Source organism: Nuphar pumila, chromosome 13, assembly GCF_984573655.1.
Source record: "Nuphar pumila chromosome 13, dmNupPumi1.hap1.1, whole genome shotgun sequence".
In the NCBI taxonomy this organism is placed as follows: Eukaryota; Viridiplantae; Streptophyta; class Magnoliopsida; order Nymphaeales; family Nymphaeaceae; genus Nuphar; species Nuphar pumila.
In genome coordinates, this window is record NC_143261.1 from 49,236,008 (window position 1) to 49,308,096 (window position 72,089).

General features: G+C 36.5%; 3 protein-coding genes across 3 annotated transcripts in view; 2 read left to right on the plus strand and 1 right to left on the minus strand.

The window, feature by feature from the left end:
• Window positions 1-348: 348 nt before the first annotated feature.
• On the plus strand, window positions 349-30,775 carry LOC149818316 (uncharacterized). The gene is made up of 7 exons (XM_089985604.1): window positions 349-533; window positions 1,425-1,480; window positions 1,781-1,847; window positions 1,917-1,972; window positions 3,755-3,962; window positions 16,167-16,255; window positions 30,563-30,775. The coding sequence occupies exons 1-7, from the start codon at window positions 378-380 to the stop codon at window positions 30,687-30,689; spliced, it is 759 nt and encodes a 252-aa protein (XP_089841730.1). The 5' UTR covers window positions 349-377; the 3' UTR covers window positions 30,690-30,775.
• Window positions 30,776-61,355: 30,580 nt separating this feature from the next.
• Window positions 61,356-65,748, plus strand: LOC149818317 (snRNA-activating protein complex subunit-like). Its single transcript, XM_089985588.1, has 4 exons — window positions 61,356-61,537; window positions 64,008-64,133; window positions 64,679-64,939; window positions 65,446-65,748. The coding sequence occupies exons 1-4, from the start codon at window positions 61,379-61,381 to the stop codon at window positions 65,728-65,730; spliced, it is 831 nt and encodes a 276-aa protein (XP_089841714.1). The 5' UTR covers window positions 61,356-61,378; the 3' UTR covers window positions 65,731-65,748.
• A 690-nt stretch (window positions 65,749-66,438) lies between these two features.
• LOC149818318 (KH domain-containing protein At5g56140-like) overlaps window positions 66,439-72,089 on the minus strand; it is an 8,412-nt gene continuing 2,761 nt past the window's right edge. Inside the window, exons 3-7 of the mRNA XM_089985304.1 lie at window positions 69,324-69,469; window positions 68,025-68,144; window positions 67,800-67,916; window positions 67,162-67,305; window positions 66,439-67,076 (exon numbers count right to left, since the gene is read on the minus strand). Coding sequence (XP_089841430.1) covers window positions 66,927-67,076; window positions 67,162-67,305; window positions 67,800-67,916; window positions 68,025-68,144; window positions 69,324-69,469 — 677 coding nt within the window. The 3' untranslated portion in view covers window positions 66,439-66,926. The remainder of the gene's footprint in view (window positions 67,077-67,161; window positions 67,306-67,799; window positions 67,917-68,024; window positions 68,145-69,323; window positions 69,470-72,089) is intronic.

Sequence of the window (72,089 nt, forward strand, 5' to 3'; positions counted from 1 at the left end):
CGAATCAGAACCGTTTACATACCTATGAATTTCTTATGGTACTACCGGATCAGGTGAAAATAGGTTGAACACATGTATTGACCCGTAAACCACCTGAACACAGATCCCACTAGTCCAAATCGGTGTCTGGATGGAACATTGGAACTAAAGAGTCCAAACATATAAAATATGACGGTTCAAAAGCACATTCGGGTTCTAGTTTAAGATCCATGGCCCAAATGATGTATCGGGTTCGAATCGGAAGTATGAGCAAATCCGATCCGTTTGCCTCTCACAGCCCTAAAGCGTTGGGTGCCACCGAAACCTATAAATACCCGTCCGGTCGCTCCCATCGTCCCTACCCTCCGTTTTGAAATTCTGCAGCTTCCCGCCTGAAGATGGCGTCGGAATTGGTCGAGTTCCAGCCCCCTCCGCTCCAGGACGAGGGGTTCTACACTTCGTGTCCTCGCGGCGGGCCCATATTCGCCGCCGGACTCGTCGGCCCCCTCACCAGTGTCCCCGAGTTCCAGGCGTTTGTGATCCATGAATTGGAGGTAATGCTCGGTCATAATCTCCTTCCTGCATTTGGTTTCGTCTTTTATCGATTGGAGGTATTTTATATCCTTCCTGCTTTAGGTGTTTCCCGGAGCCCGAGATGTCGAGATTTCAGCATCCAGGTTCTCCGGAGGATTTGATATCGTTCTGCATCTTGAAAACCCTAAAATCTGCAAAACCTGAGGGGTTAATTTCCATTGGATTTAATATCATCGTGTATGTCGGAAACCCTAAGAATTCTAAGCCCTGACCGGCCGAATTCCATTTCAATTTTACCTTTTTTAGCAAGAAATTGGAATTTTCCGGTTCTTTTTATTCCCCTGGTATGGGCTCTCAGTTTCCTACTTTTGTTTGGAAGTTTCCCTTTTTCCTTTAGTTGTATGAGGTCTGGGTGGGAATTCATGTATTACGTGTGATTGATTGCAAGCATATTCATCTCATCATCATCATATTTGAATTTCAGAGAAGTTTACTGCTCGAATTCTGATACATATATGTGCGATGCCTTAAAGTTTTAGAAATCTATGGTAGATTTTAGTTGTTTCTGTATGGTTTTTCTTTTTTTTTTGCATTTGGATATGGTAGGATTCTTCTCCCCCCCCCCCCCCCCCCTCCCAAAAAAATAAAAATTAAAATTAAAATAAAATTAAAAATAAAATAAAATAAAATAAAATAAATAAAATAAAATAAAATAAAATAAAATATTTCCCCTTTTTCCTTTTATTATCTTTATGAGTTGCTTCAAATGTATTTTCTGTTTTTATGACTATTAACATATATCCGTAGAGGGTGTTTCTGTGTAAGGCCATGAATTGAAATCTATGTTTAGGCGCTTCCTTTTTTCCTTGATTTGATTTTGATTTTTATTTGTTTTTTTTCCTGGTTGTCAGGGTTTGGAAAAGGACTTGTGTGAAGAATCATCTCAACCATGTGATATTGATCTGTCGTAAGTCAACCTTTTGGTTTCCTTACTGTGTAGATTGAAGCTAGTGTGTACCTTCTGCACCTTATCTTCACATCAAATTTAGTTCAAGATTCTTTTAGTTTGTATCTTTTTTTTTAATGGTGTGTAAATTTGAGCCCAGTTGTCGTTCAAATTTGTACTATTTGTTGCTGCTCTGTAGAAGGCAGAAGTGCTTTTTTGTTAAATTAAAACTGTGAAGGTCACTCGGTCTGAGTTGGAATTGATTAATTTCACAGTCTTTTTAAACATTTATTTGGTTTGTGCATTGGTACTCTTTTGTAGGGTTGAAGATCTGAAAGTTTTCACTGAGGAGGAGTTGGTAGGTAAAGCTTTCAAAGAAGCATTCAAGGTAAACTTGTAATCATTATATCTCCATGAAATGAACTGGCATATGATCCTAAGTTGGGATTTTTGTTAGGATCAAGAGGAAACTGGAAATACTTCACCATGTTCAAAAGGACAATTGGTTGAAATGTAAGTAATGCAGTAATGTTCTCGCTTCCTCTCTTGTACATACTGTAGTGGGTTTAGTTTCTTGTGATTGTCTTCAAGCATAGCCTTTTATTATTTGTTTCATTTAACTTTTTTTTTTCCTTGTTAAGCAAGCTGGGTATTTTTCCTTCTGTAGCTATCTAATTTGACCATTAATTTTGCAAGTTGTTTCATAAACAATATTCACAGACCTGACAAACTGTTTCAAGAACTTTGCGTACATCCATGATTGAGTTCGTTTAACTGCTGTTTACCCCAGGATTCAGCTGATTTTAAACGGATAACAGTATCTTCACATGGTATTTTTTCCATGAAAACGGAAGGAAATCTTATTTGAAAAAATAACATCACAGAAAGCCTACAAAGGGAGCTGAAACCTCCTATATTAATGAAGAATGACACAGGAACTAAGGTAATCCTCACTAAATGCCATCCTATTACCTTGATCACTCGCCCAAATAACTTATAGGTAAAAATGTGATAATTAACCACAATGGCCACCATATGAATGCGGCCCATAGAAGCACAAACATATGCCATCTCGTTGGCCTACTTACTGTTGGCACAATGGGCTAGTAGAATGTGAAATATTCCCATATCTAAGGAGACACTCACAATGTGTTCCCTCCCTCTATAAGGGGCTTTTCTCTGTCTCTGTCAATTATGGAACCTTAACAGATTTTTTTTATAGATGTTGTGTGGGCCCCATCGATGACCAATGAACTCAAAAGACAACATTCACATTCCCATAAAATTGGGTTCAAATGTGTACCCTTTAGTTGGGATCCAAACAATATTATCATAGAGCCTAGTTGGAAACAAGTTCAACTGCCTGAAGAATGTTATATTTTTGATACACATCTTACATCGTTAAATATGGAGTTAACGAAGTGATGTGCTCAATGAAAAATTCTAACATTTCGTTTCTCTCTTCAATTAAATGCTCTCAACATCTATCATGTGCAACAACTTCCAAAAGTGACCAGGACTATCCTTTTTTTATTCTCTCTCACAGATCTACTTTCTCAGTAATTCCCATCATAGTTCTGAAGTCTATTTGCCCCCCCAAGGTGGCCAAAATAATGTCCAAGATTTCTTTAATGAAGAAAACTGAAGAAAAGGTTTGATGATTCCCTCCTCATTGGAGAAACCGTTCAAATAAATGCCATTGTTCACATGAGGGGTCAACCATTTATAAACAGGACAAGCCAGGTACATGCCTTTTCCTTAATTTTGTTGGCAACTACTTAGGATGCTAGACAATCAAAAGCAGAAAAATCTTGATTCAGGTCTATACCATGCTTTGACCTAATTCATATGGAGCTGCTCTAAATTTGTTTGGGATTTACTATCATGAATTTCATGGCCCTACTCCCCGGTACTTTAACAAGCGTGTTGTCAATGTTGAAAGAAATCTTTTATGATAGTCCAAGCAATTGAGGTTGATTCTCACGATGTCTAACACGAGGATTTAGTGGGCAAAACCTCTCTACCTTTTAGATCATCACAAAATCTCATCATGTACATCTCAGGAAGTCTGAAAATTACTATCTTTTAAGACTTTTTAGGTTTCTGAAGAATGTAGTTTCTTATATTTTTGTTTTATGTGTTAACATGTGTACTTTATGTAAGGAGGGGTAATTTGTATTTTGTACAGTTATGTAAGTAAAGGAGGTTCATCATTTGACACATTAAATCAAAAAAAATGTGTGTGATTGATTTTGTATTCTTTTATAATAAGACAGTGCATTGGGCTTTTTGTAGGAATCTGGGTGGTCATAAAGATTCAACTGATGATTTTCCTTCTCACGAGAGTTCAAGCGAAGAAAGTTCAGAAACCTTTAAATCCTCCAACGGCATGGAACTTACAGCACAAAGTGAAGGCCATGCTGACATAGTTGATCATCGAGATTCAAGGAAAAAGAAGAGAGGAAGAGTGTTTGATCGAAATAGCCGTGCTGCAGAATTAGATGTACGTTCTCTTTCATGGTGTGCTTTTATGCTTTAATTTTTTCTGTTGTTCAGTACAGAGTTTAATGAAGCATGAATTTCAAGTTACTAGTTGTTGCTAAAAGTTCACGAATACACATCTTAAATTACTAGATGACCTGTACATTTTATTTTTGAAATAAGTTTTTTAGATATGTTCCCTAAGTTGTATATATTATAGTGGGGTGTCGATCATCTCTTCCAAGACAAAGAACCACTTGCCTTTTTTGGAGTAATGTTGCCATGTAGTAATAAATATGGCACCTCTCAATATCCAGAACACTCTCAAGAAGAAGCAGGAAGAGAAAAGAAGAATAGGGGCTGCTGCTGAACTGGTTCCCAATGAGGAACCATGAGATAGGATGTTATTATTTATAGAGTATGAGGTACAGTCCTTTCTTTACAACAATACATGTTTCCTTATGCAATAAGGAAACTGAAATACAAAGTTATATTTCCTTATACAAGAGGAAAACTAAATAACAAAGGAAACAACAATTATAAGGAAACCACACAAACTAGAAGATACGGTCTCTTATTCAGGATAGATCTGGATCAGATCTAAATCTAGGCACTGGATCAAGATCAGTTCTGGATCCGGGTCCAATATCCACACCCAATTGACGTTATCTCTTGATAGCCCCCTGAAGTTGGACATGGTAATCACCATGGACAACTTGGACTTCAAAAATCAAAATCTTTGCTTTGTCAAGCCCTTTGTAAAGAGATCTGCTACTTGATTTTTGAACCAACGAATCTTGCTTCAAGTTCTCTGTCTTCAATTTTACTTTTGATGAAGTGATGATCAATCTCTATATGTTTAGTTTTTCCATGATGCACAAGATTCAATGAAATTCTTATGGCACTGTCACATAATAAAACTGATCTAGTGATTATCTCATCCAACTCATGTAGCAAATTTTGTATCCATGTTGATTCTGAAGCAGTTGCTGCCATGGTTTGGTATTTGACTTCAATGCTATATCGGGATACAACCCTTTGTTTTCGACTTGACCATGAAACTAGATTACCTCAAACAAATACACAGTACCCTAAAATTGACCTTCTTTCATCTAGATCGCCTGCCAAGTCTACATTTGAATATGCCATAACTATGATTTTTTTTTCTTATAGCTTCTTTTCTTATAAAACAACCCATCACCTAGGGTACCCTTTAGATATCTTAAAATCCGTTTCACTGCTTCCATATGAGTGAGCCCTGGCTAATGCATAAATTGAGACACTTGGTTTAATGAATGTACAACATCTGGCTTAGTGAATTTAAGGTATTGCAACATTCTCACAATACTTTTGTACTCAGTTGGATCATCATACAACTCTCCCAAATTAATACTCAACTGCTGATGCATAAGAACATGGGTTAACAAAGGTTTACAGTCAGGCGTACCAGTCTTATACAAGAGATCCACAATATACTTATATTGAGTTAGGATTAACCTATCTTTCTTTTTATCAACTTCAATTCCAAGTACTTCAAGTGACCAAGATTCTTTATCTTAAAACGGTTGTTCATGACTTATTTTACTTCCTTAATGTGTTTATCTTATCTTCTTGTAACAATGATGTCATCCACATATATAAGCAAAAGAGTCATATATCCTTTACCTTTGTGGATAAACAATGAATGATCAAGAGAGGATTTATAGAAGCCATGTTTTTGAATTTCTAGAGAGAAACACTCAAACCACGAATGAGAAGCCTGATTTAACCCATATATTGCTCTCTTAAGTCTACACACATATTCAGTTGGATCATTTTCACCATATCCTTGTGGCTGTTCCATGTAAACTTCTTTTAAGTCTACATGGAAGAATGCATTCTTGACATCAAGTTGATTCAAGACTCAACCATGATCTACTGTTAAAGATAAAATGATTCTTATTGTTCCTATTTGAACCACATGGTTGAAAGTCTCCTCATAATTTATACCATACTCTTGAGTGAATCCTTTGGCAACTAAACGAGTCTTATATCTTTCAATGGTACCATCAGGTTTATACTTGATCTTATAAACCCATTTTGATCCGGTCACATTTGTATCTGGAGGCTTTTTAACTATTTTCCATGTTTGGCATTCATGTAATGCTCTCACCTCCTCATTCATGTGTTCAATCCATTTCTTATTTCTAATAGCTTGAAAATAAGAAATTGGTTCTTTTTGCTTCTCTATTTGTATGAGGAAAACTTGATGGTATTTACTGAAGTTTTCATAACTTACCCATCTCTTAATAAAATGTTTAATCCTATTTGACCTTCTGGACTCTGGTTGTGGCACAATTTCATTGTGTTGATTGACTTCATTTTCATCATTGCTTACGTTTTGAATTTGATGTTCGATATTTACATTGGTTGTTTCTTTGCCTCTTCGAGTGTAAAGTCGACCTTGTTTGTATCTCCCATTTGCAACTATATTTTCTTCAACAGTAATGAAAACTTCTCTATGCTATTCAAGATTATCTTAGACTCCTTGTGTTGAAAAATCAACAATGGGTGCTGAAAACAACTTTTCACTTAACCATGGCTAATAGTATTCCAGATTGCTCCCTTTTTCTTTTTGAACCTATTCTGCACATAAATCATACTCAAAAGAACCTGCTTCAAATGCTACATTTTTGGATTTTCTTAGGCATTTATTTTTGATATCATAGCACCGGGAGCCTTTATAATTGTCAGCATAACCAATAAATTTGCAAACATGAGCTCTAGGTTCAAATTTATTTCTCGGGGACTTATTTATGCGAACATAGCAAATGCATCCATACACCCGTAAAGAATCATAGTTAAGGTACTTCCCAAACAAAACATAATAACGAGATTTGTAATTTAAAATCTTCATGGGCAACATATTTATAATGTAAACAACTGAATGAAATGCCTCAGTCCAAAGATATAAAGGAGTTCTACACTTCTACTAGCATGCAACATAGCTAAGACACTTTCAAGTATATGCCGATGTTTTCTCTCTGCAAACCCATTTTGTTGAGGTGTGTAAGGACAATATATTCTTCTGTTGATTTCATTATTTTCAAGATAAGTAATGAATTCCTTTGAAGTACTCGCCTCCACAATCACACTAAAAATTTAGAATAGTCATAGAAAACTTATTTTTGACCATCATGTGAAACTTTGTGAATATATTAAAAACTTTGTGTTTATGCTTCATAAAATATATCTACGTATAACGAGAAAAATTATCAATGAAGGAAACATAGTAACAACTACCAGACAAAGAAACTTTAGGTGTTGGTCCTCATACATCAGAATGCCTAATTTCAAAAGGTTTTGAAGCTCTTTCTTTCAAGGAATTAAATGAAATTACATGACTTTGAAATTTGACAACTTGAACATATGACATTTGCAGACAAATAATCTAGGTTAGACTCAAGAGTTGGTTTACCAGAAGCCAATATTTTAATGAAACCTCAACTACAATGACCAAGACGATGATGCCAAAGATTGACTTTATTTGAAATAGAATTGAATAAAATAGATGGACTCGATAAACTTGGACTAGGCTTTGAAACATAACCAACAAACTTGAACAGAGGATCCTCATTGAAGTACATATTTTTCAACCTTTTGCCCTCAACGAACATCTGCTTCGTGTGAAGATCCTTGACACAAACAAAGGATGAAGTAAATACAACATAAGAATTGGTATTATCAATAAGCTTAGAGACAAAAATAAGATTTTTCTTAATATTAGGAACAAAGAAGACATTAGAAAGGTTCAAAGAACTAGATTTGGACAAGGGAATTGACACATTTCAAGTGTTTGTGATACAATGACGAGTCCCGTCTCCGATAACAATACTATCTTTACTATGATAAGGAATCAAAGTTGAGAACTTACCCTCATCATCTGTGATGTGGTTAGCAGCCCCATAATTGAGATACCACACTGCTTGTTCATTTTGCTTCAAATTAAGTCCTGCAAGGGTTGTAAGTAATAATTGCTTATCTACAGGAAACTGATCTTCACCACTTGTCTGACCTCCAGATTAGCCTTTGCTTTGGTTTTTATATTGTGCCTATGTTGTTCCCTGATTATACCTAGGATCCTCTTTGAACCATCAATTTGCTTTAATATGCCCCTGTTTTTACATATGAAGCATGTAGGGATATAACATCATCCGTGTGCATCAATGCTAAGGGGAATATTAGGTGTGAGAAGTATACCTCTGCCTCCACGACCTTGTCCCCTGCCTCCTCTTCCACAATCACGTTATACATTAGTAACCAGAACTTTTTAAGGTTCATGAGAGATATCTACATCACCACTGAGTCATCTCACGATGTAACAATTTGACCTTTAGATTCTCAAATGCAGGGATCATATCTGAATACTGCAAAGTGATGGAAAGAACATGATAATCAGGGCTAAGACCACTGAGAGCCTATTGTACCATATCTTTATCAAAAACCTTATAACCAACCATGACAAGCTGATCAATGATACTTTTCATCTTATTGAGGTATTCCATAATCGCCATAGAACCTTTTTTCAAATTTTCAAATTCTTTTTTCAGAAACATAATTATGGACTCAGATATCTGAGAATACGTCTGGACTAACATAGTCCAAAGCTGTAGAGTCATGCAATCATTAGGTACCCCAATGAGTACCTCCTGCAATAAAGTGTAGATAATATACGCAACTAAAGCCTGATCTCTCTTCACCTACGAAATAAACTCTGGATTCCTGATATGAACAAATGAAATAACTCCATTCTCATCTCCTTGCTGATATATTCTAGTGGAGGGACGATGGATCCATCAAGGTGTCCAAAGAGTTCTTGACTCGTAATGAAAGAAATTATTTGCCTCTTCCAAGTTAAAAGGTTGGAATTGTTTAGTTTTTCAGAAACTAATTGGGGTAGGAAGGTAGAGGAGTGGGATAATTGAGAAATTGAATCCATGAAAGACATGAAACGAAAGAGATACTTAATCAATCACGTCAATGCAAACAAAGCTGAACCAACCTTTTTTTTTTTGCATTGGTAAACCAGGCATATAGGAGTTACGTGCTGTTCAGAAATCCACAGTTTCTGATATAAAATATCCTTTTTTTTTTTTAAATATCAAAGACCAAAGAGTGACGTGATGATTAAAGAGGAAATAAGCAAATCAGATTTTCTGTAATCTGGTTTCAGATCTGAAAATCTGGATAAAAAATGGTTTTAAAATAGATTTCATATCTGTAAAATAAAAACAGCAGGATAGGAATTTAAAGAAAATAGGGAAATCTCAAGGGCGTGACGTCAAACAAGAAAAGAAGGAAAAAAACGAATATTGATGTCAATGAAGAATTAGAAATATATGTTTAATCATATGACATAAAGAAGATTTGGAATAAAAATAACAGGACAATGGAAGAACACAAGGAGGAAGAATAAGAAAGAGATGGAAAGCAAGGTATGAAACCCAAGATCTCTTAGACCGTATCTCAATAGATCAAATCGATCTCCTGCCCTGATACCATAATAAATATGGCACCTTTCAATATCCAGAACACTCTCAAGAAGAAGCAGGAAGTGAAAAGAAGAATAGGGGCTGCTGCTGAACTGGTTCCCAATGAGGAACCATGAGATAGCATGCTCTTATTTATAGAGTATGAGTTACAGTCCTTTCTTTACAAATATACTTGTTTCCATATGCAATAAGCAAACTGAAATACAAAGGTATATTTTCTTATACAAGAGGGAAACTAAATAATAAAGGAAACAACAATTATAAGGAAACCACACAAACTAGGAAACATGGTCTCCTATTCAGGCTGGATCAGGATACTGGATCTGAATATAGGTACTGGATCTGGATCCAATATCCAGACCCAACTGACATTATCTCTTGATATGTAGATGGTTCTCCTATTAGGTATTGCACAATGTGTCACGAACATCTCCAATAGAGCGCTGTGTTGAGCTCTCCTGGGATCACCTGATGACAAGTCAATGAGTAGTTTCTTAGGTAACATCTTGTCCCAACCTTAGGTAACTTTTACCTTTTTTTGACTTTCTTAAAAAAATAAAAGAAAAAAGGATGCTTTCTCTCTCTCTCACGCATATGATTACGGTTGCAACAAAAGGATAAGAAGGCAAACTGTTGGTTAAAACATGGAATGAAGAAAAAAAAGGCTAAAGATAATGAGATTGATGGCAATGACGATGGTGCATGAGAGTTAACTTTCTTCATATATACATTTTTAATTCCGTTCTGTTTTCAGCAGGGATGTCAATGGATCAGATTTTATCTGATATCTGACCAAATCCGATTTCATTTAATCAGATTTGATAAGCTGAAACCATATCTGATTATAATCCGATGCGGATATGGTTTTGGTTTTTTGCTACCGAAGCCGACGGATATGCAGATTTGATGAACATCTGAATCCGATTACATGTTAAAAAAAAACAGATTGGTATTCGCTTTTCACCAACCAAGTCCGAATCCGAATCCGTTTAGGCAACATCCGATAAGTTGGATTTGGCATTGGTCACATCCAATATGAATCTGAACCATTTACATCCCTATTTTTCAGTGTTTCAAAATATTGGATTTCGTTTGGCATTACATAAAGGATCATTTATGCAGTCAAACGTGCTATGTGCCAGGCCCCTAAAGGGCCTAGTCAGTGCCTAAGCAGAACTAGGTATCGACTAAGGATTCTTTTTTAATTAATAAATTATATAAAGTGCTAAAATTAATAAAAATTTAATGATATTATTAGCATTGTTGTAGTCATTCATTTAGTTTTGTTCCATTGAATGGGATGGACCACTTTGGCCTTTGGGTTATCGCATGGGGATTATATATAGAGTCTATCCCTTTGACAAAATTATACTTATTATTGCTAATGAGAACACAAGATGCATCTTCACTTTCATAAAACTTCTCTTTCTTCAAGCATTAAGAAAGGTTTTCTACAAATCACATACACAACTATCATAATGGAAATCATTAGAAGCAACAATTAATTGAGAAGCAAATAGAGAATGGACTAAAAATGGAGGTCTGGAATAGATTACAGACCAGCTCAAACATCCATTGCAAAAGAAAAAGGATAATAACTGTAAAAAAACAACTTTGAATATATTAGGTTCAATAATGAACCAATACACATGCACATGAAGTGCAGATATACCCACTAAAGGGGAAAACACAAGCACATAATGTGCTAACACATAAACCCACAAAAGGGGCAAAAATGCTTATAAGGCATAAGTTAATATTATTGAAGAGAAGGAGGGTGTAACACCCATTACAATGGAGCAAAAGCTTCTACAAGGAGTGACAAATACAAGGGGGAAAACCCCCTATTTATAAGCCTTCGAGGAGCCACATAGGGGGCTCCCAAAGGAGTCGTTGGGAGCCCCCAACGACTCTTTGGGGAGTCCTCCAATGTGGCGCAAACCACAAAAAATAAATTTAGAAAAAATAAAAATAAAAATAAAAATAAAAGAGAAAATACAATTATATTCCAAAATGGAATATGCATAAAATGACTAAACTACCCCTACGACTAATATAGGAAAATATATATTATATATATATATTTAGGAAGATACATATACATATATACCATATATGTATATGTATTATCTTTTATATATATAAAATATATCTAATTACAATAATTGATGAGTACATTTTAACACCCTCAAACTTTGCGTGGGGAAACGAAAAGATTGAAAAAAGTCGCAAGACTCCAAGAGGCTTCGGTAAGGATGCCATTGAAATTTGCAAATGCCTTCCTCCAATTGTCTTCTAATGGTGAACACATTTCCCGATCTATCCAGAGTATTTCTTTTTATCTCATCTCCAAGATCCTGTGGAATAACAACCAAGAACAAGTAAAAAATATCTTTGCACTTTACTCAAATGGAACATTCCTAACAAGATTAATCAAAACCATATCGGATGACTCACCCACAAAACAATGATGAAAAAATATAACTTATGCATAGAAATTTGAAGCACATGATAGGATAATTACTTTAGCATGAAAATTTCAAAATCATATATCATATCAAAGAGGAAACGAATTACAAGAATGCATAATGCTTTCACAAGCTCTTAAAAATGGACAAAACACATATCCGCAATGAGAATAAAGCAATGGTCCGCCATGGGACCCTACAAGAGGCTTATAATGAAGTGCCGAACAAGAGAAACGAAGTCTTCAAGAGCAAACAAGAGAGCACGCATATACCCAAATAGCCACTAATGGGCAAGAGAACAACAAAAAAACCCCAAAAGTGGCAAAACACCCAAAAGAAGAGGAAAAATATATATTCCACTCAAGAAGGCTTCAAAGAAGCATATAAAGAGGTATGAATTAATGGGTGTTATTCATTTTACAATGCATAATCTACACATTTCTCTATTTTAGTAGGGAACCTTACACATTTAGGAACATCTTACTCAAATGATTGCAATTATAAAAATTCATTTTGCATATTAAATACAAAAGGTGGCCAAAACCATAAGCACTTAGTATGTAGATTAAATGCCAAAAAATTTTGCTTTTAAAATATGCATATTAATGATATGATTCTCTTGTATCTTTAAAGGGCAAAATATGAATAAAATTTCACAAATTTCAACAATAGTTCATCTATTACAAGCAATTACCTCATTAGCCCTCTAAAACCCACAAATCAAGTGTAAAAGCTACTAGAACAATAACATAACCATAATGTCATTAAAGGCCAAAAGACACACACAAAGGTGTGTAAAAATACCTCTTGTCTACATATAATAATACTTGAAATGAGTGTATCAACGACAAGAACAAGAAAATACATGCCAACATGGACCAAAAACATCTCTTGTCTACGTAAAAAGACACTAAAAAACAAGTATGTTCAGCTACTAGAGCAATAGTATCAAGCCAACCATGGGCTAAAACACAATACATCTCTTGTCTACATAAAATGACACTTGAAATGAGTGAAAGAAGCCAACCGTGGACATACATTTCAACGACTAGAACAAGGACACAAATGCCAACATGGATTAAAATCACACACCATGGTGTGAATCAACGTGCCTTGTCTACATATGATGACACTTAGATAAGAGGTATAAGAGAAGAAGACTTTTGAGGCAATAAAACTTGTAATGACAAACATATAAATAAAACCTTGGACAATATTTTGAAAATAAATATGTGCACATACGCACAACAAGAACACTTGAAACACTTGTGCACAAAAAGCACAAGACACGAACTCACAAATGTGCAAATGACTCATAAGATTCATAAACAACAAAGGTTGAGCAATAGTCCCAAAACCCTTGAATTAAATATACCTTAAAACATTTAAGGTTCCAAACGCCATATATCCATCACATTTATATATAAATAAGAGCATCCATAAGATCAATGGCCAAAAGAAAACGAGTGACACACTCATAATTAGAGATCATATAACAAATCATTCTAGAGTCCCAAGGTGCCCATAACTCACCTCAACAACCATTTATAATATGGCAAGTGGACAATCTAAAATGACATAACACAAGGTGCCCATAACTCACCTCAACAATCATCTCTAATATAACAATAAGGCCATAAAAAAAGGATTGATGCATCATATAACTTGTGATGGATAGAAAATAAATGCCATAAAAAGGCAATGAACTCTTAGGGAAATCATTTTCCAAATATGTGATTTTACAAAGAGGGCCGATTCAAAGGTCCAACATAATTAATCACAACAATATGCCTTATAACAATGATTTTGCATAAACACGAAATTATGTTCAATCATGATCATTATAAAAAAGACTTAATAAACACAACATGAAATATATAAGTAATGTTATGTGTGAGAACGAATTTGGAATAATCCAAGAATCAAATCAAGCCTTTATAAATTGCAATTATATGCATACCAAGATGTAGAATAACAATAATCTTAAATGAGCAAATTTAGGACAACATGTAACAAGATATTGCGGAAGTACTTATAACGATAAAAAAAACAATCTCACAAGTCCATTAAGGGACAAAAAACAAGCCCTAAAGAAGGCAATATAAACATCTCTTTATTGAAAAGAGAGTACCATGTGAAAAAGTCTACGAAGAGACAATACGCATACAAGCACAAATACTTTATAAAAAATGTGCACAAAGGCACTCTCACAATACTTGAACAAAATACGCAAAAAACGTAAAAGTAGCAAACATGCACTAAGGCATGTAATATATAGAAAAGGGCAAAATGCTTGAGTCTCTCAAGCTTTCATAAAGATGGTAATATTTAAGAAGTCTCATAAAAACCAATATTGTTATTTAAAAAGAAGCTTATAGCAATCATGAAATCTTCTCAAAGAATATATACTCATAAGAAGATTCATAAGGATCAAAAGGCCTCTCAAAGAGAGATCAACAAAAAAAAAACAAATCCCCAAATGAAGGTACATACGAAAGGAAGAGGAAAAACTTTATTAAAGTGGAGAAAATCCCAAAAAGAATAATAGGATTGCGTTATGACATAAATCTATAAACAAAAAATCATAATATTATATGACTTAATAGATTATAACCAACTCCTAATGTAATAAGTATGCAACATTAATGAAGACCATAAATTTTATAATAAAACATATTCTTGAAATTGAATTGAAGAATGTAAAGAGAATAACCATATTTTATGAGATCATTTTTAAAACTTAATTCAACCGGTATTATAAAATGCCTTCTTAATCAAATATTACTCGTATGAAAAAGAACTTATTAGGTAGGAAAATAAAAAATCATTTTTCAAAGACACATGATATTATGAAAAGCCTCATATAGGACATTTTAGAGGGTAAACACATACCTTTAATATGAAATAAATATGATGAGAGTATGTGAGCAATGCTACATATCTCAGAAACATTTTACTTCTACCATAACTTTCTTAAAAGACTTATTTTTCAAGAAAAGGCATACGAAAGAGAATAATATACGAAAGAAAAATAAAAAGTTCAATGGAATTAAGACTCCAAACTCGTAATGACAAGGAGAACACATATGCAAAAACATATCTAATTCTTTATAATGCACAATACTTAAAAAAATATAATGCATACCAAATGATTTTAAGAAGCAAAAGAGAGAAACGAGAACTTCACCATTTTCTTTAAAATTTCTTGAATAACACGCTTCCCAATGCAACAAAGAGCAACTCGATCCCAACCTGACTCTGATACCATGTAAAGAAACGACTTTGAATATATTAGGTTCAATAATGTGCTAACAAATAAACCCACAAAAGGGGCAAAAATGCCTATAAGGCATAAGTTAATATTATTGAAGGGAAGAAGGGTGTAACACCCATTACAATGGAGCAAAAGCTCCTACAAGGAGTGACAAATACAAGGGGCAAAAGCCCCTATTTATAAGCCTTTGAGGAGCCACATAGGGGGCTCCCAAAGGAGTCGTTGGGAGCCCCCAACAGTCACATTTGTGACCGTTGGGGGCTCTCCAATGACTCTTTGGGGAGTCCTCCAATATGGCGCAAACCACAAAAAATAAATTTAGAAAAAATAAAAATAAAAATAAAAATAAAAATAAAAATAAAAATAAAAATAAAAATAAAAATAAAAATAAAAGAGAAAATACAATCATATTCCAAAATGGAATATGTGTAAAATGACTAAACTACCCCTACAGCTAATATAAGAAAATATATATTTTATATATATATATATATATATATATATTTAGGAGATACATATACATATATACCATATATGTATATGTATCATCTTTTATATATATAAAATATATCTAATTACAATAATTGATGAGTACATTTTAACAATAACATCAGAGTTCAATTAATGTGAAGCATCAAAACCATTGTAATGATAGCAATAAAATTATTCTAATAAAAAGACTACTGGGGTAAAGAGTACAAAATGCAAATTAGTTCTGTGAGAGAGAGAGAGAGAGAGAGAGAGAGAGAGAGAGAGAGAGAGAGAGAGAGAGAGATCTATACCTGGTGCTAGTTGGCAGGTTGATCGAATCTGGTTGGCCGACTAGATGCCCTGCCCTAGCACGACTAGGTTACTTTGACTAGGCAGTTCTTGATACATGTTAAATATGTTTGATGTTTTCAAAATATTCCGAGTATGCTTCTTCACCTTTAGTTCATCTTTTCAACAAACAGAGTGCTTATATCTCAAAAGTTGAACAACTTGCACAAGTTAAGCGAAGGCAAGAGGAAGACAAAGCAGAGGCCAAACTTCATTCTCTGAGGTATATGTTCTGGACATAGTACACAATTCTATAATTGCATTCATCTGCTTATCAGGAACAAATATAGCAATATCTTTTGGTACTGTAAAGGAATTACTGGAATTCAGATTCCTTTCAGTCCAATTTTTCTATGGGGTTGTAAATGGTTCAACTGGACAGGTTTGTCCTTAAGGCAGTATTTGATACGCTGAACAAATGGGACCAGACACTCGTTTTGGACAAGTGTTTTCAGGATAATTGAGTTGCAACCCTAAGGGTGCAACTCTATTGTTCCAAAAAAGGTGGCTAAAGTGTAGCGGAAGGGCTGCAACAGTCCCTTCCAATGTTGTATCCTATATCACATGGACTCTTCTAACAGGGCACTGCACCCGCGTCGCACCCGCACCCAGGCGGGTGCGACACTTGGACACAGATTCCTTTGTGTTAGGTGAAGTCAACCATACTGAGGTCCATTTCTATCTAAAAGTAGATTCAGTTAACCCTAATCAAGTTCATTTTTATCTATATTATATATATAAATAGATAAATGCACACATACACTTAGTGTTAACTTAAAACAGTTAAAAATTATATATATATATATACACCCTCCCCGCACCCAAATTTTTTTAAAGTGCCGCATTGCTGCACCCGCACCTATGTGACATAGGTTGTATCCCTCAAATCAAACACCTCCTAGGGATCACAGTTTCAACTCATCCTTAGGTTTAGAGACATGCATCCTAATTGACCCATCTATATCTTTTCATTTATTTTATATTTAACCAAGCCTTAGACAGATCTTTACCCGGTAAGCGTTCGATAGTCAATTCCAGAACCAGAATCATGTTGGAAGCTGTTTAACTATTAAGTCACATTCTAAAGGAAACCATACATATTTTATAGAGAAGAATGTGTGAGAACACGATACTTTCTTAACTTTCTTTATTTGTCCCCCTTTATATATATATATTGTATTTTAGGAATATATGTATTTTTTCCCTTTATTATTATTTTTGTATTTGTTCAGCCCTAAAGGGGCATTTAAGTCTTTTGGTCAGCTAGTCGTTAAACTAGTCTAACGGCTAGTTGACTAGCCAATAGACTAGTCTAATAGCTAGACTAGCCGTTGGACTAGTCTAACCGCTAGTCCTCCCTCTACTTTGTATATATGTTGGGGTTGAACCCCCTCCCATGTATATGCTTTTTCTTGAGCATTCATCATTAATAAAAAATATTATTTTTATTTTCTTGTATTTGCCCTTAGTGGCTTGTGAGTGTGTGCATTTTGTGTTTTTGTATTTGTCCTTGGTGTGTTGTGGGATTTGCTCTTAGTCATAGTTGGCAAACCCGGCGAGTAGACTTGGGAATTGCCCGAGTAGACTCGGATCGGACCCCAACTGGGTCATGATTCAAGACCATCGATCTGTTAAAATTATACATCTATACATATGGTGTATATATATATATATATATATATGTATTTACATATGTACATATGAACGTATGAAAATGTATTATATATATAATATTTATTTGATGTATATATATTTTTCTTTTCTTTATTTTCCTTTTTCTTTTATCTAGTTCATTTAGAACTAGATCTAGTTCATTTAGAACTAGTTCTAGTTCTTTTAGAACTAGAGTTGGACTAGTCAACACTTTGTTGACTAGTCAAAGGAGTCATTGGAGTAGTCCAACGACTCTTTTGAGTCCTCTATTTCTAGCCGTTGACCACACTATTTGTAGAGGGAATCCTTCGCAGCAAACCCTCTAGTGGCACATACTATTTGTGTCAGGATTTCTGATGTGTTGGATTTTCAGAATATTTCAAGGCAGTTTCATTGTTGAAAGTTGGTCCTGTTTGGGTTTCTGAATTGTTGCTGCTTGTAGTGACATACAAAATTCATAATGTTTAGGATTGATCCTTGTTTTCCTAAACATGGGGAATAAACCTTTCTATTAAGTGTCGTGAAATGGGCTGGACTAGTTTGGGTCTGATCCAGACCCAAACCGGGATTGCGTGATTGACGTGCTTACTAGGGCACGTTTGTAATATTATGTTTGTTGTAGGACAGTCATGTCCATAACCAAATTACTTTGTAACCTAATACATAAATATAAAGAATCATGTCACGTATGCATTAAGAAAATCATGAACCTGTGCAGCCCCAAAACGACTCAGCGTCTTCTTCTTCTACCTTTTTCCTCCTGTTGCATATCAGGTTTGGTGAAAACTCAAGTTCTAACATGGTATCAGAGCAAGGTTGGATCTAGGGTTTGATATTGCTTCTAAAAGGTATGACCATAGAGAATATCTGATTTCGGTCAAGAAAATATTCTTCTCTCTGTTTTTTTATCTTTCCTCTCTTCCGCAATCTGTGTTATCGTATTTTCTCCCAAAAGTATGATTTCTTCTTCTCGTCCCCATCTTTTCTTGAAAGTACTTTCGTGTTTTCATCTGAAACACATCTTCTCTTCTTAAAAGTCTGTTATCTATTGCATTCTCATCTTGAAACCCTTTCTTGAAACTCGTGAATTTTGTGTTTAAATTCTCATCGTGACCCATCTTCTTGAATCACTACTATATTCCAAGCAAAACTCGTGATTTTTTTTAATCCTAGAATCTGTTTTCTTATTCTCTCATCTGAAAACTGATCGTTGATTAATCTGAAAACACGATTTATCGTGATCTTGGTATAATGATTTTTTTTAGCCTATTAATGCTAATCGAACACAGCATGTTCAGGTGGCTTGATTCATGAATATTGAATTGATAATTTGAATATTCACGTGATCTAATATTTGTTAAAAAAAAGGACAACAGATCCAAATTCTGTTATAACTAGTTCACTTCTGGACTGAATTTAAATAATCACATTATCTTGAAGTTTGATTAGTCATTCGATTGCTCCTTTCTTAGAGTATTTTTCACTTTATATTCACGTATCTCATAATCATGGATTCTTCTTCAACCCAGTCCGGTTTGTCATCAAACTTCCTTAGCCAACTTGTCTCTGAGAAGTTAAATAATTCCAATTTCCTAACTTGGAAGAGGCAAATAGTTCCTTTTATCAGGAGCCAACATCTCTTTGGTCATCTGGATGGATCAATTCCAGCCCCACCAGAGTTCATCGCAAAGGAGGAAACAGACGCATAAGGGATTGCATCTACTAAGCTTGTTCGCAACTCGGATTATGTCTCTTGGATGAAAAAAGACCGGGCATTAATTGCCTACATCACATCTACCTCGTCTCAGGAAGTACTAGTTGCTATTCCCGATGACTGCACAACGATGGAATTGTGGGACAGGTTGACACAGACATACTCTCAGATATCTGAAGCCAGAGTTTTGTTCCTCAAGCGTGAATTTCAGCTTCTCAAGAAAGACAACCTATCTATCATGGATTATTTGAATAAGGTGAAGACTATTACATATCTGTTAAAATGTACCTATTATATATATATACATATATATATATATATATATATTCTGTTTATTACATCAATACCCGATAGGGGTATTTTTGTAATTTCACAGTTGTTTTAGAAAACAACTATTTTTTCTTTTTTGATCAAATGTAATTTTTATTTTTTATTTTTTTATTTCTTTTTTTATTATTTTTGAGGACCAAAAGGGGCTCCAACATAGAAGTCGTTGGAGCCCCCAACGGTCACAAATGTGACCGTTGGGGGCTCCCAACGACTCTATGGGAGCCCCCTTTTGGCTCTCCTTTTAAGGCCCTTTGGCCCTCCTTTTTCCTCCTCCTTCTCTTGTATAAATAGGGGTGATCCCCTTGTGTATTTTCATCTTGGAGAGCTCCTCTCTCTTTTCAATAAGAGGCTTTGTATATTGTTGCCTTCTTAAAGGCTTGTGCTTGTATTGTCCCTTCGTGGACTTGTGATATTTTCTCTTTTATTCATTGTTGTATGTGCTTGTATGCACTCTTTATATTTCCGCAATATCTCATTACATGGTATCAGAGCCACTCGATTCTTGAAGGAAAGGTGTGGTTCGTGTATCTCTTATTTTGGTGGACATCTTTTCACTTCTTGGCAACATCATGGAGACAAAGATTGATCTTTCTTTCAAACTCAATGGAAAGAACTATATGATGTGGGCATCGGCAATGGAGAATAATCTCAAAGGGAAGAAGCTTTGGGGTTATGTCATGGGGACCGTTCCGGAACCTAAGCTTATGCTCACAAAAATGGAAGAAGATCAAGAAAAAGCTCTTGAGGGAGATGCTCGTCTCAAGGCCATTGAAAATCATCAAAAGGAAGTAGAAGATTGGGAAAGCAATCACGCAAAAATCCTTGCGTGGTTTATGAACAATGTGAAGCTTAAGGTATGTGCTAATATAGCTAAATTTCGTCGAGCCAATGAGGCTTGGTCCTTTATGAGGGGTATGTATACCCAAAAGGATCTTGCAAGAGCATACTTCTTGCAAGAAAAAGTTAGAACCACCAAGCAAGGTGATTCTAGCATTCAAGACTACTATAGTGCCCTTAACCCACTATGGGATGAATTGGCTCTTTTAGAGCCAAAGTGGGTTTCTATGGAAGATGTTGATTTAAGACAAAAACAAATGGAACAAGAGCGATTGTTTCAATTTCTTTTTGGGCTACGCCCCGAATTTGAGCAAGTGAGATCCTCACTTCTCCATAGATCTATTTTTCCTCCTATTGAGGATGCTATTGCCGAAATCACTCAAGAGGAGACAAGGCTTGGCATGAGTAAGCATGTTGATGAAGTCCTTGCCGTATCCAAACCGGGTAACAATGTTAGAACCTATAAGCCTCCTCATTTTGGGAAACAAGGGAACTACAATGGAGGAAGAAAAATGATTGTTTGTCATTATTGCAATGAGCCGGGTCACATTAGACCCGTTTGTCCAAAGCTTATGGGAGCCTTCAAGCCTAAAGTAGCCTCTCTTGAAGAAACCACCTCCAAAGAAGATGAAGGCAAAAACAATGACATTAAAGAAACTCTTGGACAAATATCTATGGCTCTCCAACAAATGCTTAAAGTTTCTTCCTCCACATCGGGTGCGGCCATTGCTTCGACATTATCACCCAGTACGTATTCTTGGATCCTTGATTCCGGAGCTTCTTTTCATATGACCCCTCATGAGAATGCACTTAGTGATGTTTGCATCAATTCAAAGGACTCTTGTGTCTCAACGGCCGATGGAACTTTTTTGAAAATTTCAAGTATTGGCTCTTTTAAAGATTCTCAAAATTTTTGTGTTCCAAAAGTAAGAGTTGTTCCCAAATTAAATTTAAACCTTTTTTCGGTTTCTCAAATTGCCGACCATGGATGTGAAATATCTTTCTCATCTAATGGTTGCTTTGTGCAGGATCTCCTGTCCGGGAAACGGATTGGGCAAGGCCATAGAAAGGGAGACCTCTATTATATGGACCATCTTGATCTCCCTACAAACTTTTTTTGTTCTTATGTCCAAGAAAAAAATATGGAAACTTGGCATAAAAGACTTGGTCATCCAAGTTATTCCAAAATGTATCTCTTTCCTTTTGGAAACAAATTTTGTAAGGAAAAAGAAATTAATTGCAAAGATTGCATTTTTGGAAAAATGAAGTCTATTCCTTTTCCAACTAGATCTTTTTTCTCATCAAGGCCTTTTGAATTGGTGCATTCGGATGTTTGGGGTCCTTCTCCGGTTATGTCTAAAGGGGGTTATTCATATTATGTTACGTTTGTTGATGACTTTACTCGGTATGTTTCGATTTATTTCCTTAGTCATAAGTCGGAAGTATTTACTTTCTTTAAAGATTTTCATAAAAAGGTTCAAAATCAATTTCAAAGTAACATATCTATTTTAAGATCCGATTCCGGTGGTGAATACTTATCTCACGAATTCCAAAACTATTTAAACCAAAATGACATTTGTCATCAAAAGTCATGTCCTAGGACTCCTCAACAAAATGGCCTAGCGGAAAGGAAACATAGGCACATTATAGAAACCGCTAGAACATTGCTTGTGTCTAGAAATATTCTAAAAATTTTTTGGGCGGAAGCCGTTCTTACCTCAACCTATCTAATCAATAGAATGCCCTCTTCTAAGTTAAAAAATGCTTCTCCCTATGAGAAACTCTTTAAGTTTTCACCCGATTTTAATCGACTTCGTATTTTTGGTTGCAAATGTTTTGTCCTACTACATAAAAGGGATAAGTTATCTCCCAAAGCAATTGAATGTGTATTTTTTGGATATGGTGAAAATAAAAAAGGGTATAGATGTTATGATTTTAAGAATGATAAACTATATGTTTCAAAAGATGTAACATTTCTCGAAGAAGAAAACGGTTTTGATAAAATAGAAGAGACAAATGAAATTGATTATGTATTCTTATATGATCTTATTGATGACATACAAGAAGATTCTCTTGAAAACATAGATGACACTCACGAGGTATCCCCTCTTGACATAACACTCTCAAATGATAATAATTCAAATACAAATGTTCATGATAGCAATGCCAATATAAATGTTTACTCAAGAAGAAATCAAGAAAAACCTATTAGTGCCCTCGAAAAATACTCTCAAATTTCCGAATCCATTGAGGAACCACAAGTTAGGCATTCTTCTAGAATATCAATACCCCCAAATAGGTTTGTCTCCTATGACTCTTTAACTCCCAACTATCGGGCATGTTTGATAACTCTACACTCTTATTTTGAACCAACCCACTATAATCAAGCTAAATCTATACCTCATTGGGTTGAAGCAATGCAAGTTGAACTAAATGCTTTAAAAAAGGCCAATACTTGGGAAGTAGTTGATCTACCCTCACACAAAAAACCTATTGGTTGTCGTTGGGTCTTCAAAGTTAAAACTAAAAGCGATGGCTCTTTGGAACGATATAAAGCAAGATTGGTTGCTAAGGGATACTCCCAAGAATATGGTATTGATTACGAAGAAACATTCGCCCCCGTAGCTCGTATGACAAGTGTCAGAACCTTAATAGCTGTCGCATCAACCAAAAAATGGCCTATTTATCAACTTGACGTAAAAAATGCTTTTTTAAATGGAAGTTTAAGTGAAGAAGTTTATATGGATCCACCACCCGGAATAAATATTTAGCAAGGTCAAACACTTCGGCTTTTAAAGGCATTATATGGTCTTAAACAAGCTCCTAAGGCTTGGTATGATCGTTTTAGTGATATCATGATAAAATTAGGATTTCATTCTTGTTATACTGACACTGCTCTTTTTGTTAAAAATGCAGGTTCTAGTATCGTAATTTTGTTGCTTTATGTTGATGATATGATTATCACTGGAAATGATCAAAGTAGTATTATTAATGTTAAAAATATGTTAAAAGATAATTTTGATATGTCTGATTTAGGTTTTCTCAGATATTTTCTTGGAATTGAGGTTGCATATTCTCCTAGAGGATATATTTTGTCACAGATGAAGCTTGCTGCAGATATATGTTCTAAGTCTGGGATTTCTGATGATAAGAAGGTAGAGACTCCCGAGGTTATTAATGCCAAGTTACGGTTAGAGGATGGGGTTCTTCTGGAAGATCCTACACCGTACCGACAACTCATTGGGTCTCTTACATATTTAACCATCACCAGACCAGATATCACTCATGCGGTTCACTCAGTCAGTCAATTTCAGCATGCTCCTACAACCGTGCATATGAGTGCGGTTCTCCGAATCATTCGCTACATTCGGAATACCATCAATAAAGGGCTATTTCTATCCTCCTCTTCCCCTTTGAATCTTCTTGCTTATACTGATGCAGATTGGGGAGATAATCCCAATGATCGAGTCTCAACTACTGGTTTTTGTGTCTTTTTAGGGGACTCATTGATTGCCTGGCGATGCAAGAAGCAACAGAAAGTTTCACTATCATCCACTGAAGCTGAGTACCGGGCAATGGCAACCACAACAATGGAACTTGTATGGCTTCGCAGTTTGCTTAAAGATATGGGAGTTGATATTACTGAAGCCTCCAAGCTGTGTTGCGACAATAAGAGTGCCATCTATATTGCAAGCAATCATACTTTTCATGAACGTACGAAGCATATCGAAATGGATTGCCACTATGTTCGTGACGAATTTTTACGAGGAACTATTGCTCTGCCATATGTCACTTCAGAATATCAGTTGGCAGACTTCTTCACTAAAGCTCTTCCGGCTCCTCGGTTCATGTTTCTTCTCGGCAAACTTTCCGTCCTTCCCCCGTAAAGTTTGAGGGGGGTGTTAAAATGTACCTATTATATATATATATATATATATATATATATATATATATATATATATATATATATATATATATATTCTGTTTATTACATCAATACCCGATAGGGGTATTTTTGTAATTTCACAGTTGTTTTAGAAAAAAACTATTTTTTCTTTTTTGATCAAATGTAATTTTTATTTTTTATTTTTTTATTTCTTTTTTTATTATTTTTGAGGACCAAAAGGGGCTCCAACATAGAAGTCGTTGGAGCCCCCAACGGTCACAAATGTGACCGTTGGGGGCTCCCAACGACTCTATGGGAGCCCCCTTTTGGCTCTCCTTTTGAGGCCCTTTGGCCCTCCTTTTTCCTCCTCCTTCTCTTGTATAAATAGGGGTGATCCCCTTGTGTATTTTCATCTTGGAGAGCTCCTCTCTCTTTTCAATAAGAGGCTTTGTATATTGTTGCCTTCTTAAAGGCTTGTGCTTGTATTGTCCCTTCGTGGACTTGTGATATTTTCTCTTTTATTCATTGTTGTATGTGCTTGTATGCACCCTTTATATTTCCGCAATATCTCATTACAATATCAACTAGCCATTATTGGATGTGAAGTGTCAGACAAGGATAAAGTGCAACAGACATTGAATGGTTTGGGCCCAGATTATCATGTATTGGTGACATCATTGTTGTGCTTGCCCATGCTTCCCACATTTGAGGACCTCCGGGCAAAACTTCTATAATGCGAAATGTCGTTGAAAGGCATTGCTGAAGATTCTGGTGCTCAATTTGATTCCCAAGATGTTTTAAATACTGGGTTCTTCGGTCGTGGTCGTGGAGGGAATAGCTTCAGAGGAGGAAGAGGTCGTGGTAGACTTGCAGGTCCAGGTTTGCTTCCCACACCCAATATGCCGTTCAACTCCAATGCGAAGAACCAAAATCAAAGAGCTATCCCGACATGTTACCTATGCAATAAAAATGAACATATTAAGGCAAATTGCTGGTTTAATCCTCAAAATAAAGGAAAGTTGCAAAACACTAAGAGCAAGAAGGAAGATAATGTTACCAAAACTGATGGGGAGGTGAAACAACTTTTGCTGACAACATTGTCTGGGTTGCACTTGAAGCAGAATGATCAAGGATTATGGTATGTTGATTCAGGAGCAACGACCCATGTTACGGGGGATGTTGGTAAGCTCTCAAACTCGGTTCCTTACTTTGGTAAAAATAATATTGTTACTGAAGATGGATCTCACCATCATATTTCTCACATTGGTGATGCAATCATTCCTTTGTCAAAATCATCTCTCAATTTGTCAAATGACATTCATGCTCCTAACATTAAAAAAACATTATTTCCTTGTCCAAACTTGTTGATGATACACATTCTTATGTTGAATTCACTCCCTCTTCTGTGTATGTCAAGGATCTTCAAACGGGGGAAACATTCGCTGAAGGGGAGCGAAAAGGAAATATATTCATCTTCAAGGAAGATCCATTTGCGCATACTAGTTCCGTCTTGAAGCCCTTATTAAAGTCTAAGTCTTTTCAGTCTGAGTTATCTATGTCAGGTCCTGAGTCTGTTTTAAGCCTTTCAAGATGTAATAAGCCAAGTCTTTGGCATGATCGTCTTGGTCACTGCAGTTATTTTCTTGAGAAACTTGTATCAAGCAAATTAATCCCTAAATCAAGTTTAACTCTTGAGAAAAATAATAAAAAGTGCTTCAGTTGTCAAATGCGTAAGAGTCATGTACTTCCTTTTGATTCTATAAATAAAAGAGCTTCAAGACCTTTTGAGATTGTTTATTCAGATGTTTGGGGTCCTGCGCCCGTGTGTTCTTCTTCTGGCAACAGATATCATCTCATCTTTATTGAGAGTTATTCTCGTTATACTTGGATATTCTTTATGAAGCATAAGTCTGAAACTTTTCACATATTTCGCAACTTTCATGCCTTTGTTCGAAACCATTTCTCTACCAATATTCTGCATTTTCATTGTGATAGAGGTGGTGAGTATACATCGAAGGATTTTACTGATTTTCTCCAAAGTAATGGAATAAAGCATAGGGTGTTTTGTCTACATATGCTATAAACAAATGGAATTGCTGAGAGAAAGCATAGGCATATTGTTGAAACAACCATGAGCATGATGCATGATAGTAATCTTCCCATTAATCTGTGGACAGAAGCATTCCATTCAACAATCTATATTATAAATCGTCTGCCTATGACAGTTTTACAAAATAGTTCACCATACTTTTCTCTTTTCGGCATTCAACCTGATTATGATGCTCTGCGTGTATTTGAATGCACTTGCTATGTTCATATTGATGATTCTCTAAGGAATAAATTCCAACCAAAGGCTTTCAAGTGTAGGTTCGTGGGATATGCCGATGATTACAAAAGTTATCAGTGTTATGATCCTATGACTAAACGTGTTAAAATTTTCAGGATTGTTGTGTTTGATGAGAATAATCTTGGAGATGTATCGTTTAATACTTATCAAAGAATTCCCAGAGAAGAGGTTTATCATCCATGGATGAGTGCAAAATTATTTGCTGGTGTTTATGGTGATTGCTCACCTCAGTGTACTCAGGAAACACAGTCGGCTAACCAAGATGACATTGACTCAAGCCAAGCATGCTTACCTTAATCTGGTGATCAGGTCGGTGGAGCTTCATATGCTGAAGAAGGGGCAGACCCACAACCTCATCCTATTGATAAATTGAAAGGGTATGTGTATGTGCGAAGAGAAAAAGGCGCTCCTCCTGTTCCTCACATTGAACTAGATACTTATGTGCCTGTTGGAAACCCGAGGAGTTCAAATAGAATCAGACACCCTATGGACAGGTGTGTCAGCTACAACAAATTTTCTATGGATCTTCAACTCTTTTTATCTCAGGTTGATAAGCATGATGAACCCGTGGGGTTTCATCAAGCGTGAAATCAAACAAATGGATTGAGGCTATGAATGAAGAAGTGGAAGCGCTTCATGAATGCCAGACATGGGAAATTGTTTCCAGACCTCCTAACAAAAATGTTGTTGATTCCAAGTGAGTTTATAAAATTAAGTACAAACCCGATGGCACCATAGAATGATACAAAACAAAACTTGTTGCAAAGGGGTTTACACAGGAATATGGCTAGGATTATGATGAGACTTTTAGTCCCGTGGTCAAAATGGGGACAATAAGAATTATGTTGTCTTTAACTGTCAAACATGAATGGACATTAAGTCAGTTAGATGTTAAAAATGCATTCCTTCATGGAGACTTGAAGGAAGAAGTTTACATGGAACAACCTCCAGGATATGCTGAGGGAGACCCAAGCACACATGTATGCAGACTAAAAAGAGCTATATATGGTTTGAAGCAGGCCTCACGCTCTTGGTTTGAAAGTTTCTCCTTAGAAATATAGAAACATGGGTTATGTCGATCTCTCTTGGACCACTCATTGTTTATATTCAAGGGTAAAGGCATCACCACCATGTTAATGATATTATTGTTACAGGAAACTCGATGAGCCGCATTGAAGTAATAAAGAGACTCTTAAGTCAAAGGTTTAAGATGAAAGACTTAGGAGATTTGCATTATTTCCTTGGAGTCGAGGTAGACAAGAAGGATGGTTGCCTGACATTGACACAACATAAATACACACTAGATTTATTGAAGAAATTTGGTATGCAAGATTGCAAGCCTTTGTCTACACCGAGTGTCTTACATCAAAAGCTTAGTTCACAGGATGGAGATTTGTACCCAGATCCTACAAGATATCGAAGTGTAGTCGGTATGCTTCAATATTTTACCTTTACTCGCCCTGACATTGTTTATTCTGTCAATTAAGTGTTGCAGTTCATGCATGAGCCGCGAACAGGACACATGGATGCAATTAAGAGAGTGTTGAGGTATTTAAAAGATACCATTGGAGATAGGTTGATATATAAGAAAAGTTGGAAAAGAGGAGGCATGCATGATGTCACGGTTTACAGTGATGCAGATTGCGCAGGAGATCTTGATGAAAGGAGGTCGGTTTCTGGGTATTGCATTTTTTTGGGAAAAACCTAGTATCCTGGAGCAGTAGATAACAAAAGGCAATAGCTAGATCAAGTACCGAGGCTGAATACCGATCAATGGCTGCTGCAACTGCTGAAGCTACTTGGGCAAGGCATTTATTGAATGGATTGGAGGAACTGATCTCGAAATCTATCTTATTGTGTGATAATCAAAGTGCCATTAAAATATCTTTTAATCCTATTTTCCACAGTAAGACAAAACATATTGAGATAGATCAACACTTCATTCGATAGAAGGTTGAAGACAAAGAGATTAACCCTCATTTCATCCCTACGGAAGACCAGGTGACAACTTTATTTATAAAGGATTTGACAAAAAACATATTCTGGTTTTTGAAGAACAAGTTGTCCATGGTACAAGACCATGCACAACTTGAGGGAGGGTATTAAGTGTCGTGAAATGGGCTGGACCAGTTTGGGTCTTCTCCAGACCCAAACTGGGATTGCGTGATTGACATGCTTACTAGGGCACTCTTGTAATATTATGTTTGTTGTAGGACAGTCATTCCATAACCAAATTACTTTGTAACCTAATACATAAATATAAAGAATCAGGCCACGTATGCATTAAGAAAATCGTGAACCTGTGCAGCCCCAAAACGACTCAGCGTCTTCTTCTTCTTCTACCTTTTTCTTCTCACTTTTTCCTCCTGTTGCAGATCAGGTTTGGTGAAAACTCAAGTTCTAACACTTTCATCCAGTTTGGAAGTGACATTTAACTGGTTATCCTTTGCAAATCTATCCCAAGCAACAATCTTCCAATGTGGGGACTTCTCAAGGTCTAATATATGTATCAATGTTGTGAAAAGCATTGAGGCGCAGCGAAGCGCTCCACAAAAAACTGAAGCAAGGCGTAAAGCGTGAGCCTCATTTTTTTAATTTTTTTAAAAAATATCTAAAAATATAAATAAATAAATAATGCTTTATTCATGAAGCAACAACCAATATAAAATAGAAAATATCAAATAAATATTGAAAAATATGAGAATAACATGTAAAACAATAAAAGTAATATTAACTCAACAACTTGATCTATTTAAGTATCTAACAAATAAAATATGAGCATTCAATGGAAATTTAATAAAATCACTAACAATCAAATTCCTCAACATCATCATATAATGCACACAAATTCATCTTAAGTTCTAAACAAACATTAAGCTAATTTGCATGCTTGTTTGAAAAATTAGCTCTATCAAACTACTAAAATCACATATAATAATCCATATCTACACTTTCTCACAAACAAAAAAACTAACATTTTCTTCAAAAAAATTATTTTTAATTTTCATGATCTAACGATCAATTTCATGTACATACACAGTCACATGCATATTTTCAAATAACTACATAAACTGAAAGTAGCAATTTCAATGTAATTTTTATATAAACAAGCTAAAGCATAAACAAACTAACAAAATTGACATTTACAATTTTTATATACAGTCAATTAATTGCAAAAAAAATCCAGTCATTTTGAAGAAGAAAAAGAACAGGGGAAGGAGAAAAAAAGAGGGAAGGAAAAGAAGGATGGAAGAAGAAGAAGCAGAACAAGAAGAAGACTGAAAGAAGTAGGAGAAGAACGGAAGTAACAGGAGGAGGAGAAGGAGAACGGAAGAAGAAAGAAGAAGGGAAGAAGAAAGAAAAGGAGGAAGGAGGAGGAGAAGAGACAAGAGAGGGGGGGGGGGATAAAAGAGGGGAGTGCCCTAACCATCGGGCCTCCCCCTTTTATTTTTTACAAACTTGATTTGGGTCAAACAGGGTCTTTGACCCAATACATTTGAGGCGTGCACCTCAGCTTGAAGCGCGCCTTGCTTCGAGGCATACACCTCAAGGCTTATGAGACGCACGCCTTGAGCCTTTTATGCTACACACATGCGCCTCAAGGCACAAAGGCCTTGCCTTGAGGCGAGGCACGCTTTTTGTGCCTTGAGGCACTCGATATGTATTTAGTTTCTTCAGTTATAAGTCAATATTCATTAATTGTATTGGTTATGGTCACTCTTTGCAATCCATATTAATTTAGGGATTCCACCAATTATTTTAGGGCTCAAGTGAATGAAAAACCTATTTCAGCGGCAGAGGAGGCTCAAAGGATAAAATCCCTAAGGTTTGTAGCTTCTTCATCGAAGGTAAGCATATCAAACTATCATTTGGATATAATGTATCTGTAGCTTTCTTATTGACATCTGTGGTAACTTGTGAAATTATGATTCCTTTGAAGTTATTCTCTCTCTGAACATTTGCATGCCTATGAGATCATCCATTTTCTTTGGAGAACATGCACATGGAGTCCTTCAAAGCAAATATTTTGCTTTTTTTCCATAGCCTAATCCGTTGTCATATTTCTCCAATATATATTTACTGCTAAATTAGACTAATGCCAGCTTGCTTCTCTTGCAAAATGGCAGACTCAAGTGTCACTAATTTGACAGATTGTTGAAAATGCAAGAAATCTTTTTATTTTTTTTACTTTTTTTTTAATCGTCAAATGGTATGGGTATTGCTTTCTCAAGCACCCAATCTCACAATAATATTCATTGTTTTTACTTGTGATCCAAGCCCATAAGTGGCTTATGTGTGACTTTTGTATTGGCCCATAAGTGGTTATTGTGTTCTTGCATTCTTGCGTTCTTGTAAGCCCATAAGAGACATATATTTGGTTTTTTTGCTCTTTCATTACAACATAAAAGACCCGTCTGCAGTGCGAAACACACCACTACAGGGCTGACGATTGATTAGAATAGATTTATGAATTGTCATATGGCATGAGGCTCCTGAATTTATCAACCAGCTTGAAGGACAATTTGAGATACATGTGAAGACAGTGTCAAGAAGAAAATGAGGGGGAGCATAGGAAGCGGGGGCAGTGGCTCACTAAGCAAGGAGATTGCTGGATCTTCTGTTGCATATTCTCCACAATCTGAATTTGAACACCACTCACATGCTCTTCGTGACCCACTATAGAAGAAAAAACACTGCTCCGAGCACCAATACTACCACTCTTTGGACTTAGTACCCTCATTTCCTGTAGAGGCTGCTTCTATTCTACCTTTCTTCTTCTTCACGGTAAGACACGCATTCTTCATGTGTCCAAACCCTTTGCAGTAGTAACACTGAATGGAGCTCATATCCCCTCTACCACCACTAAACCTCAAGCCCCCTCTACTACCAAACTGGCAAGCAACAACAATCATTGCCTCACTAGAGGATTAGCTGTTGAGAAACTTGAGCTTAGTCTCTTCAACCAACACCTCTCCTAAAGTCTGTGATGCAACTTTTTCAATAAAATATTTTTAAAAGATATTTTTCAATAAAAGTGCTCGTGTAAACCATGCATCAAATAATAAAAACCGGCTCATACTAGTGGTGAAGTCCGGGTCGAACTCAAGGAACATGTTTAATCACTTTTGTACTCCACATAGAAACGAATTTTGTTGCCTTTCAAGAAAAATAAAAAGAATAATTAACTAATTACAAGAGTTACCCTCTGCAGAGGGCTCAAAGAATAAAAAGGCCTTATTACAACTCAATTAATGAATTAAATAAACCTAATCTAAAAGAAAAGAAAAAGGGGTCTTGAGTTGCTTGAGCTTTATTCCATTTTATCTTCACTGCTTCCCTCTTTTGCTTATTGTTCTCAGACTTTATTTATTGAGGGCCTTCTGAAGGGTTCTTTTCCTGAATAGTGCTCCTGATGGGCTCTTATGAGGAGACCTCAGAGGCCTCTTCGGGGGTACTTTTAAGGGCCTATCGTACGCTCGACCGCATCCCTGCAAAACAAAAACACAAATCGAGCAGAACAACACAAAGAAACAATACCAAAATCTAATCTTTCAAGCAAGAAAATCAAGAAACTAATATAACAAATTAACTATCATGTAACAAACTAAATTACTAAATGACAAAATAACAAACTAACTAACTAGATAACTATGAATCAATTTAACTAGATTGAAAACAAACTAAAACAAGTTAGTTAACCAATTAATCATGAAACAAGAAACCGTGGATAACATTAACTTAATTATGCATGAAATAAACTAAAACTAAGTAATGATTCTAATTTAAGAAAAAACGTGAATTCAAATTAGTTAATTAAAAACATGAAATATAACTAAACCTAATCTAACTATTTTGATTTTTTTTGTTTATCAACGAACTACTTAAACAAGAAATACATGAACTTAACTATGAGAGATTAGAACAAACTTAACTAGTAAAAAAAATTCTGACTGACTCACACAGCAAACAAAAACATATTCTAATTAACTGACGCAGCCAACAATATGCGGGCCTGAAAACAAAACGTGATCAGCTTGTGATTTGGATGATTGGCGTGATCTACAGAGCACACACATGTGCTTGCGGGAAAAAAAATATTAAAACGAACAAATCACCGCATGCTTAATGAATCAGTGTTTCAAGAGAAGAACGTGCAGGTCAGAAAATCGTGATCCGCAATACATGCAAATCTGTGTGATTTTACAGTTAGCGTTTTTCTAAAAAAAATAATATCGTGAAAAAATATATCACGAAGTAGCGTCAGCTTGAGATTTGCGTGAATTTGATCCTTTAGGCGCTTTGCAAAAATTGAACAACTCTGCATGAATATGCAGATCACGCAGATTTGATTGCAGGCCGTTAAAAAGGATTAAAACTATGCTGCATATTCTAAAAAAACAAAGATTAACTAGTTGAAAAACAAAAAATACAAAAACTATTCTACGATGCGATTTATTCTAATCTAATATGCAGAAACGAAGGTATAACATCAAACTATTCTAAATAGAACTGTAATGCTGAAAATAAACTAAACTACATGCAATCATTCTAAACTAAATTAAGAAAAGAGGGAGAAGAAACAAACCTTACGATCTGTTTTTGACGGAGGGGTTGAGAAAAGAGTGTGGCCTTTCTGCTTGTCACGTGCGCCTCCCCAACGAAAGAGAAAGATCCACCGACGAAAAAGATGCTAGAAGAAAGAGGAGAAAGAGGAAGAAGGCAGAGGAGAGAGGGGAAGAGAAACCGATAGAGAGAGAGGGAGAGAGAGAAGAGGTAGAGGAGAGAGAGGGGGGCATGAGCTTCAAGGTGGGAAAGACGCCCCCCCCCTTTCCCAAGACTATTATTTATAACCCAAGATTAGGGTTAGTCTTTTTTTAGAAAAAAATTCAAAAAGAGTCCATAAAGTTTTCAAAATTTTTAAAAGACTCCCTTTTTTAAAAGTATTTTCTAAAAACTTATTTAATTTTCCTAAAAGACTCAAAAAGGGCTCTGATTTGCTCAATTTACAATTTGATCGAAATCCATGAAACTACTAACAAACAAGCAATTTTAATCATTTTTCACACGTAATCATGCATGTAAATATGTAAAAACTATGCATAAAATTATGCATGATCAGTCCGCACCAAGGTGGGTAGAAAGGGTCGATGAAGGATGCTACTACGAACACCCTCAAACTCAAAATGAAGTGCCATGAGAAAATCAATGACCTGTTTATGATCTCTTCCTTTTGCATCATGGTTACACTAGGCACACTCATCACACTTATTGCATTTTTTGATGTTCATCATGGATGCAAGGGCATCTTATAACTCCTGAAACCGTGCATAGAAAACCTGAATTGATTCATTCTCGTCTCAAGCTTTTCAATTCTTATTCAAGCTAATACCTTCTTGCCTAGTTGGACTGTTCATATACTTGGTTAAGATATGCTCATGCATCTTTAGCAGCCTCAAACTCCATAATATTCACAGAGATGTTCTGTTCTGTAATGAAAATAGCAATGATCCAAAGAACTCCTTAAAAGAGTCAATCAAAGAGCCAAGAACACAAGCACTTAAAGTGCACAAATAACCCACTAAGGGGTAAAGTGCCTAAAAGGCAAAGAATATTATTGAAGAAAGAAACAAAGTGGGTTGAAAAGTCATGCTTTACAAGAGGGTGAACCCTCTAATTTATAGAGGAAAGAAAGAGTAAGAGAGGGGACCACATGGGGCTCCCTTCTAGTCGTTGGGAGCTCCAACGACTAGATGGGTGGGGCCCCATGTGGTCCTATTACAAGTTAAAATAAAAAAGAAAAAAGGAAAAGAAAAAGAAAAAGAAGAAAAAAAGAAATAAAAGAAATAAACCTAAAAATAAAATGGTACATGAAAATTACCAAAATACCCCTATCGGGTTTTTTGATATAAAAAAAGAAAAGGGATATATATATATATATATATTAACACACCTCCTCAAACTTTACGGAAAGAAGACCGAAAGTTTGTCAAGAAGAAACATAGATCGCGGAGCTGGAAGCGTTTTGGTGAAGAAGTCAGTCAGCTGATATTCTGAAGTAACGTATGGTAAAGAGATGGTTCATCTGAGAAATTCATCTCGTACATAGTGGCAGTCCATTTCAATATGCTTGGTACGCTCGTGGAAGGTGTGGTTGCTTGCGATGTAAATCACACTTTTGTTATCACAACACATTTTGGTGGAAGAGAAAATGAGAACGCCCATATCACAGAGGAGACTTATAAGCCATACAATTTTCATAGTTGTCATCGCTATGGCTCGATATTTAGCTTCAGTGGATAATAGTGAAACTTTTTGCTATTTCTTACATCTCCACGAGATAAGAGATTCACTTTAAAAAATGCAAAAACCAGTGGTTGAGATTTGATCATTAGGATTTTAGTAAAAACAATTAATTCAAAAGATGACGAAGAGGATAAGAAAAGCCCTTTGGAAATGGTGTTCTTGATGTATCGAACAATTCGTATCACGGCCGCCATATGGACTGTAGTAGGAGCGTGCTGAAACTAGCTTGCAGCATGAACCACGTGAGCTATATCTGGGCGAGTGATGGATAAGTAAGAAAGAGATCCAATCAATTGTCGATAGGGGGTAGGATCCTCAAGTAGAACACCATCCTCAAGTCTCAACTTTGCATTAATAACTTCAGGAGTTTGAACTTTCTTTTCATCTGAGACTCCCGACTTGGTACAAATATCTGCTGCTAGTTTCATTTGAGATAGTATGTATCCTCGAGGAGAATATGCCACTTTAATACCTAGGAAATATCTCAAAAGACCCAAGTCAGACATATCAAAAGTTTTCTTTAACATAGATTTAACATCATTTACTCTCTTTTTGTCACTTCCAGTGATGATCATATCATCAACATAAAGAAGTAGGATAACAATGGAATCACCTGTTTTTTTAACAAAGAGAGCAGTGTTAGTATAACAAGAAGTAAAACCCAAATTTATTAATACATTACTAAATTTGTCATACCAAGCTTTAGGAGCTTGCTTAAGACCATATAATGCCTTTTTTAATTTTAAAATTTTACCATTCAAATTCATGCCAAGAGGTGGTTCTATATAAACTTCTTCATCAAGGTCTCCATTTAAAAGGCGTTCTTAACATCAAGTTGAAAGATTGCCCATTTTTTAATAGAGGCTATTGCGATAAGAGTTCGAACACTAGTCATTCAAGCAACATAGGCAAAAGTCTCATCATAATCCACCCTACTCTTGGGCATATCCTTTGGCTACTAATCGAGCCTTAAATCTTTCTAAAGAACCATCACTTTTAGTTTTTACTTTAAAGACCTATCTACATCCAATGTGTTTCTTGCCATTAGGGGGATTAATGATTTCCCAAGTTTGCGCTTTTTTAAGTGCATTAAGTTCAAGTTCCATTGCTTCATTCCAATGGACATATTGTTTGGCATCATTATAATGAGATGATTTATGAAAAGAGTGAATAGCTAATAAGCAAACTCGAAAATTCGGAGAAAAAGAGTCATAAGATACAAATCTATTAGGTATTTTAGAAATACGATTTGATCTTCTTTGAGAGGATTCTTCTAATGATTCATTTTGAGAGAATTTCTCAAGGGCACTAGTTGGATTATTTTCATTTCTTCTAGTATAAACTTGAGTATGACTTGATATATTTTCATTTATGTTTTCATGTTGTTCATTGTTTTGAGAATCAACATGATCCTCTATGAGCGCTTCAAAAGGTTCAATAGTTTTAACATGATTATCTATGTTTTTTCTTGAGGTAACAAGTCAAATGGAAAAGAATAATCAACATTTTCATTTTGGTTATGTGAAAAACCATTTTCTTTTTCTAGAAAAGTGACATCTTTTGAAATATAAAGTTTGTTATTTACTAGGTCAAAACATCGATAACCTTTTTGTTTTTCGCCATATCCTAAGAAAATGCATTCAATTGCCCTTGAAGAAAGTTTATCATTTTTGTGAGTTAGAACAAAACATTTACATCAAAAAGTTCTTAGTCTTTTATAGTCGGGAGACATATTGTAAAGTTTTTCAAACGAAGAAGATTTTTCAACGAGGATGAAGGTGTTCTATTAATTAGATATGTCGAGGTTAGAACAACTTCGACCCAAAAAGATTTTGGAATATTTTTGAAAATTAATAGAGTTCTTGTTGTTTGTAATATGTGTATATACTTTCTTTCCGCAAGGCCATTTTGTTGCGGAGTGTTTGGACAAGAACGTTGGTGACAAATTCTATTTTCTTTTAAATAGTTTTGAAATTCATTGGACATATATTCTCCTCCCGAATCGGATCTAAGAATGGATAGGTTTCCTAAAAATTATTTTTTAACCATTGCATGAAATTCTTTAAAGGACGAGAAAACCTCAGATTTGCGGTTTAGGAAGAAAATCCTTGTAAATCTAGTAAAATCATCTATAAAGACTACGTAATATGAAAACCTCCTTTAGATACAACAAGAGAGGCCATGTGAGAACATAATTTCTTTGAGAAAATTGAATAGCTTTAGATTTCCCAAATATGCAATCTTTACAAGTCATGTGTTTGTCTTTGCAAGTATTGTCCAAAAAAGAAAAAAGGGACATCTTCAAAAAGTTCAGATGACCAAGTCTCTTATGCCAAACTTCAATACTTTTGACATTTACAAAATTGCAAAATGACTTGGATGAAAGATTCAAAAAATCCATAAAATAAAGATCACCCCTCCTATGGCCTTGCCCAATCAGCTTCCCTGACTGGAGATCCTGCACAGTGCAATCTTTTGGTGAGAAAGATACTTGGCAACCATGATCGCTGATTTGAGAAACCGAGAAAAGATTTAAGTTAACTTTTGGCACAACTCTTACTTTAGGAACAAAAAACTTTTGAAAGGATTTTAAATCAAGTGTTCCAATACTTTCAATTTTTAAGGATGTCCCATTGGACGTTGAAACATAAGAAGATATGGGGTCGGAAAAAACATTAGAAAGAGAGTTTTTATAAGATGTCATATGAAAGAAGCACCGGAGTCTAGTATCCACATACCTAGAGGTGATGATGAATGGGCTATGGCGGCTCCTGAAGTTGATGTTGACGAAGTTTTGAGAAGATGTTGGAGAATTTCGAAAATATGACTTAAGAGTTTCTTTGATATCTTTATTGACATTTTCTTCTTCCTTCTTTGGAGAATTTTCTCCAGCCGCCACTACCTTTCCTTTAAGCTTTAGACAAACCGGCTTAATATGCTCCGGTTCATTACAATAGTGACAAATCACTCCCTTTCTATATCCATTATTTTTGGAAAAGTGTGGAGGTTTATATACTTTTACATTTGTTCCCAGCCTAGTGAGGGCCAAAATTTCATCATTCTAGAGACCTATGCCAAGACGAGTTTCCGCTTGGTATACTTCGGCAAGTCTTCAATAGGTAGGGCTTTGCTTCTATGAAGAAGAGATGCCTGAACTTGCTCAAATTCTGGCCTAAGGCCTTGTAGAAATTGAAAGAAATGCTCATTTTCAATTTGTTCTCTCCTTAACTCAATGTCTTCCGGAACCATCCATTTGGGCTCAAGGAGAGCAAGCTCACCTCATAGAGGGGTTAGATCACTAAAATAATCACGGACACTCATGTCCGCTTTGTTAAATTGTAATTTATAAGACAATGTATTTTTTATATATATTTTATATATATAAAAGAAGATACATATATATATATATATATGTACATGTATCCATCTACTTATATATATAAAATATATATTTCTTTAGTTGTAGGGGTATTTTAGTCATTTCTATATTTTACGCATATTCATGTTTTTGAATATGATTGTAATTCCTCTTTATTTTTTCTTATTTTTGTAATTTTTTTCATTTCTTATATTGCCAAAAACCACACATTTCATGAGCGGACCAAACACATCGAGATGGACTGCCACTATGTCCGAGAAGCATATCTGAAAGGAGTCATAGATCTTCCATATGTAACTTCAGAATATCAGCTGACAGATTTCTTCACCAAATCGTTGTGCTCTCCGCGATTCAACTTCCTTCTTGACAAACTTTCGGTCATTATGTCCTAAGTTTGAGGGGGGGGGGTTAAATTGTAATCCATAAGACAATGTATTTTATAATATATATTTTATATGTATAAAAGAAGATACATATACATATATATATATTTCATATATATGTACATGTATCCATTTACTTATATATATAATATATATTTCTTTCTTGTATTACCTGTAGGGGTATTTTAGTCATTTTACGCATATTCATGTCATTGAATATGATTGCAATTCTTCCTTTTAATTTTTCTTATTTTTGTAACTTTTTCTTTTTATTTTATCATTTTTTTATGTACTGTTTTTGTGCACAGTCAATAGCTGACTGTTGTACCAGCCACAACCACTGACTGTTGTACACAGGTAAGAATAAGAGACGTTAGGCTGACTCCCAACGACTCTAATTAGAGCTGTTGGGAATCAGCCCAACAGCTCTTATGAGATGCTAAAGTTTATAAATAAGGGTTGTAAGCTCATTGTAAAGGTAGAATTTCAGTAAGGAGTTGTCTCCTTAAGCTTATAAACACTGTGCATTTATTGCACTTCTTTTGTGGTGTAAAGCTTATAAACACTGTGCATTTATTGCATTTCTTTTGTGGTGTAAAGCTTATAAACAATGTGCATTTATTTTGTGTCTTGAGTATTTGAATTATCAAGTTATTTGAAAACTTGATTGTTTACAAGGATTCTTCACAGCTACATGGCCGCAAAAGAAGTGCCAAAAAGGGGGCTCCCATGGAGTCGTTAGGAGCCCCCAATGGTCACAATTGTGACCGTTGGGGGCCCCAATGACTCAATGGTGGGCCCCCTTAAGTGGCTTAAAGAAAGAATAAAAAAAGAAGAAAAAATAAAACAAATACAAAAATGATAAAAATAAAAAAGAGGAAAAAAACAAGTACCCGTATCGGGTACTGTGTGAAATAACCATAATACCCTTATCGGGTATTATGGTGTTCTAGGAAAAATACATACATATATATATTTATATATATATATATATATTGATACATATATTTTAACACCCCCCTCAAACTTTACGAGGAGATGACCGAAAGTTTGTCAAGGAGAAACATGAAGCGAGCAGCAGGAAGGGCTTTAGTGAAGAAGTTCGCCAACTGATATTCTGAAGTGACATATGGAAGAGTAATTGTTCCTCGTAAATATTCATCTCGAACATAATGACAGTCCATCTCGATATGTTTGGTGCGCTCACGGAAAGTGTGATTGCTTGCAATATAGATGACACTCTTGTTGTCATAGCATAACTTTGAAGCTCCAGCAATATCAAGCCCCATGTCTTTGAGAACACTGCGAAGCCAAACTAATTACATTGTTGTGGTTGCCATAGCCCGGTATTTAGCTTCAGTAGAAGAGAGCGAGACTTTCTGTTGCTTCTTACATCTCCAGGCAATTAAGGAATCTTCTAAAAAGACACAAAAACCGGTAGTTAATGTAGAATGAGAAGAGATGTACAGCCACCTGTGTGTGTAGAGAGAGAGAGAGAGAGAGAGAGAGAGAGAGAGAGAGAGGAAGAGAGAAACTGCACAATAGAACTCGTTAACACGATTAGGGCTTCTCTCTATATTAAATAGAGAGAGAGGCAAAAACTGAGAAATTACATCTAAGTCTTTATGAAAAAAGTATTTCAGGAAACCTCTAATAAAGAATAACTTAACCTAAAAAACCACCTATTCTCAACACTCCCCCTCAAGCTGGAGCATAGATATCTATCATGCTCAGCTTGTCACAGCATCTGGAGAAATTAGGCCTAGCAAGAGGCTTTGTAAACATATCTGCAACTTGGTCTTCAGACTTTAGGTATTTTGTAGTGATATGACCAGCTTGAATCATATCTCTTACATAGTGACAATCAACCTCAATATGCTTTGTTCTCTCATGAAAGACAGGATTGTTTGCTATATATGTTGCCGCTTTGTTATCACACATCATGGTCATTGGAGAGGAAACCTTCACCTGGAGATCATTAAGAACAGTGCGAACCCATATCAATTCAGCAGCTGTTTGGGCCATAGCCCGATATTCTGATTCTGCACTCGACCTGGAAACCACATTTTGTTTCTTACTTCTCCATGAAATCAAGTTGTCTCCCAGAAACACACAGAATCCTGTGGTAGACTTTCTATCTACTACAGATCCAGCATAGTCAGCATCAGAATAAGCTACTATCTCCAGTGTTCCACCTTTCTTGAACAGTAACCCCTTTCCAGGAGAGGACTTTAGATATCTGAGAATCATTATGGCTGCATTCCAGTGTACCTCAGTTGGTTTGTCCATGAACTGGCTAACTTTGCTTACTGCTAAAGCAATATCTGGTCTGGTCACAGTTACATATAGTAACTTCCCTACTAGTGAGCGATAGCGTTTGCTATCAACAGGTTTTGACCCTTCTTCAACCAACTGAACTTTATGGTCCATGGGAATATTTGCTGGTTTAGCTTCCAACATGCCTGTTTCCTTTAATAAGTCAAGAACATACTTTCGTTGAGACAGAACCATCCCTTCACGGCTTCTAGCAACTTCTATACCCAGAAAATACCTGAGTGAACCAAGGTCTTTTGTAACAAAGTGTTTGTGAAGATGAGCTTTTGTGGCTTCAATAGCTTTCACATCAGCTCCTGTAAGAATGATGTCATCCACATATACTACCATAACAACTATGCCAGAGCTAGTTTTCTTTATAAAAAGAGTATGATCTGCTGCTGATCTGTTAAAACCAAAGCTTGACATCACTTCAAACAACTTTTGAAACCATGCACGAGGACTTTGTTTCAAGCCATAAATCGCCTTTCTCAATTTGCACACCTTATGACACTCCCCCTCAACTTCAAAACCTGGAGGTTGTTGCATGTAAACAGTCTCAGAGAGATCCCCATAAAGAAATGCATTTTTCACATCTAATTGACACAAGTTCCAGCCATGCTGAACAGCTACTGAGAGAACATGACGGATGGTACCCATCCGTGTAACAGGAGAAAACGTTTCAAGGAAGTCAATTCCATATGTCTGGGTATATCCTTTCGCAACTAATCTGGCCTTGTACCTTTCAATAGAACCATCAGATTTGTACTTTATTGTATATACCCATTTACAACCAACAATGTCAGCATCTGCTGGGGAATCAACTAGATCCCAGGTATGCTGAGATACCAAAGCTGTCATTTCTTCTTGCATAGCCATCTTCCAGCGATTATCAAGTGCTGCCTGCTGATAGTTCAGAGGAATGGTTTCAGCAGACAAGGCTGAAATAAAAGACTTCATCTTATGTCCAATTCTGGCATGGGAGACAAAATGAGCTATGGGATATAAGGTGCATTGTCTTGTCCCTTTTCGTAGAGCAATAGGCCTGTTATCATCATCCTGAAGAACACTATTGTCAGTAGAACTTACCTCAGGAGAAGAAGAAGATGAAGGCTCTTGCGGAAGTGGAGCTCTACGCACATATACCAATGGAGGATTATTAAATCTGGAAGAGGATGAAGTTTGGTTCGGTAAGGAGGGCACAGATTCCAAAGGAAAAGGAGGTATAGGTAATGGAAAAGACTCAGCTGGATCAACCTGCAGTGGAGAACCGGAACTAGAGTAATATGGAGAGGATTCCAGGAAAGATACGTCCGCACTGACATACTCTCGGCGAGAAATAGGATCATAACATCGATAGCCCTTCTGATTTTTCGGATAACCAATAAATATGCATTTTGTAGCTTGAGCTGCTAATTTATCACGGTCAGGGCCAAGTTTATGAACAAAACAGACACATCCAAATATTTTTGGTGAGAAAGAAAAAAGTGGGGCATTAGGTTTTAGGATATGTAATGGAATTTGATCACCCACAGAAGACGAAGGCATGCGGTTGATCAGATAGCAAGCAGTGGTAATCGCATCACCCCAGTATGACGCAGGAACATTGGATTGAATCATAATGGTCCTTGCAACATCAAGGAGGTGTCGATGTTTTCGCTCAGCCACCCCATTTTGTTGAGATGAATAGGCACATGAAGTTTGTGGTTGGATGCCATGATCTTGGTAAAATTGTAACAAATCTTTTGATTTAAACTCAAGAGCATTATCAGTGCGAACAATCTTGACAATAGATTCAAACTGAATTTTTATTTCAAGAATTAGGGATTTGATAAGACTTGAAACTTCAGATCATTCTTTTATTAAAAATACCCATGATAACTTAGAGAAATCATCAACAATAACAAGATAATAACGACACTGAGTCCTAGTAGGAATCTTACTAGGACCCCATACATCTGCATGAAGAAGTTCAAAAACTTTATTACTAGACTGACTCAGACTCAAAGGGAACGAACTTCGATGATGCTTGCCCAACTGACATGCTTCACACTGAAATGATGTGGTGGAAGAAATCTGAGGAAAGACCGACCGAAGCTTTGACAATGAAGGACGACCAAGACGACGATGCCACTGAACAGGGCTGAATGAATGGTCCACTGCAGCATGAACAGAACCCATTGGATGATGTAGGTAGTAAATTCCATTTTCTTCATAGCCTCCACCAATCTTCTTCCCCGTCAGCAAATCCTGAAAATGACAACCCATTGGATCAAATATTACTCTACAATTTTGTTCTTTTATAAGGCAACTAACAGAAAGTAAACTTTGAGGAAAGTTTGGAGCATGAAGAGCATTTTTCAACTGTAATGAGGAGGATATAAAAATATTTCCCTGACCAACAACCGGGGAGGAGCTCCCATCGGCTAATGAGACTCCAAGTTGAGCCTTAATGACCTTTAGATCTGAAAAAACACGAGAGTTTCCACACAAATGTCTGGATGCACCAGAGTCAATAACCCACTTACTATCATTCGGATGGAGATGATTCCCGGTTGATTAGGCAATACCAGCTACAGGAGAACTGGAACTCAAAGGTCGGAGAGCAATCAACTCATCATATTCCGCACGACTAAGGGTGATACTACTTTCATTTGTAGTGAGATTCTCTTGTGCATTAATTGCCTCAATAGTAGTAACATGAGCTTTAGGATTATATGACTTTGATGCAGAAGAGATTGGCCGACCATGCTTATCCCAACAACGATCTTCTAAATGTCCAGACTTTCCACAGAACGTACATTGAAGCTTTCCTCTGCCTCCCATACCACGTCCACGTCCTCTGATATTCTGAATATTTCCACAGCCATAACTAAATGGGGCAACAAGAGCAGATGTCTGAGTCACAGGCTGAGATTGTGGCAGAGATATCGCAAGTCTACTCAGACGATTGTAAGCGTCAGCAAGAGTCGAAACATCTGAACCAGTCAATATTTGAACTTTTGCAACAGAAAAATCTGAAGAGAGACCTGTAAGAAAACGAGCAACCATGGTTTGTTCTTGATGATCCTTTTGCTTCGAGCAACACAGAGGCCGGTGAGCATTAAGTCTTTCAAACACAGCTTTGACAGAGGCATAGTACTGGGCCAAGGTCTGATCTCCCTGTTGCAAGTTATATATTTCCTGTTCGACTTGCAAGATACGACTAACATTCGTTTCTTGTGAGTATGTATTACGGAGATTGTCCCACATCAGTTTGGCTGTATTATAGTAGATCAATCCATCTGCAATATGGGGTTTGACACTATTCATGATCCAAGACATAACTATGTCATTATCTTCATCCCAAGTAGCATATTTTCCCAATTTCTCAGTGGGTTCGACTTCCAACAAAATATGTTTTCGACGATGTCCAGATACTGACATCATAAAAGTTCTGGACCACCTAGCATAGTTGGTTTCATTCAACCTTATGGAAGAGCCATACGAGAAGGGGTTGGCAAAAGCCTTATACTCCCCAATGTGTTCCATTTTGGAATCACATTTCGAAGTTTCAGCCATATTGAATATGTGAACAAAAAAAAAGAATAATTACCTCACTTGAACAACAAGTGTTCAAGAGGAATTTTCCAACTCAGCAGAAAATCACACCTGCTGTTTCCACAACAACCAGCAGCCCACACATAAAACAAAAAATCAACACAGCAGGATATCACACCTGCTATTTTCCACGACAGAAGAGTACCTTAAGCTACCATGCTTCTAAAAACAAATTCAGTTGCTGTTGATACCACAAGAATCACGAACACTGCTGCACCCAACCACATCACGACAAATGATAGAATGCAGTTGCAAAAAACTAATATTCACTACACCTGCTGTTCTCCAACATGTAAGGCACAACATCCAGTAAATCTTCAGGGCACAGTTAGACAGATCGAGTATATTTCGATCACAAGCAATCAGCACAGGATTCTGATTTCCCGCAATCAGCACAGGGAAGAACTCACCAATCACGGCAACACAGAAAATGAAGATTTTTGTTGTTCCCAAACAGCAGGAACACCCTTCGACCAGAAGAGAACTCAGCAATCACAGATCTGTATTCACGGCAACACAGAAAATGAAGATTTTTGTTGTTCCCAAACAGCAGGAACACCCTTCGACCAGGAGAGAACTCAGCAATCACGGCAACACAGAAAATGAAGATTTGTGCTGCTCCCAAACAGCAGGAACACCCTTCGACCACTCACGAACCCCAAAAAAAATTCACGTCATAGCAAGAACTGGACTCGGCAACACTAGGTCGTAGCAGGAGATCCCGACGAGGAGAACAGATCTAGATCTTCTCCTTAGATCTGACGACAGATCTGGGTAACATCCCAGATCTGTTATCAGATCTTCCCCCAATCAACCAGATTCAAACCTGATTTTTAAGAAGTCGTAGGAAGATTTTTCTGTTGATCACGCTCCCACGATCACGATTCCATGATCTCGATCACGATCCACGCGCCCAATCAACCAGTTCCTGTTGATCACGCTCCCACGATCACAATCACGATCCCACGATCGGAAGCTTTGATACCATGTAGAATGAGAAGAGATGTACATCCACCTGTGTGTGTAGAGAGAGAGAGAGAGAGAGAGAGAGAGAGAGAGAGAGAGAGAGAGAGAGAGAGAGAGAGAGAGAGAAACTGCACAATAGAACTCGTTAACACGATTAGGGCTTCTCTCTATATTAAATAGAGAGAGAGGCAAAAACTGAGAAATTACATCTAAGTCCTTATGAAAAAAGTATTTCAGGAAACCTCTAATAAAGAATAACTTAACCTAAAAAACCACCTATTCTCAACAGTTAAGATTCTATCATTAGGGTTACCTCTTCAATCTGCATCAGTATAAGCAAGAAGATTTAAGGAAGAAGATGAGGATAAAAATAACCCTTTATTTATGGTGTTTTTGATGTATCGGATGATCCGGAGCACGATGCTCATATGCACAGTTGTAGGAGCATGCTGAAATTGGCTTGCAGAATGAACCACATGAGCGATGTCTGGTCTGGTGATGGTTAGGTAAGTGAGAGATCCAATGAGTTGTCTGTAGGGTGTGGGATCTTCCAGAAGAACCCCGTCCTCCAACCTTAATTTGACATTAATGACCTCTGGAGTCTCTACCTTTTTATCATCTGAAATGTCAGACTTAGTACATATATCTGCAACAAGCTTCATCTGTGACAAAATATATCCTCGAGGAGAATATACGACTTCAATGCCAAGAAAATATCTAAGAAAGCCTAAATCAGACATGTCAAAATTATTTTTTAACATGGTTTTAACATCAACAATACTATTTTGATCATTCCCAGTGATAATCATGTCATCAACATAAAGTAATAAGATAACAATACTAGTACCTGCACTTTTAACAAAGAGAGCAGTGTCAGTATAACATGAATGAAATCCTAATTTAACCATGATATCACTAAAACGATCATACCAAGCCTTGGGGGCTTGTTTAAGACCATACAAGGCTTTTAAAAGCTTAAGGGTTTGACCTTGTCCAATATTAATTCCGGGTGGTGGATCCATATATACTTCTTCATTTAAATTTCCGTTTAGAAATGCATTTTTCACATCGAGTTGATATATAGGCTATTTTTTGGTTGATGCGACAACTATTAGAGTTCTGACACTAGTCATTCGTGCTACAGAAGCAAATGTTTTCTCATAGTCAATTTCATATTCTTGTGAATATCCCTTTGCTACTAACCTGGCTTTATATCTTTCTAGGGAACCATTGTTTTTAGTTTTAACTTTGAAGACCCAACGACATCCAATAGGTTTTTTATGCGGAGGGAGTTTGACTATTTCCCAAGTATTAGCCTTTTTTAGCGCATCTAATTCTATTTTTATTCCTTCAACCCAATATGGTAAAGTCTTAGCTTGATTATAATGAGTGGGTTCATAATATGAATGTAAAATTATTAAACATGCCCGATAATTGGGTGCTAAAGACTCATAGGATACAAACATATTGGGTGGTATTGATTCTCTAGAAGAGCGCCTAATGGGGGGCTCTTCTGAAGATTCAGAAATATGAGAGAATTTTTCTAGGGCACTAATAGGCCTTTCTTGATCTCTTCGGGTGTAAACATTAATATTTTCATTATTAGTACCATCACTTGGTGGTGACATATCAAAATTGGACACTTCACAAGTGTCCTCTATATTTTCAAGATGATTCATAGAATCATCATTTATGTCATCAATAAGATCATGTAAAAACATATAATCAATTTCATGTGATGATTCCATTTTTTCAAAACCATTCTCATCTTCTAAGAAAGTTACATCTTTTGAAACATAAAGCTTGTCATTTTTTAAATCAAAACACCTATAGCCTTTTTTATTTTCCTCGTAACCTAGAAAAACACATTCAATTGCCTTTGGAGACAACTTATCTCTCTTATGCAAGAGAACAAAGCATTTACAACCAAAGATGCGAAGGCGATTGAAATCGGGTGAGAATTTAAAAAGTTTTTTATAAGGAGAGGCATTCTTTAATTTTGACGAAGGCAATATATTGATTAGGTATGTTGAGGTTAGGACGGCTTCGACCCAATTTTTTTTGGAAATAATTCTAGAGACATGCAATGTTCTAGCGGTTTCTATAATATGCCTATGCTTTCTTTCCGCTGTCCGTTTTGTTGTGGAGTCCTAGGGCATGATTTTTGATGACAAATTCTATTTTGTGTTAAGTAATTTTGAAATTCATTAGACAAGTATTCACCACCGGAATCGGTTCTCAAAGTAGATATATTACTTTGAAATTGGTTTTGAATTTTTATATGAAATTCTTTGAAAAAGGAAAACACTTTCGATTTATGACCAAGGAAATAGATCCAAACATATCGAGTAAAGTCATCGATGAAAGTGACATAGTAAGAGTAACCCTCTTTAGACATGACCAGAGATAGACCCCAAACATCCGAGTGCACCAATTCAAAGGGTCTTGAAGAAAGAAATGTTTTAGCTGGAAAAGAAATAACCTTCATTTTTTCAAAAATACAATCTTTGCAATTAATAACTTTTTCATTATAAAATTTGTTTCCAAATGAAAAAAGATACATTTTTGAATAGCTTGGATGACCCAGCCTTTTATGCCAAGTTTCAATACTTTTCTCTTAGACATAAGAACAAAAATGATTTGTAGGAAGGTTTAGGCGATCCATATAGTAAAGGTCCCCTTTCCTATGGCCTTTCCCAATCCGCTTCTCGGACCGGAGATCCTACATAAAGCAACCATTAGATGAGAAAGATATTTCACATCCATGGTCATCAATTTGGGAGACCGAAAAAAGATTTAAATTTAATTTTGGAACAACTCTAACTTTTGGAACAAAAAGATTTTGAGAATTTTTGGAGTTTAGAGTTCCAATGCTAGAAATTTTCAAAAAAGTTCCATCAGCCGTAAAGACACAAGAGTCTTTTGAATTGGTGCAAACATCGATTAAAGCATTTTCATAAGGGGTCATATGAAAAGATGCTCTAGAGTCTAAGATCCAAGAGTACGTACCAGGTGATGATGTAGATGCAATGACCGCACCCGACGTGGAGGAAGTAGCTTTAAGGATTTGTTGAAGAGCCATGGATATTTGACCAAGGATCTCTTTGAGATCACCATTCTTGCCTTCATCTTCTTTGATGGTAGATTCTTCAAGAGAGGCCACCTTAGGCTTGAAAGTTCTATTGAGCTTTGGGCAAGTGAGTTTAATGTGACCCGGTTCATAGCAATGATGACATACAATCATTTTTCTTCCTCCATTGTAGTTTCCTTGTTTACCAAAGTGGGGGGCTTGTAGGTTTTTACATTATTGCCGTGTTTGGAAACGGCAAGCACTTCATCAACATTCTTACTCATTCCAAGTCTTGTTTCTTCTTGGGTGATTTCGGTAATAACATCCTCTATAGGAGGAAATATGGATCTACGGAGAAGTGATGACCTCACTTGCTCAAATTCGGGACGTAGCCCAAATAAGAATTGAAACAATCGATCTTTCTTGAATACTTGAATCACCTTGCTTGATAGTTCTAATTTTTTCTTGCAAAAAATAAGCTCTTGCAAGATCCTTTTGGGTATACATACCCTTCATAAAAAACCAAGTCTTATTGGCCCGACGAAATTTAGTTATATTAGCACATACCTTGAGTTCGCCGTTGTTCATGAACCAAGCAAGGATTTTTGCGTGATTGCTTTCTCAATCTTCTACTTTCTTTTGATGATTTTCAATGGCTTTGAGGCGAGCATCTCCCTTAAGAGCCTTTTCTTGTCCACCTTCGATCTTTGTGAGCTTCAATTTAGGTTTCAGAATAGAACCCATAACATAACCCCAAAGTTTCTTGCCTTTGAGGTTGTTCTCCATTGCCGATGCCCACATCATGTAATTCTTTCCATTGAGTTTGAAGGATAGATCGCTTTTTGCTTCCATAATGCCACCAAGAAGTGAGAAGAGAGACAATAAATGAAAAGTATACGTACCACACTTCTTCCTCTAAGAACCGAGTGGCTTTGATACCATGTAATGAGATATGCGGAAATACAAAGAGTGCTATAAGCACTTGCAATGTCCTACAATGGACAAACAAAAGAGACAATAACCAAGTCCACAAAGGGACAACACATACACAAGCCTTGAGATAGGCAAAAATATAGAAGTCTCTATTGAAAAGAGAGAGAGAGCTCTCAAGTATAATAATTACAAAGGGGTTCACCCCTATTTATACAAGAAGAAAATGAGAGGAAGGGAGGCTACATGGCCTCAAAAGAAGTGCCAAAAAGGAGGCTCCCATGGAGTCGTTGGGAGCCCCCAACGACTCAATGGTGGGGCCCCTTAAGTGGCTTAAAGAAAGAAGAAAAAATAAAATAAATACAAAAATGATAAAAATAAAAAAGAGGAAAAAAAACAAGTACCCCTATCGGGTACTGTGTGAAATGACCATAATACCCCTATAGGGTATTATGGTGTTCTAGGAAAAATACATACATACATATATATATATATATGTATGTATTGATACATATATTTTAACACCCATCACAAAACCCCACAATTTCTTACCTCTTAGATGATTTTTCATTGCCGAAGCCCACATAAGATAGTTTGCGACATTGAGTTTGAAGGAGAGCTCAACTCTTGATTCATGCTCCATTGATGAAGAGAAATAAGGAATAATAGCTCCAAAGATCTTGCAAGATTAATGAAAATCAACCTTGCTCTGATACCATGTAATGAAAATAGTGGAAGTACCAATAATCCAAAGAACTCCTTAAAAGAGTCAAGCAAAGAGCCAAGAACACAAGCACGTAAAGTGCACAAATAACCCACTAAGGAGTAAAGTGCCTAAAAGGCAAAGAATATTATCGAAGAAAGAAACAAAGTGGGCTGAAAAGCCATGCTTTACAAGAGGATGAACCCTCTAATTTATAGAGGAAAGAAAGAGTAAGAGAGGGGACCACATGGGGCTCCCTTCTAGTCGTTGGGGGCTCCCAACGGTCACATTAATGACCGTTGGGGCCCCAACGTCTAGATGGGTGGGGCCCCATGTGGTCCTATTACAAGTTAAAATAAAAAAGAAAAAAAAGAAGAAAAAGAAATAAAAGAAAATAACCTAAAAATAAAATGGTACAGGAAAATTACCAAAATACCCCTATCGGGTTTTTGGATATACAAAAAGAAAAGGAAAATATATATATGTATATATATAAGTATATGTATATACGTATTTTTGTTAAATTATGTAATCAAACTTGTATTTTCGTATATATATTTTATATATATAAGGTAATACATATACATATATATAATATATGTATATGTATTTACCAATTATATATATAAAATATATATATTCCTATTAAGGGTACAACAAACAACAACAACAACTACGCCTTCATCCCAAAACAATTGGGGTCAGCGATATGAACCAAAAAAGAAATTCATTTTGGGTCTTCCACATGAATCCTTTTCCTCCAATCATTTCTATCCAACGCCATGTCCTCGGTGAGGTTCAAAGCATTCATATCCTTTCCTATCATCTCCATCCAAGTCTTCCTAGGCCTACCCCGACCTCTTTTAACTAATATATTTTCCCATTTCTGCAACCTTCTAACTGGAGCATCATTAGGCCTTCGCCGAATATGTCCAAACCACCGTAAACGATTCTCTCGCATCTTATTTTCAATTGGTGCAACACCTACCTTCTTACGTATCTCTTCGTTCCGAATCTTATCTTTTATTGTATTTCCACACATCCATCTAAGCATCCGCATCTCAGCTACACTCATTTTTTGAATATGATGTCTCTTGGCAGCCCAACATTCCGTACCATATAGTAAAGCGGGTCTAATAGTCGTCCTATAAAACTTTCCCTTCAACCGCAATGGCCTTCTACGATCGCACAGCACTCCAGTAGCACTTTTCCATTTCATCCACCCAACCTTTATCCTATGATTTACATCTCCATCAATTTCTCCATACTTTTGAATGATGGATCCCAAATATTTGAAATAATCATTCACCGGTATATCTTGCTCACCAAGCTTCACTACACTCCCATCACTACTTCGTTGCTTACTAAACCGACATTCCATATATTCAGTCTTACTCTTACTCAACTTAAAACCTCTAGCTTCCAATGTCTGTCTCCATAATTCTAACTTAGCATTAACCCCAGTTCTAGACTCATCAATCAAAACAATATCATCAGCAAACAACATACACCACGGTACATTTTCTTGGATTGATCTCGTAAGCTCATCCATCACTATCGCAAATAGGAAAGGGCTTAAAGCAGATCCTTGATGTAACCCAACCGTTATCGGAAAATTGGTTGTCACCCCTCCACAAGTGCGGACATTGGTTACTACTCCTTCATACATATCTTTAATTATACTAATGTACTTGAGAGAAATACCTTTCTTCATCATTGTCCACCAGAGAACGTCCCTAGGTACTCTATCGTATGCCTTCTCTAAATCAATAAAAACCATATGCAAATCTTTGTTCCTCTCTCTATATCTTTCAATAAGTTGTCTAAGAAGATGTATAGCTTCCATAGTTGATCTTCCAGGCATAAAACCAAATTGATTCTCCGATATCATGACAACCTTCCTCAACCTAGACTCAATCACCCTCTCCCAAAGTTTCATAGTATGACTCATGAGTTTTATACCACGATAGTTTGTGCAATCTTGTATATCACCCTTATTCTTATATAAAGGCACCAAAGTACTCTTCCTCCACTCATTAGGCATCTTATTTGTTCGCCAAATCAAGTTAAAAAGATTTGTCAACCATTCTAAACCTTTCTCTCCCAAGCATTTCCAAGCCTCGATAGGTATACCATCTGGGCCAACTGCCCTTCTTGATTTCATTTTCTTCAAAGCCTCTGCAATTTCTTTCTTTTGAATCTTGCGCATGAAGTCACGATTTATCTCATGAAAAGGAATGGAGAAGTCTCCAAGATCTTGAGCATGACTATCATTAAATAGCTTATCAAAATAATCTTTCCATCTTTCCTTAATCTCCTCATCTTTGACTAAAACCCTTTGCGTTTCATCTTTGATACATCTAACCATACTCAAATCCTTCGATTTCCTATCTCTCATCTTTGCAAGCCTATAAATATCCTTCTCGCCTTCTTTGGTATCCAACTTGTCATAAACCTCCTTATATACCTTAGCCCTCGCGTTTCGAACAACTTTTTTAGCTTCCTTCTTTGCTATCATATACTTCTCCAAATTCTCATTATCACGACTCTTACTTAGATTTCTATAACACTCTCTTTTAACCTTAATAGCTAATTTGACATCCTCGTTCCACCATGATGTATCCTTACCTAGTGGTGCACCGCCTTTAGACTCACCCAATACCTCCTTAGCTACTTTTCTCATACCACCCGCTATCTTATTCCACATTGATTCTGAATCCTCCTCGAGACACCAATCAACTTCCTTAACTACCTGCTCTACAAACATTCCTTGTTTAGCTCCTTTCAGTGCCCACCACTTAATTCTAGGATCTATCCTATGATTATCCCTTTTGCGGCATTGTCTAATTCTAAGATCTAAAATTAAGACTCTATGTTGTGTAGCTACACTTTCTCCTGGTATAACCTTACAATCGATGCAACAACCCCTATCTCTCTTTCTAAGTAGGAAAAAATCTATTTGACTCGTATTAACCCCACTTTTAAATGTTACTAGGTGAGACTCCCTCTTCCTAAACCAAGTGTTTGCTAAGATCATATCATAGGACAAACAAAAATCTAAAATCCTTTCTCCACTTTCATTTCTTTCTCCTATACCATAGCCTCCATGGATATTCTCAAATCCATCCCTACTAATGCCTACATGTCCATTAAGGTCACCGCCAATGAAAAGCTTTTCTCCATAAGATGTCTCTTGTACTACTCCATCTAAATCTTCCCAAAATTGATGCTTAATGGAATCATCTAAACCTACTTGAGGTGCATAAACACTAATAATATTAATAATATCCGTACCTAATACTAATTTAATAAGTAAAATTCTATCACCCTTCCTACGGACCTCAACTACATTATCTATAAACTGACGACTCATAACAATCCCTACTCCATTCATATTCCTATTTATTCCTGTATACCAAATCTTATATCCCCAAGGTTCTATCACTTTAGCTTTCTCACCTACCCATTTGGTCTCTTGAAGACATAAAATATCAATCTTTCTCCTACACATAACATCTACTAACTCTACCAACTTACCAGTTAAAGACCCTATGTTCCAAGTGGCTAACCTAATTTTATGGTCTTGGACTAACTTCTTTACCCCCCACCCGTCCAACAAAGTGAGGGAATATATTCCTATTAAGGGTAGTTTAGGAATTTTACACATATTCTTTTTCGAGAATATGTTTTTTGTATTTTCCTTTTTTCTTTTCCTTTATTTCTTTTTCTTTTTTTAAATGCTTTGTACTTCCTTGGGAGGGGCCCAACACACTAGTCGTTGGAGCCCCTCCAACGACTATGTGGAGCCCCCCCTCCAAGGTCTTCTCAAGCCCTATAAATATGGGCAGCTCCTCTTGTATTTTCTAAGGGATTTGGGATTGTAGCCCAACCTCTTTAGTTGTTTATGAATCTTATGAGTGCATTTGCACATTTGTGATTCGGTGTGTTGTGCTTGTTGTGCACAAGTGTTCTTGGGTGTGTATGTTCACACATTTATTCTCAAGGTTATTGCGTTATCGACTAAAGTATCTTGTTGAAGATACTTTTACATGGTATCAAAGCCTCGTTGAAGAAGAAGAATTGCGATTCGCCTTCTCTTGTATTCCTCGAAAAGCGTGCCTTCAAGTTTTTTGAAAACAAAGAAGTTCACCTTCTTCGAGCAATATTTTAGGAGTCTCTCTTGTCAAGGAAGACGCGAAAAGTAATTGATGTACGTATTATTCCTTGTCTTCTCTTCTCTCTAATGGGCGAAAAAGACTCCCATTTCTCTCTTGGGTTTAAGCTTAATGGCTCAAAATATCATGTTTGGGCCGGTAATATGGAAGCCCATATTAAAGGAAAGGGGCTTTGGGGTTACATTCATGGATCCATACCGGAACCGGAACAAAAAATTACCGTTATTGAAGGAGGGGATATTAAGATCCTTGAAGGGGATGAAAGACAAAAGGCCCTTGAAGAGTATTCTAAAAAACATGATGATTGAGAAATGAAGAACTTCAAGATCTTATCTTGGATTTTTTCTTCCGTTGAGACCAAGATAAACGCCAATATCATCAAATTTAAAAAGGCTTCCGAAGCTTGGGTATATCTTGAGAAAATGTACACCTCAAGAGATCTATCCCACAAGTACTTTCTCCAAAAGAGGGCTTTGACACTCCAACAAAATGACATGACCATTCGGGAATACTTTGCCGAATTATCCTCTATTTGGGACGAGCTCGCAATTCTTGAACCTAAATGGAGTGGAGAGACAATCGAATTAAGGCACAAACAACTTGAGGAAGACCGGTTCTTCAATTTTTTAAATGGCCTTAGACCCGAATTTGAACAAGTTCGGTCCTCTCTTCTCTCCGCTTTCACATCCCCCTCACTTGAAGATGTTATCACCAAGCTAAGTGGTGAAGAAACCCGTATGGGGATTTGCAAAAATAATCCTAGCATTCTTGTTACTTCCTCTACTCAAGAAGATGGTGAAATGGCTAATGCGGTGTCAAGACCGGGAAATAACATGAAGACCTATAGACCTCCTCATTTCAAGAATCAAGGTCAAGGAGGAAATGATCGGTATGGCAAAAGAGACTATAGCAAAGTAAATTGCTACTATTGTAAAGAACCCGGACATATCAAACCTATGTGTCCTAAATGGAAGAAATTGATTGCAACGGCTATGGCATCCCAAGTTGAAGAACGACCTTCTTCATCAAGTGAGTCTCTTTCTCTTCAACAAATCGTAGAAGCACTACAACCTCTTCTCAAGGGAGGTACTTCCGGAGCCGCTATGTCATCCTCTTCCCCCGGTAAGACATCTTGGCTTTTAGATTCCGGGGCATCCTTTCACATGACCCCTAGCTATTGCTCTATTTCAAATTTTTCTAAAAATTCTTTTCCATCCTTTGTATCAACCGCGGACGGAACATCTCTTGAGATTAAAGGAATAGGTAATTTTGAAAAACAAGACTTCTTTATTCCAAAAATTCGTTTTATCCCAAACCTTAACTTAAATCTTCTTTCCGTTTCCCAACTCTCGGACCATGGTTGCGATATAAAATTTTCTTCTAATAAATGTTGGATACAGGATCGTCAGTCCGGGAGATTGATTGGGGAAGGCTCTAGAAGAGGAGACCTCTACTACGTAGATTTTCTTCAAGTTCCCAAGAGTCAATTTTGCAACGTCGTCCAAAACAAAGATATTCATGTATGGCATAAGAGATTGGGTCATCCCAATATTGTTAAAATCTCCTATTTGCCTTTTGTTAAACATCTTTGTAAAAGTGACTTTTTGTGTAATGAATGCATTCTTGGGAAAATGAAATGTTTGCCTTTTCCCCAAAGATCCATGTTTACGACAAAACCATTTGAAATTGTCTATTCCGATGTATGGGGACCGGCTCCCGCAATGTCAAAAGGAGGATTTTCATATTATGTGATCTTTGTGGATGACTACACTAGGTTTTGTTGGATTTATTTTCTTAAACATAAACATGAAGTTTTCTCAACTTTTAAAAATTTTCACATGATGATTTCGAATCAATTCAATGGATGTTTGAAAATCTTTAGGTCTGACTCTGGAGGAGAATACCTTTCAAATGAATTTAAAAGTTATCTTGAAAACTTTGGTATTCTTCACCAAAAATCTTGTCCAAAAACCCCTCAACAAAATGGGCTAGCCGAACAAAAGCACAGGCACATCATTGAAACAACTAGGACTTTACTCATTTCTCAAAACATTCCAAAAAATCTCTGGGCTGAGGCAGCCCTTACTTCTGTCTATCTCATAAACAGACTCCCATCGAAAAATTTAAACAAAGTTTCTCCCTTTGAAAAACTGTACGATAAGGAACCTGATTATAGCAGGTTGAGGGTCTTTGGATGTAAATGTTTTGTTCTTACTGATAAGAATGACAAACTTTCTCCTAAAGCCATTCCTTGTGCCTTTCTTGGCTATTCTGAAACCCAAAAGGGGTTTCGTTGTTATGATATCAAAAATGATAAATTATATGTCTCCAGAAATGTAAGTTTTTTGGAAAATATCAGTGGATTCGAACGTTGTGACCCTCATAATGAAAATATGGATTACTCTTTTTTATTTGATTTACTGAATAAAGACGATGATACTAGTGATAATGAGTCAGATCAAAGTAACTCAAATGAATTTGAAACCGAGGGAAACATCTCCTTACCTCCTTCGTCACATCAACATGAAGAATTACCTAGAAACCCTATCACCTATACTCATAGAGATCAAAACAACTTTAGGAGTGCTCTTGACAGATATAATGATGCCAGTCCCAGTGCCTCTCAGAATGAAGTGATCCCATGTAGAACCGAAAGGAGTAGAAGGCCTCCTTCTAGATTCATTTCCTATGACTCCTTTTCACCAAGATATAGAGCCTGTCTTAGTGCCATTCACTCCTATATAGAACCTAGAAATTTTGAAGAAGCACGAAAGTGCCCTGAATGGATTAATGCCATGGACAATGAACTTGAGGCTCTGAGAAGAGCCAAAACTTGGGAATTTCAAAATCTTCCTGAAGGCAAGAAAACAATAGGGTGCAAATGGGTTTTCAAAATAAAAACTAAAAGTGATGGATCCCTTGAAAGGTGTAAAACGCGTTTGGTTGCAAAAGGATATAGTCAAGAATATGGTATTGACTATGAAGAAACTTTTGCTCCTATAGCTCGTATGGTCACTGTTCGATGTCTTATAACCGTTGCCTCTATCAACAAATGGAACATCTATCAAATGGATGTGAAAAATGCCTTTTTAAATGACGACTTAAGCGAAGAAGTTTACATGGATGCTCCTCCTGGAATGGAGACTCCTAAGGGAAAGGTGCTTCGTCTTCAGAAAGCACTCTATGGCCTAAAACAAGCCCCCAAGGCTTGGTATGATAGATTTAACTCTGTTATGATTGAGAATGGTTTTTCCTCTTGTTTTACTGACACTGCTCTATTTGTTAGAAAATCCAATGCAGGGATTGTAAATTTACTTTTGTATGTTGATGACATGCTCATCACTGGGAGTGACTCTAACGGGGTTAAGAGTATAAAATCTATCTTAAAAGATAAATTTGAAATGTCTGACTTGGGTTTTCTAACTTATTTTTTGGGAATTGAATTAGCATACTCTCTTAGAGGATATTTCTTATCTCAAACTAAGCTTGCTTCTGAGATCATTGACAGGTCAGGTATTACAGATGAGAAACTTTGTGAAACTCCTGCGGTAGTAGGAGCAAAGATGAAAATTGATGATGGGGTTCCCCTTTTGGATCCTACACCCTACAGACAGCTTGTAGGATCTCTGATGTATCTGAGTATTACCAGACCAGATAGATCCCATGCAGTCCATACTGCAAGTCAGTTTCAGCATGTGCCTACATCCGTTCACATGAGTGCCATCTTACGAGTCGTAAGATACATAAAGGGTACTCTAAATAAGGGAGTTTTTCTGTCCTCTTCTTCTGACTTAAAATTAATTGCTTATACTGACTCAGATTGGAGAGGTGACCCAAATAACCATCACTCCACCACTGGTTTTTGTGTGTTCTTAGGAGACTCACTAATTTCGTGGAGATGCAAAAAGCAACAAAAGGTGTCGCTCTCCTCAACTGAAGCTGAATATCGTGCCATGACAACTACTACCATGGAGATTGTTTGGATTCACCAACTGCTAGAAGACATGGGGATCACAATTGAAGGACCCACCAAGCTGTGCTGCGACAACAAGAGTGCAATCTACATTGCAAAGAACCACACCTTTCATGAGCGGACTAAACACATCGAAATGGACTGTCAATATGTTCGTGAAGCATATCTTCGAGGAGTTATTGATCTCCCTTATGTCACGTCCAAATATCAGTTGGCAAATTTCTTTACTAAAGCCTTGTGCGCTCCGCGGTTCAACTTCCTTCTTGGCAAACTATCGGTCATCTTGCCCTAAGTTTGAGGGGGGGTGTTAAATTATGTAATCAAACTTGTATTTTTGTATATATATTTTATATATATATAAGGTAATACATATACATATATATAATATATGTATATGTATTTACCAATTATATATATAAAATATATATATTCCTATTAAGGGTAGTTTAGGAATTTTACACATTCTTTTTCGAGAATATGTTTTTTGTATTTTCCTTTTTTCTTTTCCTTTATTTCTTTTTCTTTTTTTAAATGCTTTGTACTTCCTTGGGAGGGGCCCAACACACTAGTCGTTGGAGCCCCTCCAATGGTCACAAATGTGACAGTTGGAGGGCTCCAACGACTATGTGGAGCCCCCCTCCAAGGTCTTCTCAAGCCCTATAAATATGGGCAGCTCCTCTTGTATTTTCTAAGGGATTTGGGATTGTAGCCCAACCTCTTTAGTTGTTTATGAATCTTATGAGTGCATTTGCACATTTGTGATTCGGTGTGTTGTGCTTGTTGTGCACAAGTGTTCTTGGGTGTGTATGTTCACACATTTATTCTCAAGGTTATTGCGTTATCGACTAAAGTATCTTGTTGAAGATACTTTTACAATTTTAACACTGTTCAACTGAGCCCAATAGCCACAAATTCACTTTGGTATTATTGCTCTCCCATTCCAAAACCACCGTGTCATAATGAGCATCATCCTTTTTGGGTTTGAGCTTAGTACCATCAAGGTACCCAATGTAACCAAAGCGTCTGACAACTGTTCGCATAAACTCAACCCAACAGGCAAAGTTGGTTCCATCAAGCTGGACAGGTATAATCTGTATCGACTCCTTCTCCATACTAACTCCAACCCCCAACTACAATAATATGTTGCTGCACAAGAACAAGCGGTTAGCACAAGAACACTACCACAAATATGCTGCAACTGAGCAAACTCCCAAATATCAATATACAGACTCACAGCCGATAGGGTGCTACTAGGTCACCAATTCACAAAACCTAGTAGTAGTACTCAAAAGTGAACAAAATGGGCCAATAGCATACCCAAAATGCACAAAATATGGGTGAAGCACACTACAGAATCAAGAACTCAACAATAGAAACCCAAAACATTCAGCCAATGGTCACAAGGTAACTCAAAATAGGGTGTCACTTGCTATATACCCTTAAGAATATCAATAAAACTCCCAAAATCCTTCATACACCTCACGAAATAGGTCCCAAACTACTAATACAAAAATGATCAAAATAGAAGTAACCCAACCCTTTAAGAATCTACTGATAAGGATATTTCTCAAATCTGGACCAAACTTCACTTAATATCCAGAAAATAGAAGAAAATTCACAGAAAATCAGATACTTACCCAAATCTTCTGATCTTTGATTTAGAAATCTCCTAAAATCAGCCTGTCCAAGCCCCAACTCAGATTTGCCAAATGCCATCCTTCATTTCAGGCGACCCCTTCAAGATGACAATTTTTGGCACAGATCCCAATGCAGATGAATGAAGCAACTTCCTCCTTCCATAGCACCAGAAATCCTCTTCTCAATGGTGGAATTGTCTCTGATACCATGTATAGAACCGATCTCAGCCACAGAAGAAGATATAACAAAGAGAAGGAAGAGAGGAGAAAGCATGAAACTTCATTAGCAAGAAAATACCAAAGGAATACAACATATAGGGGACAATCCCCTTTGTTACACTAAAAGACAAAATTAGTTGACCTCTAACTTCGTGGAAAAATACAGAAGTGTTCCTTATAAATAATCTTATATACACTTAAGGGAAGCACCAAAGATAGTAATACATACTATACATCCATATTATACTCTTCAACAGGTTACACCAATGTATGGGGGTCGACCCCTCTATTACACTACGAGACCAACATGGTTGACTTCTACAACTAATTGAGAAAATATTAGAATATCCCTATAAATGATGATATATACAGAGAAGGGGTAGTACACTGAACTGTAAAACACATACTACACATCTCAACAAAATCCAGTTTCCAAATAGAGCCTAAAAAATTTTAGAAAACAAAAATTGGATAACATTTGATCTCTTTCAGTTAAATTCTCTTGCATATCATGAAAACAAGGGTCTCTATGCCTTCAAGCTATGTCACAAGCACATGGAAAAAAGGACATGAGACACCCTTTTTGTGTAATAAACAATATATAGAGGACACAACATGATGGTAAATTGGTGTATCCTTGTGACATCCTTCAAGTTGCTTGGTGAATAAGACTGCTATAACCACAAGGCTTGTTAGAGTAGCAATAACAGATGATATATACAGAGAAGGGGTAGTAGCTAGAATGAACGACAGAAGGGAAGCTCATTCACGTTCAAGTGATGGCATGCCCCAGGTTGCTTCATGGACCACTGGTCCTGCATAAAAGAACTATCAGCATATAAAAGTAGCAATGCACCTTACCAGAGAATGTGGAAGTGTGGAGTGTTCAGGCAATAAGTTGTTTTCCTTAAGCTTCTCCAAGTTATCATGTTTCTTCATCTGGTTTTGTATTTAATTCTTTTAAGCATTTCTAACATACTGTATCTGCAGGTGAAGGCACAAACACCACAAGAATGTATTCCAATTTGTTTCCCTGAAGTTGTTCTATGCATTGAGATATATCATAATATAAGAAGGGGACGAAAGGTAATGATCTTTGGACTTTTTGATGAGTACATATTAATGGAAAAGTCATATGCTTGGACAAGTATACAGACTTGGTTGCAATATATGCGCCATCCAAGGCATTCTTGGATGGTGACATGTTAATATTTTTATCATATTTGGTAATTTTGTTATTTTTATAACTCAAACTACTATGAAATTGGCTAGTAAAACGTTTTTGTATAAAATATATAAAGTTGAATAGTTCTCAAAAATAGATGGAAGCATTATATTTTCCATTCACATCTGGCTTTCCTCTCCATGTAATTCTCTGATAACTCACTTATTAAAAGAAATGCTGTTTAGTTATCACTAACAATTAAAATAAATGTTTTTTAGTGAAAAAGGTCTCTTGTGCATTTATCTATTTATTAGAAATTTTGTGCTAATCTGCTGCTTGATGTTAGTGTAATGAAACGAAAGAGTGCACAAATAAATGCCTCTGAGGGCTACAAGAATATACAAGTTTGAACAAATACAATAAGGCACTTATGGGCAAGATACAAACTCACAAAGAGTAGCTAGCACAAGCCACAAGCCACCAAAGGATTACAAAACATAAAAATAAATATCTTTATTTGACATAAAATGCTCAAGTCTCAAGAGAAGCATGTTTACATTATGGGAGAGCTCCCATATAAATAGAGGAAGAAAGGGGGCAAGGGGCGAGTCCAACTAGCAGTTGGGCTTGTCCCAATCTATGTCACATAGGTGCGGGTGCGGATACGGCGATGCGGCACTTTAAAAAAACTTGGGTGCGAGGGTACTGGAAGGGTATATATATATTTTAACAATTTTAAGTTAACACTACGTGTATATTTATTTATATAATATAGATAAAACCAGACTTGGTTAGGGTTATAACTGAATCTGACAGAAATGGGCCTCAATGTGGTTGACTTTACCTGACTAAAGAAGCAGTGTCCAAGTGTTGCACCCGCATGGGTGCACGTGGACGCATGTGCAGTGCCTTGTTAGAAGAGTCCGTGTTACATAGATCCCAATGGCTAGAACACAACAAATAAAAAAAAAATAAAAAAAGATTACAAAACTACCCCTAATGGGCAGGACCTATTACAAGAGTGAAAAAACAAAATGCCCCTAGAGGGCATAACCTATTACATATATCTATCTATCTATCTATATATATAAATATAAATAGAGAGAGAGAGGTGCCTGGCGCTTTTTTGTGCCTACTGCGTGCCTACCGAGCTTTGGAAGGATTGTTTCTATTTTTTCTAAAATCTGACCATACAAATGTGATCTACATTTTTGATTTTGTGGGAATCGACTTTTGGATTGTCCGATTCCAACACCAAGTTAGGTTTTTATAAGATTAAAAAATCAATGGTCTACAATTTCAAAAAATAATCAATGCTTAAAAAATCTTTTTTTTCTCTCAAAAAAAAAACATGATCCAAGTGTGATTTCCTAGTAAACCGATCATGCATAAGAGATCTGTAGGGTCAGATTTTTAAAAAACAACCTAGAAACCCCTATCCAAGCTCGGTAGGCATGCAGTAGGCACAAAAAGGTGATGCACCTACCCTTTTCATATATATATATATATATATATATAATATAAACCTATCATACATATTAACAGTTAGTCTATCTGATAGTAGACTTATAGGCACCTGATCTAGTGGAGGAATTGGAAATGACACAAAAAAAGTGTGACATTCAGTTTTCCACTCTTTCTTCGAGAGAGTTGTGTTATTTTACTTAAATATCGATGAAATTTGAAATACTTAGATCGTGTCATCCTAGTTTTCGAGGATGTAAATCTATGTCACCTGGGTACGGGTATAAGTACGGAGGGTACGACACAACAATTCCAAAAAATGTGGGTACGGAGACACGGCTATATATATGTATATATATATATTAAATATCACATAAATACAAAATAAATTCAAAATAAACTGAATATTTTATATTATATACTGAAAATATATATTATACATATAAAGTATATATTATATACTGAAAATATATAATATAGAACACGCAAAATGGCATGTCCGGTACCTGTACCCATGTCGACATGGGCATGCCACCTAAAGTGGCGTATCCCGGTAACATAGATGTAAATGTGGTATGGGCTCAGTGGATTATCATCAATGAAAAAGATGCATTACCTACTTGAACTATTTTGTATTTTTCCAAAATTAAGGTAAGGTTTGTCTACTTTTATGGCAAGTTTTACTGAGAGAGTTTCAAAGTTTCTGGTGAATTTTGAATCCCCAGAGAAAATGCATTTTTTTTCCAAGTCTTCCTGTATGCTTATACAAATCCATCGTGTTCTTTTTTTTACTTAGTTGCTTGGTTGTGATTGACTGATTGGGTAACACATACTGAAATTTCTGTGCAAATTCATTGCAGAGCCAGCTTGGTTGTGATTGACTGATTGTGTAACACATACTGAAACTTCTGTGCATATTCATTGCAGAGCCAAGAATTCCTTGTTCTGGGGAAGCAAACCCTCACTGAACTGAGGGACAAAATATATTGCTCGACAGATCAGCTTATGCAGCAAGAAGGAGTGCATGATCCCTCTGGATATTTTATAATTGAAGTAAACTATTGACTACACTTTAACAATAAACGGATCATTAGTCAAATGCATGCACTCACAAGCATGAAGTGGCATGTGCATAACACAATCATTGGCATAAACACACAAAAACACATGTATAAACTATAAACTAATTATTATTGTCGATGAATTGAATAGTTGCATTCTTTTCAAGTTAAACGACTTTAAAAGCTTTGATAAATTCAATTTCCATGATATTGTGGCAATATGTTCATGGCATTTTTTCAAGAAAATCATCTTTAGAGGATTTTTTTTTTAATTTTTATATTTGTATTTTTTGTTAAATTTCTTGAGATTTTCCATTATCATCTCACAAAACAATTTCGATCTCCCAAGAAACTAATTGCAAATACTATCTTGCTACTAGTGCTGATCACCATCTCTCTCTCTCTCTCTCTCTCTCACACACACACACACACACACACACACACACACACACACACACACACACGCGCGCGCGCGTGCATACACACACACACTTTTTGGCATACTGGTATTGAAAATTAAGCTTGGTCATTGTGTAGGACTCATTCTGCAATGATTTGAGGGACCCTTCTGCTGTAGACTATAGTGAACCAATAATTAACTGGATGCAAAACAGCAAGGATGAAGCACTAGCAAAGTGGGAGGCTATTGTATCAGGAAGTTCTTTAAAGAAGCACAAAAGTTTAGTAGATGATATGCCAACAGCTCATCTCCCTATCTTCAAATCCCTTGCAATGCATAAAACTAGATTCTGTGATTTGCGATTCCGGCTTGGTTCTGGCTATCTTTATTGTCACCAGGTACGTAATTCTTTCTGTTTAAATTTTATTGGATTATCTGGTAGGCTGGTACCCATGCACATGTTCTTTTCTCTAGGAGAAAAAAATATTTGATTGTTTAATGAAATAAATACTTACAATGTTTCTATTCATTTATTAAAGTAGTATAGGAAATGTGCCACAATGTTCATTTTTGCTTACCAAGTCTCTGCACATCATCAAGACTGTCATTGTTGAAAGGGGAATTCCCTCTGGCCTGTCTTTACCAGTAAAATCCTTGAAACACTTTGTCTTTTTATTTCCTTTTTGTTTTCCTTCAGATGTCTTGCAGGTTCACATTGTGTACTTGTTTCTGCATCACTTTGAGATTCATAGTGAAGGTTTTGTGCATTGTTTTTTAGCTTCAATCATTTATAATTACACCTTAAGCTGGTATAACTTTGTTGGTTTCACTTGTCTATCTTCAAGCAATATGGTTTCATGTTAGTATGAACCATAAAGTTCCTGCAATGCTGATTATTGTGCAGGGAGACTGCAGGCATACTGTTGTCATAAGGGACATGAGATTAATCCACCCCGAGGATGTGCAAAATAAGGCAGCTTATCCGCTACTTATATTTCAATTACGTACATTGCATAGGAAATGCTCTATCTGTGGTATTTATATAGCAAAGAAAATAACAGTTGATGATAAATATGCTCCTGAAAACCCTTCATATTTCTGTGATAAGTGCTATTTTCTGATGCACTATTCAGAAGATGGATTGCTGCTGTATGATGACTTCACAGTCTATGATTATTACTGTGAATAAAAATTAAATTTGCTGTTACCAATTGCTAAACGGATCGCTGTTGTATGATGACTTCACGGGATGATTATTAGTGTGAATAGAAATTCAATTTGCTGATCCCATTGCTTGCTGCTATCCACAACCTTAGGTACCACATGAGGACTCTTTCCGTGCTGACTCTGATCATGTTTATTGATCAGCTTCATTCTGAATCGAAAGAGAATTCTACAAAATCGGAATGGAAAAACTTGCCCTCAACATAGCATCCCTATCACAATAAGCTGCAGACCAGTATAATCTTTCGCAAAGACACGAGAGTGGTGGAGATAACCAAGTCATGGTGCACCTCCAACAACAAAACATATCTTAGAGATAAGCTAGTTGGTTCAATGGATTGCCTCGCTGCAATGCTTTCTCGGACAAACTATGTTTATTTGATATGGACCAAGTATTGGCAGTCAAAGTTTATTACTTCTAGGTTCCCTATCTGTCAGCTCGAGTACGTCTCCTGCAAGGCATAAGCTGGGAGAGTCGCAAGATGATTCTTGCAACTAGCACAAGATTCTCAGAGAAATCTCATTGAAATTTTTTGGAACTTGATGGTTAATCAGAGCTCACACAAATCTTGAAAATAATGAATTAGGGCAGAAGCTAAAATACCCCGTTTTTTATTAACGGCAAGGGTGGAGTTGTGTAGGAGAGTATCAAAGATGACAGGTTCAGCGATAAATTAACATACACACTATCTCATATGATAGAAGATTTAACACTACATGTTCTTGATAGCACCCCACCAAGAAAGAATTGCCAGTTCGCTACTCGGCCTCCTAAACTTAAACCATCACTTCCTATATAGCTACCTTACCTATAGAGGCATCTTGCATCTCTTTTGTACACAAATGTCGCACTTATGCGCGTCTCTGACACTAAACAAATGCATCAAAACTGTGCACTCTCAATAACTACAACAATACCACAAAAACATAACACTCACATTTAATGACCCGGTCCTCTTGCTACCGACAACCAAAACCGGTCTCGTCCACATCACCATCACGCTGATAAGTAGGAAACTAACAACAAGAAGGTAGGATTTCAGGACTCGAAGTATCAGCATCTGAAGTCACTCATGTGACCTACGGATGACACAGCTGCATGCTGAAAATGGTAGCTGGCAGTAAATAACAGATCAGAGGCTCCATAATGCCACCTTCACTTCACCCCCTCGTCTTCGCTCTCTTCATCCCTAGACTGTTGTGGAAGGGAGAAACAGATCCCGACATTTGGGAGCTGTCGTCTCTAAGAGTTCCGTTCAGGATTGCGAGCTCTTGGAGCTGTTGCTTCTTGTAGTAGTCTTGAGACTCATCCTACAGAGAGTTGTAGAATACATCAATGTGACATGACTACATGACCAGAAGAGCAGAATTAGCAATATATAACAACAAAACATACCACAGGCATTAGTAAGTCTTCCAAGATCTCACGTGCTTGCATTAGGCGAGCATCTATTATTTCAACTGGCAATTCGGCCTCTACAACTACATGCAGTAGTTCATTCAGATGTTCATAACCTGGCTTCCCCCTCATCAGCTCTTCCTGTCAAAAATGCATGGCAATGAGATGACTGTCCCCAAACTACAGGTTCATCTTTATAAGATTCATGAACAGCTGTCCGACCATTGTGCCGATACCATTTATCCACAGGATACAATATGCTTGTTGCCAGTATGAATGAAATGATTTAAATACTTTACTTCAATTTACAGTACAAATGTTTATCCCCTTGTAGAAAACCACAAGCTAATCTAACTGCACATTGTTTTGAATCCATTAAGGTTGGCCGAAAAAAATTCATAATACCACTCCGGATACTCTTTAAAACCAGGTCACGCACCACATCAACTCAAGTAAATCCACGTTCACGAAAAACTCAAATTTGGCGTCACAATACTTTCTGTGCAACTACCAAGACAAGATTACCTCTTATAATTTAGAGCAGGTGTCCTACAGCAGTAATGTCTTTGCATTCTGCTACCAAGTACAAATATAAAACATGGATAGAAAAGTTAAGCAGCAAAAGTTATAATTACCTGAGCTGGATCTTTGATACTGCCACGACCCCTAATCAAGACACGGCATTCAGTAGTAACTTCCACACGCTTAAGAGAATTTCCCCTAGGACCCAACAGGCGGCCAACAAAGTTGTACTGCATCAACAACATAAAATGAGAGAGAGAGAGAGAGCAACTAAGAGAGAGAGAGAGAGAGAGAGAGAGAGAGAGAGAGAGAGAGAGAGCAACTACTTGCTCACTTACATTAGGATATTTGTCCACAGGAATGTCTATCCTAAATGATTTCTTGCAAACAAGGCCTGACGGACCTCTTTGTGCACCAGGCCACCCATGACTAGGTGACTGCATCAATCCTCCTAGCCTCTGCAAAACAAGTCCAAGGAGAATTAGAAGAATAGGAAAAAGCATAAAATGGAAGGAAAAACCTAAATTTTAACAGAAGCAAATGAAACCAAACTAGTTGCGTAAACTGAATTGAGCAAAATCAAGGAGTTACTGTTGAAACTAGTAAAAGGGGGCAAACAGGATAGTTGGCAGATTTAGGAATGAAAATATAAGTGATAACTAAATCAGGCATACCAATTACGTTCATTGTCTTCACTCTTAGACTATTCAATCACTAAACATGTACAATGTCTTCTTGAGTGGCAAGGGTTCTTTATAATCTAATACGCAAAAGCATAATTCCGGAGTTATGACAGAGATATGTATCACAGCAGCAAACCCAGGTCCACCAGTATCGTGTCCTGCAGGGGGGGTTTACCAGATGACGTTAAATGTCAATGTCCTACTCCTAACAAGAGACTAGGTTCTTACTCATCCTGGCAGCAAGGAGCAAGGCAAGAACAATAGCCCAAAGGCAGCTGATTCAGCATTGATGTTCCACCCACTTAAAGTAAGCGCAAACCTGAGATGGTTGTCACCCTGGCTTGCTGCATCAACATGGCCCAACAAAAGCCTACATGTAGTTCATGGCAACCTAAACCCCTTGACCATCTTAGGTTACATACAAAACCAACAATGTTGCGAATCATCTTTTTAATTTTTTGCCATTTCCACATACTCTCCTCTTTGCTCAAACTCAAAGAGGCAGCATCTCAGGATGCATCTTAGCAATAAATTAGAACATTAATCTGGTCCATAGATCCATTAGATTGTGCTCATGCTCATCCAACAACATAGATATCCTGAACTGCAACTACCTTTTGTCTAAACTTCAATACATGTAATACTCTCATTTCTTATCTTTTGACAGGACATGACAATCATTTTTATTCATCCCAAATAAGAATATTAATTAGTTAAATACTTATTCCATCAAAGGAGTAGGTCCCAGATGCATCTAAAATTTCAATGTAATTCACGTTTTCTAAGAAAATTGTTAATGCTAGTAGTCAATCAAATAGAACCAAACTTAAAACGTGAGAACTCCTATCCAAAACTGAATTCAAGTTAGCACTGAAGTATGAAAATGTCTGAAATCTTACTGAAGCGAGTAAATTAGCAGGAAAGAGGAGTTATGTTAATGGTTAGTATCCGTACTTCTGATTGGAATGTTGTTGCCCATACATTCCTATCTGCTCCACCATTTGAAAATAATCCTCCAGAAGTCAGTGGGCTAGCATGTTCAAGCCCAGTCTGATCTAAAAACGATGCATTCCTCAACAGTGTAGTTACACGCAATATTTCTGTTTCAAAAATTTCAATTTCAATAACAAGAAGAGATAAGTCAGCATGTATTCAAGAATTAGCTGGCAAAAATGGATACATCAGGGAAGTATCATGTGGGACAAGTTTAAAAAGAAGAAAAAAACAAAAAAAAACCATCTTAATAAAAAGCTTTATAAAAAGGGAAAAGGGAATGAAGGGTCTCTGTTGAACACGTCAGGTCTTCTAAAACACTTGTAAACTTCCCAAACATCAGTGTCAGATAAAATATAATTTTGGTTGAAAAATATCTGCAGGAAAGTCTGCTCTTGTCATCATTTAGTTGCATCAGAAAGTAGTCATCTACAGTATAATATAGCAGGCTACATATTACTGATAATGTGCTATAGAAATAGATAACAGCATAATTCAAAATGAACTATTTCAAGAATCAATTTGAAAGAAGTCTAAAACTTGACATGTTATATAAATCTGGGATGGTGCAATATCAACTAGTCACAATGTTGATAAGAAAAGCTAGTTTTCAGTAGAGAATGAGATAATTGTATACAGAGTTAGAACAGGTTGGCATAACAACAGGATGCAGAAGAACAGAACCCATTTAAAGTACTACCTGAACCAGGTCTGCTGTAAGCATGTCAAGTCCCATTCTGGTTAAAAAAATGATGGCTGTGACCAGAAACAATCACTCCCCCATCAAGCAAGGAATGCAGTAAATGTACTATTTAAGTTTCACATAATTTGATGCTGTTCTTCAATTGGATTGTACTTTTAAAAACACTACATGACTGTTGCCAAAAAATTTGCCATGCCACTTCCAAGTAGAAAACTCCAGTTTGGTAGAGTTGAATAGAAAACCAATAATCACTTTTAAACTACCATCCAATTTCATGTGCTTGGCCTTCAAATAGTTAACCATGATACCTGGAATAGCTAAATGACAAAAGCAGCACAAGATCATGACAACTTATGATAAACACAATTATTTAAATGAAGAAAACACTCTCAAAATGAAACCATAGAAGATATGAAGCCAATCTGGCTGGCCACAACAACCCAATGCAGCATTCTATCTTGATACTTACCTCCCTCCCAACTCGAAAATGACCATAAATTGAACTCGTGCAATATTAATGCCAAGGTCACACAAGGCATGAGTCACACTTATTGCTACTAGTAACTGAGCGTACATACATTCAACTCACTACATAGTCACAACCAAGTGGCTGTAATCCATGCCATATCTAGCCTTTGTATGCCCAAACAAACTCGTGATACACCAAATAATCCATGGAGTATGTATGACTATGAACACTGTTGTATAATATGTTCTTGGCCCAATGATAGCTCCTCTCCTGAATTTTCACCAATGTGTTTTTTCAAAGGTCAAAAGGCCATGCAAATGCCCCCACGTTCAATAAAGCACTTAAAAATGAATTTCTTTGTATTTTCAAATGTACTGCATGGCAGCGAGCAGAGAAGTCACACATGCATTTAAGAAAAACTGCCACCACCATCCACATCCAAAGCAATTTTAGCATTCTCATCAACGGTTGATGGTGACCAACCCTCAAGGATGCTACTCATTTATGTCCATTTTCTTCTTCCCATCACTTGCATAAAATAAATGAAGCCTCACAACTAGATTTCCTCTTATTTTTTTATGACTGCCCCAAAACACACACACGCACAAAGGAGAGGGAGGCGCCACAACCACAAATAGTAAAAAAAAAATGTTCACAGGTAGCAAGTGTTGTAGATAAAGTCAAGTCTAGTAGTGATAGAGCAGGGATTTCACATACTTCCACCCTCTAATCATATTTGACAGGTCTACTAGCGATAGAGCAGGGATTTCACATACTTCCGCCCTCTATTCTTATTTGACTATAAGTGGAGAGCCTGTCTAATTTGTTGCCAGGAAATCTATAGTTATAGGGGCTTCTCCTCACTGTTATATAGTAGGAAAGGAAAAAGGACAACAAGTGTCAATATGCCAATTTCTGGTGAAAATAAATGGTGATCTGAACTTATATATTCAATCATTGAGAATAGAGAAACACCCATCTAGTTTCCAGCCATCGCTTGCTTGAAGGGAGTTATTCCACTTCTATATCCCACCAGAAATCTCATTTCCTAAAAAAAAACTGAGCATGTTTCCTTGTTTTCCAATGTAAGCAAGAACTTCACATAAAGAATAAATCTCAATGAAAATGCAATTTCTCCTCTTGAAACAACAGCATAGCAAGGGACCTTCTGATCTTTTAGTTTAAATCATATGGGTTTCATCCCAATTATACATTAAAACATAGATGGTGTTTCCTTCATAGAACTATTTGACAAAGAATTGGTGTTTCCTACCATACTGTTTTGAGCCTTAGCATCTAAATGAACAATATGTGGAACATGGCCTCTCTGTTACTCTTTGCTACATTGGGAAGCTGGAATCAGAATCTAATTAATCACTTTGTAACTAATCCTAATATTTTAGGTAGCACTTAAGAGGCTTTTGGGGACCACTGTTTACTTGAATATGCATCAAAGTTTTTAATTGCATTTTATACTACCTAAGTGCCTCAACTTTATTTGAACTGTGACCTTTATTTGTGTCAGCATAACTTATTTATGAATCGATTTTCTTTC

Excerpts from the sequence above, each read along its gene's own strand:
- LOC149818317 (XM_089985588.1), top strand. The coding sequence starts at position 61,379 with ATGTTTCTTCATCTGGTTTTGTATTTAATTCTTTTAAGCATTTCTAAC. Across the intron at positions 61,538-64,007 it reads ATATAAGAAGGGGACGAAAG|AGCCAAGAATTCCTTGTTCT; the intron begins GTAATGATCTTT and ends TATTCATTGCAG. Across the intron at positions 64,134-64,678 it reads CTGGATATTTTATAATTGAA|GACTCATTCTGCAATGATTT; the intron begins GTAAACTATTGA and ends GTCATTGTGTAG.
- LOC149818316 (XM_089985604.1), top strand. The coding sequence starts at position 378 with ATGGCGTCGGAATTGGTCGAGTTCCAGCCCCCTCCGCTCCAGGACGAG. Across the intron at positions 1,973-3,754 it reads AAAGGACAATTGGTTGAAAT|GAATCTGGGTGGTCATAAAG; the intron begins GTAAGTAATGCA and ends GGCTTTTTGTAG. Across the intron at positions 16,256-30,562 it reads GCCAAACTTCATTCTCTGAG|GGCTCAAGTGAATGAAAAAC; the intron begins GTATATGTTCTG and ends CAATTATTTTAG.